The sequence below is a fragment of the Dromiciops gliroides genome, chromosome 4 (genome assembly GCF_019393635.1).
Source record: "Dromiciops gliroides isolate mDroGli1 chromosome 4, mDroGli1.pri, whole genome shotgun sequence".
In the NCBI taxonomy this organism is placed as follows: domain Eukaryota; kingdom Metazoa; phylum Chordata; class Mammalia; order Microbiotheria; family Microbiotheriidae; genus Dromiciops; species Dromiciops gliroides.
In genome coordinates this window covers 254714976-254787064 of record NC_057864.1, presented here as the reverse complement: position 1 = coordinate 254787064, position 72089 = coordinate 254714976, and the positions used below count along the sequence as shown (strand labels likewise).

General features: G+C 42.1%; 1 protein-coding gene and 1 non-coding gene across 2 annotated transcripts; one reads left to right on the top strand and one right to left on the bottom strand.

Annotated features, from left to right (window-relative positions):
- Positions 1-14065: 14065 nt before the first annotated feature.
- On the bottom strand, positions 14066-14187 carry LOC122727165. The gene has a single exon (XR_006353112.1). It is a non-coding gene; the product is annotated as a U6atac minor spliceosomal RNA (small nuclear RNA).
- Positions 14188-26216: 12029 nt separating this feature from the next.
- Positions 26217-45198, top strand: LOC122754988. The gene is made up of 4 exons (XM_044003403.1): positions 26217-26340; positions 40927-41011; positions 41217-41650; positions 45011-45198. Exons 1-4 carry the CDS (start codon positions 26274-26276, stop codon positions 45196-45198), a joined length of 774 nt encoding a protein of 257 aa, XP_043859338.1. The 5' UTR covers positions 26217-26273.
- Positions 45199-72089: the final 26891 nt, after the last annotated feature.

Below are 72089 nucleotides of genomic sequence, written 5' to 3'. Positions count from 1 at the left end.
CTCGCTCTCTCTCTCTCTCTCTCTCTTTCTTTCTTTCTTTCTTTCATGGCAATGAGGGTCAAGTGACTTGCCCAAGGTCACACAGCTAGTAAGTGTCAAGTGTCTGAGGTCAGATTTGAACTCAGGTCCTCCTGAATCCAGGGCCCGTGCTTTATCCACTGTACCATTTAGCTGCCCCCTAGTTTAGCATTTCTAAAATGCATACTCATATATTTATGGTGCATCCTGGTGATAGAAGACCCCAGTTAGACTGTAAGCTCCTTGGAGGTATGGACACTGTGTTAAATTTTAACACCCTCTCACTCACACCCACAACCCTTCATATAGTAGACAATACATGTTAATTGAATTTAATTGTAGGCTCCATGCTGGGCCCTGTGGAAGAATATATCAAAATAGAAAATAAAGTTTCCCAAAGCATTGGTTTTTCTTAATAAGGAAAACCCAGCTCACCTCTTTACCATCCCTTTCCATCTCCTCCCCCTACTCCACCCCCAACAGTTCTGGTTGGAATCTCTGGGTCTGCTGGGGTCAAGACTGAGTTCAGAAGGCCATCAATGGGTCAAGAAGGATCTGTGTGGGCCAGCCCTGGGCCCAGCTGCCACCAGCTCTGGGCCAGATCCTGAGGGGCCTGGATGTGGCTTCCCCAGACAGTAGCAATTATCGTAATCAAAGGCTTGACACCAATTACACTGTAGGGACTGTCGGGGAAGACTGCAGCGCCTAGAGCTTTGGATTTTGCATATCTTAATGTGGACTGACAGGCAGTGACCTCAGGGGCCACTGACCCTGCCAGTCTTCAGATGTTTTTGTGGCACCAATTTCCAGAGCCAGTCCAGGCCTGATCTCAGGGAGGCTGGAGACTGAGCCAGTGGGGAGCCCCTGGGGTTATAGCTCTCCAAGATCACTCGCTATTCTCAGTCCCACTAACACTCACCCCTTGATTGTGAAGCAGCCAGATGCTACAGTGGATAGAACGCTGGGCCTGAGGTTGGGAAAACATGTTCAAATAAGCCTCAGATGCTCATGTGTGACCTTAGTAAGTCACTTAAAAACCTCTTTCAGCCTCAGTTTCCTCAATTGTAAAATGGGGTGGGGGTGAGATAATAATAGCACCTACCTCTCAAGGATGCTGTGATGATAAAATTGAGCTATTATAATAAGTGTAGCCCAGTGCCTGCTACATAGTAAGCTTTAAGAATTCCTTTTTTCCCCTTCCTTCAGATGCTGGGGAGAGACTTGAGTTTGTGTGGGAATCTTCTCAGTTTGGCATAGAGAATGGGCAGGGAGTCAGGCACCACCTAAATTCTGAGTCTGCCCTGCCACTAAATTGCTGTTCGACCATAGGGAAGTTGCTTCACTACCATCTGCATCAGTTTCCTCATTTGTAAAATAAGGATAATAATAGCCATTAATAATACTTGCTTACCCATAAGGATTGTTGTGAGGATCAAATGAGATATTTGTAAAGTGCTTTACAAACCTTAAATCAAACTAAACTATATAAATTAAATAACTATATAAATGCTAGCTATCATTATTGTTCTTACTGGGGAAACAAGGCAAAGTGAAACAGTTTTTGCCCTCAATGAGGCAAGTTTTCTCTATGGATGATACTTTGGGTGTAAACCTGATGGCAAGCATTCAAATCCTGGCTCTCTACCTTTGAGTATCTTGGACAGGTGAAGTGATCTTGGATAAGTCACTTAACTTCCCTGGGCCTCAGTTTTCTCATATGGACTAGCTAATAATAATAATAATAGCATTTATATAGCACATTAAAGTTTGCAAAGCACTTTAAGTATGTTATCTCAGTTGGTCTCCATCACAGCCCTGTAAGGCAGGTGTTATTATCCCCATTTTCCAGGTGAGGGAACTAAAGTAGAGAGATTGTGATCAGTCAAAAATCACAGAGCTGGTGTCTGAGGCCATATTCAAATTGTGGTCTTCCTGATTCCAAGCTCAGCTTTATATACACTACATGGCCTAACTGTCACTAATAACATTGATTCTAGTTCTGAATCCATGACCCTACACCCATCCTCCCACCAGTCCATCCCATGCTGGGTCCACAGGGCTACAGAGCCCTCCCACCCCTCTCCTCATCAAAGAACTGATCTGGGAAGAGAACTAGTGGGTCCATTCATCAGGCCTAACTTCCAGCATGGCCCTAAATGTTAAGAAGATTTATGACTCAGGGCAAAGCACTCAACGTCTCCGAGGATGTTCTCTCATTTGTAAGATGGAGGTGGCAATACATGCTCTATCCACCTCACAGGGCTGTTAATGAGGAGAACCCTTTTAAGGTTCCTTAAAAGTCCATATAAAAACGAGTCATTATTAGTATTGGCTGAAGTGGAAGGGAATCCCATATGATGTGCACAGAGGGCATGGGTGGGCAATTCTTTTAATTATCGATAACCTTTACAAGACAGAGTAAGAGCTATAACAAGCCTTTATAGTGCTTTTCATCCGTGAATTCATTTTTGCCTCACAAGTGTGCATGCAATACAAAGTATTCTACCAATTCTAAAGGGTAGGAGACCAAGGTTCAGAGAACTCCTAAGGTCATAGAATTCAGAGCTGGAAGTGACCTTAGAGATCATCTTTTGACTCCAGCCCCTTAATTTTATACATGAGAATGCTGAAGCCTAGCAAAGGAAAGTGATTTGCTTGATTTCATACAGGGAGTAAGTAGCAAAGTAAGTAGGGTTTAAATCAAGGGCCTCTGAATCAAAATTCTTTATTTTGCCCATTATAAAGGGCAGCGGCTGTCTTTCCTTTTCTTTGTTTCCCCAGAGCTTTGCACAGTGATAGGCATAAAGTAAACACTTAATAAATTCTTGTGGACTTACTGACACCAGGTAAAGTTATATGGGGCAGCTAGGTGGTGCAGTAGATTGAGTGCTAGGTCTGAAGTCAGGAAGACTCATCTTCCTGAGTTCAAATATGACCTCAGACACTCACTAACTTTGTGACCCTGGACAAAGTCACTTAACCTAATCCTGTTTACCTCAGTTCTTCATTTGTAAAATGAGCTGGAGAAAGAAATGCCAAACTACTCCAGTATCTTTGCCAAGAAAACCCCAAATGGAGTCAAAAAAAGCCGGACGTGACTGAAATGACTAAACAAAAAGTGATTTGTCCAAGGTCATTTAGCTGATGAGAAAATCTTCCCTTTGGTCAAGGAGTCATTGGTTCAGAAATGGATGGAGTCTTAAGGCCCATCTAGTGTAACTCATTCATTTTCAGATAATGAAGACCCAGAAAAATTAAAGTCACCCAGGTGGTGACATTTGAACAGACTCCAACTTGAGCTCTTTACCCTGTAGGTTCTATGTTGGTATGAAGCCAGAACCTGGATCACCATCTCCTGATTCAGATTCCTGACTTGTGTAGTGTTTGGGGCAGTCCTGGGTACCCGGAAGGCATGCAGGGTTGCCAAAGGCAGGGTCCCTTAGAGCTATTCCTCACACCTTTCTTTTTTTTTTTTTTTCTTATTTATTTATTTTTTTGCAGGGCAATGGGGGTTAAGTGACTTGCCCAGGGTCACACAGCTAGTAAGTGTCAAGTGTCTGAGGCCGGATTTGAACTCAGTTACTCCTGAATTCAGGGCTGGTGCTTTATCCACTGCGCCACCTAGCTGCCCTCCTGACACCTTTCTGACCTTTGGCTCTTGACTTTTGATTTAGCATCAGAACAACCAGGATAAAAAGAAATCTCCCACAACCGGTTACAAGTTTTAATGTTGTCTGAGCACATCAGGAGGCCTCATATACTGGAAAGCCATGGTACTGACATCATTCTTCTAGGGATGTGGATTGGAGCTGTGGATCTTTTCAGTGAGTAGTGACCTGTTAGCACCAGATAATCACATCTTTATGGGTAGACTCTCTGTGTGTTATCACCTCCTCCCAGGACATCTCTCCATGAGTGTACACATGGAAAAGGGAAGAGAACACTTGTTCTGAAGAGCTGCTATATTATACTAGGTGGATCCCACAAGTGGTCCAGTGGATTTGTAGATGTGGCATGTGACAATGTGAGCATGGTGGCTGTGGAGTCCAGAAAACTTGGCCACAGCATTTTAAGGGCATATATTCCTTCAATCTATAACATAGTGAAGCTAATAGTGGTTATAAATAATTTTGCCTCTCCATTCTGCCTTAGTCAAAGAACATTAAAAATTATAAAATGTTTGATTAAAAAAAAGGTCCTATGGCTGAGCCAACTCTTTGTAGTTCTCCACTCTTACCCCAAATCCTCGCCCCCTCCAACATGCTTCCTCCAGGAAGCTCTAGCACCTGCCCAGGCACACACTCAGACCAGCAGACACACATGTTGTTGGCCCTCCCACAGGCACATAGAGAACATCCATATTGCCCTCATTCCCCTTCCCCCACTCCAAAGTGGCTCGCCAGCACTCCTCAAAGTTAGTGCATGGGGGTATCCACTCAGGGCTGAGGCCAGTGAAACACAGGGGTACATACATACATGCATGCATGCATGTAGTCTGAGCCATCCCTCAAGGCCTCTCCTTAGCTCCCCCCTCCCTCCCAGGCAATGGGAGGAATGTGGTGGGGAGGGGGGAGCCCTAGAGAGCAGGTAGACTGGCCATCTGTGCCCAGCTTGGTTCACTCCCCCCAATCCTTCCCCCTACTGGGGGAGGAGGTGGGGATCGCCTTACATGAGTACTTTACCAGATGAAGAGGTTCAAATTTCCCCAGCCTGGCCCCTCTCTCCCTCACACACACACATACACAAACATAGCCCTCCACACACCCGCTGAGCTTCCAGTGACCCCCCACCCCCCACTCCAACCCCAGCCTTCCTTCCACCTACTGTGTTTTCATCTTTTAGATGCAGGCCTCCTTCTCCAGCCCACCTCCTGATTTTATAAAAAAAGGCAACGTGTTCCACGTGTTCTGGGAACACATATCACCTCCCCACTTCTACCATGAGGAGGCCTGTATAAACTCTTTGTGCGAGGGGTTGAGGACAAAGTGTAAACAGAGTGAGATTGTTTGACTCTCCCCATTCCTCTGATGGAAAAGTTAAGGTCCTGTCCAGGGGAAACGGTCCTGGAAAAAACCTTGGGGTAGCTGTGGTACCGGGGGTAGGGGGGAGGCCAAAAGAGCTGGATATCTACAGATGAGAGAAATCCTAAGGCTCGTTTCAGATTCTTGATCTCTGATCTGCCAGGGGCTGCCAACCTGGTAGAAGTACAGTCAAAGAACTTTAGAACTGCAAGGGACTTCAGATATCACCTAGCCAGAAGCATGGGGTAGGGGAAATAACTTGACCAGTGTCACACAGATGCTGAGTCCAATTTCCAATTGAGTCCTGGCTCTGGCTCTCCACCAGAAAGAGTAAGCCAGGCCAGCTCCATGCTCTGGACCAAAGGGGTGTCCACAGTACTCCATCACAATACTGGGTTTCTTCTTCATTCACTCTCCCATTCCTAGATCCAAATCCACAGATTCTGTTGAAGGGGAAGGCTTCCCAAGATCATCTTTTTTGCCAGTATCCAAGTAATTCAGACCATAGTGGATAGAGTGCTGGACCTGGAGTCAGAAAGACGCATCCTCATTGGTTCAATTCCAGACTCAGATACTTAGCTGTGTGACCCTGGGCAAGTAACTTCTGTTTGCCTCAATTTCCTCATCTGTAAAATGATCTGGAAAAGAAAATGGCAATCCCCTACAGTATCTTTGCCAAGAAAACAGCAAATGGGAGTCACAGAATCAGACATGACTGAAATGACTCAACAACTAACCAATAAAAATTCAGAGCTCAGTTTTACTGGGGGTCTGGGTCTCAGTCATATGCCAGAGTTCTAGATTTTGAGAATTCTGGACGTTGCTCTCCTCCCTCACCCTTCCAGGGAGCCATTAATCAGACCCAGAGGGATCAGAGACCACAAGCATGATTGAAGTGGGCACCATTCACTCAGTATGTCCCCTCGTTCCTTCCCTACTCAGCTCTTGTCATGGAAAGATCTTCCACTTTCCTGAGTCAGTAGGAGGGAAGCATAGCCCTCACCTGCATCCACTGAGGGTCTGTCTGCTCTCTGGGCCAGGAGAGCTTGGTGTGTGCTTGGGGCGCAGAGTTGGCAGGCTGACCTCCTGCCTCTTAGCCCTGGCTTTCTCTCATTCCCACATTGTGCTCCCATCCCCAGCCTCCAGCTCAGGTCAGCCTTCTCTGCAGTGCCTTGAACCTCATCTCTGCCCCTCCTCCCTTCCTTTCCAGCTCTCCAGCCAGCAAGGGTGGTGGGTGTGATTTTAAACCAGGCATGTAACAATTCCCTGGAGCTTGATGCTCAGGCGATGCCTCAGATAACATACGAAGAATGTAAATCGTGTCAACAAGTGCCCAGCCCATAAAAGGCCTAGCGGGATTCCTGCGGATTAAGGATCAGACACTGGGAGCCCTGTTCTCTCTCTCCTTCTCCGCCCCTCTCCCCACCCCAGAAACAAGAAAAAGAAAAATCTGTTGGAAGTGCTGTCTGTCTTCCTCTTCCCTCTTCCCCCTCTTCCCTCTATCCCTCCCTTTATCGCTCCCTTCTCTATTTCTCCCACTCAGTCTCCCTCTTTCTGACCCCCCCCCCCTCACCAATTTAAAAGAAAAATAAAATCCAGTTCTGTAACTAGGCTGTCTGCAGAGCAAACTGAAACCAGAAAACGCTTAAACATGTTTTAATGACTTAAACACAGGGGCCGGATTGTGTCTAAAAGTTTCCACATTTAAAAAAAGCAAATTCAATATTAAATGTCCACCTCCACCCTTCCCTTCCCTTCCCTTCCCCTCCCCTCCCTGTTTCTTCTCTTTCTTCCTTATCCACCCCTCCCCCTTCTCCTCCCAACTCCCTTTCTCTCCACCTCTGATTTCAGCTGCGGGTTATTAGCACCCGGTGTGAACAGAGACCAGGCCCCTTTCATAAAGTTTATATTCACATTCCAAAAAAAAAGAAGGGGGGGGAAGACCCCCCCCCAGGTACATACTCAACTGTTCCTGAAAACAGAGGTCTAACCAGCACCTCCCCCCCCACCCCATTTCAGGGTCAGAGGAGCTGTTAACTAGCAGCTGACAGGTTTTTACAAGGAGAATTAGCCCCTCATTTAGTTCAGGATTAGCCCAAATCTTCCAACTCATTATTGCTCTGCCATTTTGGAGTCCCTACTATGGAGCTATGAACTTATAAGAAAGCTTTGGTGGGGGTGTGGTGGTGGTGAGGAATTGGGGACGAAGAGGCCAGATAATTGGGAACACTTGGTTGGGCTGGGCCTTGAACAATTTCAGAATCCAAATGAAGGTTTGTTTGCTTCTCTGGACAATATGTATCTCTGTCCTGGGAGATTTGATCAACCTTGCTTCCACCAAGGAAGAGGGGTCAGGATTGTCAAGGACAGGAACTTAGCCCATTGTTGCTGGTTGAAATCTTTCATTCTCAATTCAGATGTCACCTCCTCCCCAAAGCCCTCTCAGACAGTGCCCCACTCCTCTCCTCCAAGAGTTCTTTTTCATAGATAATTTTGTCTAAATCTCTCCTTTGTCTCTATAGGTCTCTACCATGTGTTACACTTTTTTGGTGTGCACTGTATATACCCCCTTAGTATGGTAAACTCCTTCAGGGCAGGAGAGACAATGTTTTTCATTTTTTTATACCCAGTGCCTTGCTTGGCACATAGTAGGCACTTAAATGTTTGCTGAACTAAAATGAATTTCATGACATCTATATTAAATTCCCTGCCCTTTTCTGCCCAGTAACCTTGACTTCTTGAAGGTTCTCCAGAACCATAGTGCTAAAGTTTAAGCCCATTTCTTCTTATCTTCCATGGAGATGGGCAACTCTCCTTTAGCCTCCAAATAATGTTCAAGCAGAGGTTGGATGATTTATTGTCAAGCAATGTAAAATGATTCCATACTTTGAGTAACAGTTGGACTGGATGTCCTCACACAGTTCCCTTCCAAATCTTAACATCCTGCGACCCAAGTCCCTAATTTTGTGTATTAATTTTTAAAAAAACATATATTTTGTTGAAAACTCTTTTTATATGTAATTGAGAAAGAATAAAATATTAAGAAAAAAACAAAAAAAATTTGTTTTGCTTTTGCTAAAACACATACTTCCCAACAATCTCCACCTCCCACATATATATATATATATATATATATATATATATATATATATACACACACACACACACATATATATATTTATATTTTTTTTTTCTGAAAAGTTTACCAGTTATCAACAGAAATAGGGATGGGTCTTTTAATTTTGATGACATGGCAACAATGTTTATTGTTATACTTAGCCAGAGTTTTGTTGTTTCTTTGGTTGTTGACTCATTTCAGTTGTGTTTGATTCTCCATGACTCCATTTGGGTTTTTCTTGGCAAAGAGACTAGAGTGGTTTTCCATTTTCTTCTCAGTTAATTTTTACAGATGAGGAAGTGAGGCAAACAAAGTTAAGTGACTTGCCCAGGTTCATACAGGTATTAAGTGCTGAATTTGAACTCAGATTCTCTTGACTCCAGGCTAGGCACTCTATCCACTATGCAACTTACTTGCCCTTTTGTTGCCTCTAAATGTTGACTTTATTTCCATTTTTAAAATTTTAATATTTTATTTTTCAAATTACATGTAAAACAATTTTTAACATTGATTTTTAAACATTGATTTTTTTTTAACATTGAATTTTTGAATTCCAAATTCTCTCCTTCCTTCCCCTTCCCCTCCTTGAGACAAATATACATGTTCAGTCAGGCAAAACATTTCCATATTAGTCATGTTGTGAAAGAAAACAGACAAAAATAAATATAAAAAATAAAGTAAAAAATAGTATGCCTTGATCTGCATTCAGACTCCATCAGTTCTTTCTCTGGAGGTGGAGAGCATTTTCCATCATAAGTTTGTCAGAATTGTCTTGGATCTTTGTATTGCTGAGAATAGCTAAGTTATTCACATTTAATTATGTTACTGTCTACCATATTCTCCTGGTTCTGCTCATTTCATTTTGCATCAGTTCATGAAAGTCTTTCCAGATTTTTCTGAGAGCATACTGCTCATAATTTCTTATATTTACTTATGTATTTTGTTTTCAATAGTATTCCATTACATTCATATACCACAACTTGTTCAACCATTTCTCAATTAATGGTCATCCCCTCAATTTTCAATTCTTTGCCACCACAAAAAGAATTGCTATCAATGGTTTTGTACATATCGGTCCTTTTCCTTTTTGTTTGATCTCTTTGGGATGCAGATCTATAATGGTATTGCTGGATGAAAAGGAATGAACAGTTTTATAGCCCTTTGGGCATAGTTCCAAATTGTTCTCCAGAATGGTTCCATCAATTCACAACTCCATCAATAATGCATCAGTTTCTCAATTTTCCACATCCCCTCACACATTGGCCATTTTCCTTTTCTGTCATATTAGCCAATCTGATAGATACCTCAGAGGTGGTACATCAGAGTTGTTTTAATTTGCATTTCTCTAATCAATAGTGATTTAGAGAATTTTTTCATATTACTATAGATAGCTTTGATTTCTTCATCTGAAAACTGCCTGTTCAGATCCTTTGACCATGTATCAATTGGAGAATAACTTGTATTCTTATAATTTCAGCTCAGTTCTCTATACATTTGAAAAATGAGGTCTGTATCAGAAAAATTGATTTTATGAAACCCTTTATGTTTAAATTATATACCCATTTTAACCTTATCTTGGTAAATGGTGTGAAATGTTGGTTTATATCTAGTTTTCCAGCAGTTTTTGTCAGATATTAAGTTTTTGTCCCCAACGTTTGGATCTTTGAATTTATCAAACACTACATTACTATGGTCATTTACTATTATGTATTGTGTACCCAATCTATTCCATAGATCAACCACTCCATCTCTCAGTCAGTACCAGGTTGTTTTGATAATTACCACATTGTTTCCAGTTTCCCCAGAAGTTTTTGTTAAGTAGTGAGTTCTTGTTCCACTGTGGTCTTGGGGTTTATGAAACATTAAATTATTATGGTCATTTACTACTGAGTCTTGTGTACCTAATCCATTCCACTGATCTACCACTCTATTTCTTAGCCAGTACTGGATAGTTTTGATGATTACCACTTTATAGTACAATTTGAGATCTGGTACTGTTAAGCTACCTTCAGATTTTTTTTCCATTAATTCCCTTGATATCCTTGACCTTTCTTTTTTCTTCAGATGCATTTTATTATTTTTTTCTAGCTCTATAAAATAATTTTTGGTTGTTTGATTAGTATAACACCGAATAAGTAAATTAATTTAGGTAGAATTATTATTTTATTATATTGGCTTGGTCTACCATGAGTAATTGTTCAGATCTGACTTTATTAGTGTGAAAAGTGTTTTGTAATTGAGTATATATATAGTTCTTGGATTTGTCTTGGCAAGTAGACTTCCAAGTATTTTTTATTGTCTACAGTTTTTTAAAATGAAATTTCCCTTTCTATCTCTTGCTATTGGACTTTATTGGTAATATATATGTATATATATATGTATGTATATATATACATACATACACGCACACACACACACATATATATATATATATAAAGGCTGATAATTTGTGTGGGTTTATTATATTCTGCAACTTTGCTGAAGTTGTTATTTCAACTAGTTTTTTAGTTGATTCTGTAGGATTCTACAAGTATACCATCATATCATCTGCAAAGTGATACTTTCCTTATTGCCTATTCTAATTCCTTCAATTTCTTTTTCTTCTCTTATTGCTATAGCTAGCATTTCTAGTACAATATTGAATAATAGTGGTAATAATGGACATCCTTGCTTCACCTCTGATCTTACTGGAAAGGCTTCTAGCTTATCTTCATTACAAATAATGCTTGCTGATGGTTTTAGATAAATTCTATTTATCATTTTAAGGAAAGCTCCATTGATTCCTTTGATTTCTAATGTTTTTAATAGGAATTACTGTGGTATTTTGTCAAAAGCTTTTTCTAGATCTATTGAGATAATCATATGGTTTTCATTGGTTTTGTTATTGATGTGGTCAATTATGCTGATAGTTTTCCTAATATTGAACCAGCCCTGCATTCCTGGTATAAATCCCACCTGGGCATTGTATCTGATCTTTATGATTTATTTCTGTAAACTCATTGCTAGTATTTTATTTTAAAAATTTGCATCAAGGTTCACTTGGGGCCAAGATGGCAGAGGAAAGACATTAAGGTTCACTAGGGAAATTAGTCTGTTGTTTTCTTTAACTGTTTTAAATTTTTTTCTCGTTTAGGTGTCAGCACCATATTTGTATCATAAAAGGAATCTTGATAGGACTCCTCCTTTGCCTATTTTCCCCAAATAGTTTATATAGTATTAGAATTAATTGTTCTTTAACTGGTGGAATTCACTTGTGAATCCATCTGGTCCTGGGGATTTTTTCTTAGGGAGTTTATTGATGGCTTGTTCAATTTCTTTTTCTAAAATGGGGTTAAGTTTTCTATTTCCTCTTCTGTTAATTTGAGCCTTAATTTCCATTGTTACAGTCACCGCTTACATTATTCTTTTGGCTCTGCTTTCTTCATTCAGTAACTCTTTCCATGTTCCTTGAGACCAGGATTTTGCTGTTTTTGTTGTTTGTTTTGTTTTGTTTTTCCAGCACCTAGCACTTTGCTTGGCACATAGAAGAAAATTAATAAATACTCGTTGGTTGATTGGTTGATTCTTTATAGTCATAATTCCATGTGGCACTGTAATATTTGACTGTATTCATATACCATAATTTGTTCAGCTCTTCCACAATCATTGGACATATATTTTGTTTCTAACTTGTTATCACCAGTAGTATTGTCATGAGCATTTATGCCAATATAGGTTTTTTCTTGCTGTCAATAACCTCCTTGGGATGTAGTGCTAGTAGTAGAATCTCTGCATCAAAAGGCAGAAACTATTTAGTAAATATTCTGGTGTAATTCCATCCATCCACCGAAAGATGGAACAAACTAATAGCTCCAATTGTAGTAAATTAATATGTCTCTCTTCCCCCAACCCCTCTCATAGTGTTTTCCCATCTTTCCTCGTGTTTGCTAGTTGGACAAAAACAGGGTGATACTTCTGCATATCATTTTTTTTGCCTTTCTATAATTACTACTAATTTTCTGTTTTGTAAAATTTTTATAATCTCCTCCCTTGATTCCCCTTCCCTGCCCCCCAAGTAATTGAACAAGGAAAATAAAAAAGAAACCCTTATGATAAACATGCATAGTCCAGCAAAAACAAATTCCCATATTAGCCATGCCAGAAAATGTATGATTCTCTCTGCCTTTCAAGGGTTATCACTTCTTTGGAAGAAGGTGAATGGCATCTTTCAGTCTTCAGTCTTCTGGACTGGTGGTTTATCATTGCATTGACCAGAGTTCTAAGCTCTTGCAAAGTTGTCTTTCTCTACAATGTTGGGTTATTAGTGATTTTCTTTCTTTTTTAAAAAAATTATTTATTTTATTTAAAGTTTTTGGTTCCCATCTCTATCCCTCCTTCCTTCCCTCTCCTCCCCCCTCCCTGAGGTGGCAAACAATCTGATATGGGTTATACATGTGTGATAATGAAAAACATCACCATATTTGTCACTTTGTATAAGCAAATGAAATCATAAAAAATGTAAGAATGTGAAAAATAGCATGCTTCAGTCTATTCCATCAATATCAGTTCTTTCTTTGGAGATTGATAGTATGTTTCATCAATAGTCCTTTAGGATTGTCTTGGATTATTGTATTGTTGAGAATAGTTAAGTTATTCACAGTTCTTCATCAAGCAATATTGCTGTCTCTGTGTACGGTGTTCTTTTAGTTCTGCTCACTTCCTAATACATCATTTCATACATAACTTTCCAAGCTTTTCTAAAGTCATCCTGCTTGTCATTTCTTTTTCTTTCTTTCTTTCTTGGTTTTTTTTTTTTTTTTTTTTTTGGTGAGGCAGTTGGGGTTAAGTGACTTGCCCAGGGTCACACAGTTAGTAAGTGTCAAGCGTCTGAGTCCGGATTTGAACTCAGGTCCTCCTGACTCCAGGGCCAGTGCTCTATCCACTGTGCCACCTATCTGCCCCCTGCTTGTCATTTCTTACTGCACAATAATATTCCATCCCCATCATATACCATACCTTGTATAGACGTTCCTCAATTGATTCCCCAATTGATAAATGGTCAAAGGATATGAACAGGCAGTTTTCAGCAAAGAAATCAAAGCTATCAATAATCATGTTAAAAAATGCTCTAGATCATCATTGATCAGAGAATTGCAAATTAAAATAACTCTGAGGAATCACCTTACACCTATCAGAGTGGCAAATATAACAAAAATGGAAAATATTGGTTGTTGGAGGGGATGTGGGAAAGCTGGGACGCTAATCCACTGTTGGTGAAGTTGTGAAAAGATCCAACCATTCTGGAGAGCAATTTGGAATTATGCCCAAAGGGCTATAGAGCTGAGCATACCCTTTGATCCGGCAATGCCACTACTAGATTTATATCCCATAGACATCCCAATAAAAAGAAAAAGACTTATTTGGTATTAGTGATTTTTAAAAGTGTTTCAGGAGGTTATTGACTGTATTCCTTCTTTTAAAAACTATCGGGGCAGCTAGATAGCACAGTGGATAAAGCAACGGCCCTGGATTCAGGAGGACCTGAGTTCAAATCCGGCCTCAGACACTTGACACTTACTAGCTGTGTGACCCTGGGCAAGTCACTTAACCCCCATTGCCCCGCAAAAAAAACCAAAAAACAAAAAACTATCATTTGACTGTATTTGTTGGGGAATGGATCATGATTCCATATTATTGTATCAATTCTCCATAGAATTTAGATGTCTAATTTTTATCAGAGATATTTGATACAATAATTCTTTCCCTTATTCTCTAGCTTTTCTCCTGATTTTAAGTGCATTAAATTTATTTATGCAAAAGCTTTTAAATTTTATTTAATTGAGATTGTCCATTTTGTCTTTTATGACATCAATTTTTCCTCTATCTAAAATTGTGAAAGCTATAACCTTTCATTATCCTCTAATTTTTTTTAACATGGTTAGATGCCACAGAGTAGGTGGCAATGCCTTAACTATATATGTGTTGTAAAGGCTACGAGGACCTCTTCCATCCTTATCAAGGGGAGTGCTAACCTCTCCTTTCATACAACACTCCTCTAATGTTTTTATGGTATGACTTTTATTTTTGATCACTTATACTTTTGAGGTTTATTGGGGATATATATGTTATTAAATGCTGATCTACACCTATTTTTTTTTTACCAGACTGCTCCCCCCACCCCAGTTTTTCTAGCTGTTATTATCTAATAAAAGAATCCTTTCCCCTAGTATTTTGTATTCTTGAATTTGTCAAACACTATATTGCTGTTTCTGGGTCTTACTTATCTTGTCTGTTCAACTCATCTACTTTTCTGTATTTTTAATACACTATCCATTAGTTTTAATAATTAATGCTTTAAAGTACATTTTGCTATCTGATAGCACCAAGCACCCCTTCCCCCTTTGATTATATCCTTTCATATTCTCAATCTTTTATTCCTCAAAATGAGTTTTGTTGTTATTTTGTCTAATTCATAAAGTATTCCTTTAGTAATTGGATTGGTATGACATTAAACTTGTAGAATAATTTAGGTAGTATCCACCATTTTTACCATGTTGCTTAGGTCTAACAATGAACACAGAATATTTCTCTAATTATTTAGATCTCTTATTTCTGTAAAAATTGTTTTGTAGTTACATCCTATAAGACTTGCATTTGCCCAGCTTCCCAACGTTACAGATAAGTAAACCCAAGAGAGGAAATGACTTAACCAAAGGCATGTAGAGAGTAGACTAGGCTTCTTTCTGCCTCATTCTCTTCCCAAACTATTATTATCCCAGACTTTTCCCAGGGAGCAATTTTGGCCAGGTAAACTTTCATAAAAGACTATTAGCTATTTTCTCTATGACTTTTGGGGGAAACCAGACATTTTGCTATTTTTATAGCTGACAGCCTCCCAGATGTTTAGCATCATAGTGGGGGCAGAGTTGACAAGATCATCCCAATCTATCTCTCGGCTATTTCATTTCTATCCTTTCTAAAGGAGGGGGGTAAAAAGAGTATTGAGAAATAGAGATCTATGTGGAGTGCCTGAATATTAAAATATATAAAATATATATTGTGTTTGGGTGCAGGAGGTGACCATAATTCCTGTAACTCTACATACAGTGTACATTTTATGGGGCAGACTGTTCCTTGGTCTTACCTATACCCAGGGTTAGCTTAGAGATGGGATATTTCCAGAAACTGTGAAGTGATGCCCAAAACAAAACAAAGCAAAAACATCATAAAACTTTGGAATATGTGTATATATGTGTATTTGTACATGTATATATGCATGTGTATAGACATGAGCACTAATATATGTTTTTTGTGTGTATGCACACATATATACATGTGTATATGCATACACACATCTATATGCATACACACATGTGTGTATGTGTGTACAGAGGACTCATCTTCATGAGTTCAAATCTGGCCTCAGACACTTACTAGCTGTGTGATTCTGGGCAAATCACGTAACCCTGTTTGCCTCAGTTCCTTATGTGTAAAATGGGCTGGAGAAAGAAATGGCAAACCTTTTCAATATCTTTTCCAAGAAAACCCCAAATAGGGTCACAAAGAGTCCAACATGACTGAAATTACTGAACAACAAGATGTGTGTATACATATACATGTGTGTATAAATATCCTAAAGTTTGTGTGTATATGTATGTGTTTGGCATGGCTCACAATTTCTGAAAATATGCCATTTCTAAGCTAATACTAGGAACTGTGAAACCATTGGGACAACTTGCTCCATAAAAGGCTCATTGTATGTAGAATTACAGGGTTTGAGGACACCTCCTGTCCCCAAATGCATCCACGAAAGCATATACATATACATTAGAGTGTATTGCAGAAAGAGTACTGGACTGGGAATCAGACAAGCTATATTTGAATACTGGCTTTTCTTCCTGCCTGGATGACCTTGGGCAAGTCTCCTCACTCCACTTCTGTTTCTTCATCTGTCTAATGAAGTTCTGGAGTCTAAGATGATATGAGATTATCTCAAAGATCCCTTTCAGGTCTAAAGTCCATGATCAAAATAATTTTATCAGTCGAAAAAATTTGAATAGACTGCTCAAAAGAGTGACATAAATCATGGACTGTGAGAGAGAAGATCTGTGTTCAAGTCCTAGTTCCTCTGCTCTATGGGCAAATCAGTTTCCTACTCTGAACCTCAATATCCTTCTACAAAAAATGGGGACAATAATATTTGTGATACTGACTTCACAGGACAAAGCATTGTGGGGAAAGCAAAGCATTATATATTTGTGAGCTTCTAAAAATTGCTATTTTTGACACATGTAGAGCTGAAACCTTCAAAAAGGGAAAAATTGGGAGAATATTTTTCTTCCTTATTTCCTTCTTTCCACAGTTTGTACTTCTATTATACCTAACACATTCTATTTTGCACTATGGTTTTTGTGTAGGTGTCTCTTATGAGCTCCTTGAGATGAAGGACCTTGTCTCCTATTATCTTCGAATCTCGTGCACTGCATAGAATAATTGCTTAATGTTGCTGTCAGTCAGGTCTGACTCTTGGTGATCCCATTTGGGGTTTTCTTGGCAATGATACTGGAGTTGTTTGCCATTTCCTTTTCTAGTTCCAGATAAGGAAACTGAGGCAAACAGGGTTAATTGACTTGCCCAGGGTCACACAGCTAGTAAGTGTCTAAGACCAGAGTTTGAACTCATGAAGATGAGTCTTCCTGACTCCAGGCCTGGTACTCTACTGCATCACCTATCTGTCATAGTTGCTTAATAGACTTATTGAATGTCATATTTGGAAAAGACGTTTGAGGTCCTCTAGTTATAGGATCACAGATTCAAAGACCATTTAGTCTAACCCCCTCATTCTATAGATGAGGAAACTGAGATACTGAAGGTTAAGTAACTTGCCTAGAATAATACCACTAGTAAGATTTGGACACCCAGTTCTTCCTGACTCCACAGCTAGTAGTTTTCTACTCTACTATGATACCTTCAGGTTTACAAATGAGGAAACTGAGATCTGAGGGAATTAAATGACAATGATAGCAAAAGAGTTAGTGACAGAATTGAGAAATGAACTCAGGTCTCTGAATTCTTCCTGGCCTGACACTTTTCCCCTAACATACCATAGGTGCTTGCTGAATTGAATGAAAAAATAAAATAAAATTATTGGGTGGAGGGAGGAAGGGGATTCTTTTTAAAAAAAAATATTTAGGGCGGCTAGGTGGCACAGTGGCTAAAGCACCGGCTCTGAATTCAGGAGTACCTGAGTTCAAATCTGGCCTCAGACACTTGACACTTACTAGCTGTGTGACCGTGGGCAAGTCACTTAACCCCCATGGCCCCACAAATATATATATATATATATGTGTGTGTGTGTGTGTGTGTGTGTGTGTGTGTGTGTATGTATATATATAATTTTCAATTTACAGAACAAAACAAACATTTCCATAATGGTACAATTAGAAAAGGTTGCGTATGAAACCACAAATCTACAGTGTACAACTTGCTATTCCCTCCAAATATACAACAAAGTTATCCTTTAAAAAAAAAGATCTCAATGTTTTTATTTTTCTCATATTACTAGCTAAGCTTGGGATAGGGAATTGAGAAGACCACTTCCATAAAGACAGGACATACTTGGAGAACAAAACACAATAGTTAGACCTGTCTGTAGATATTCTGAGAGGATAAAAGGCCAAGTTGTGATCAGTCTCCTAGCAGTGGGTTTTTAAAGCAGAATTTGGAAGGAGGGAGAGACATGATTTGTTAGAAGGATTGGGTTTGATATAGGACTCAGGAGGAAGTTGGTTCTCATTATGATCTCTGCCCCTCCCCCCCATATTATTTTCCATCCATGTGCTGCCCAGGAGAAACTCCCCTACTAGGTAAGGTGTCCCTCTTCCCCCATGCCTTTATTCTTTTCCTATTTCCTCTAAAGCTGAAGTTCTGGCTCTTCTGTCCCCAGGCCACTGGAGGTCTCTCTAAGAGTCTCTTGTAGGTGTTCTAGGGGCTAGTCTTGTGTAGTGTGGCTGTGTATAATAGGACTGCATCTGTACTTTCGTTTCTAACATGAATTCATAATTTGCCTTATGATATCACCCCCTGGGCCAGCCCTAGGCAAAACTGTGAAGTAAGCATAGTTTGCCCTTAGCCTACCCCTCTGGCCCTTTCTCAGCTTTTGAGAACCTATGGCCCCCTTTTTCTCCTCCCTCCAGAGACCTCTCCCAAGGGTCTTAGCATTTTAAGCCTTATATCTAGCTGTGGGATGAAAGACTTTGTCCCTTGGCAGAGGAGTTTCAGGCTTCAGAGAACTGGTATAAGAGGAATTGGGGAGGTGGGGGGAGAGGAGAGGAGGCAGGATCCTTCAAAGTCTGCTGAAATCATACCAAAGAGACAGCTTGGCCTAGTTATAAGTTGGGCCCTGGTCCCTCAGAACCCTAGAATGCTGGAATATTAGGACAGGAAAGGACACGAAGGACAGCTTTGTCCAAGATGATGTGATGAAAAGAACAAAGGGTTTGGAATCAGAGAAACTAAGTTCTAGTTGTGACAAATCATTATGTCTCTCTAAGTCTCAGTTTCCTCATCTATATGAGATGGATGAGGGCCCAGTCCTTAGAACCTGTGCAATATGCCCACCTTGATTTAATCTAATTCGTAATAGACCTGGTGAGCCTGAGTTCAGGCATGAATAACAAAGGGGTCTTACCCTCACTTCAAAGTATGCACAAGTGTCCCCAGATGGTTTCCTGTTGGCAAAATGTGGGGTGACAAGGTTCTTTAGTTGACTACTTAGGATATGTGAGCAGACAATCTCTAAGTCTCTTTCCTGGCCATTTTTGAGAGTAAGGAGGATTGCCGTGAGCCATTGAGTGATCCAGAACAGAGCAAGCTTTGACCTTGTGAGTGCTATGAAAGGTTGCAAGAGCCATCAGAGATACCTTCAGCAACTGAACTCGGTAATAGAGACCACTAGACTGGATAATAGCAGTCGTTGAGTCTGATCAGGAGCTAGCTCAGAAGAGTGGCGTGAGTGAATTGGCTTATCAGCTGAGACACGTAGTCCTAGAAGGAGCCAGCCCAAACGGGCATGGGAGCAACTTGTCCATAATGATGGATACCTTGCCCCCGAAGTGAACTTGAAGAAGACTTCTAGAAGGGAGAAAAGGAATCCCATACCTAAGAGTCATGTGGCACCCCTTTGGACCCATGTTCTCTACACATCAAGTCCAACAAGTCTTTATTTAATTTTTTTGTGAGGCAATTTGGGTTAAGTGACTTGCCCACGGTCACACAGCTAGTAAGTATCAAGTGTCTGAGGCTGGATTTGAACTCAGCTACTCCTGACTCCAGGTCTGGTGCTCTATCCACTGCGCCACCTAGCTGCCCCCCAACAAGTCTTTATTAACCACTTAATTTGTGAGAGGCCAATGAGCAAGGTGCTGGGGATACAAATATAGGCAGAAACACAGCCCCTTCCCTCAAGGAGCTTACATTCTATGGACAAAGAAAACACATAAAACACCTGAAAAAGTAGGAGGAAGGGGAGAAAGTAGGGCAACTAGGTGGCACAGTGGATTGAGTACTGGGCCTGAAGTCAGGAAGACTCATCTTTCTGAGTTCAAATCTGACCTCAGACACTTACTAGCTGGGTGACCCTGGGCAAGTCACTTTACCCAGTTTGCCTGTTTCCTTATCTAGAAAATGAGCTGGAGAAGGAAATGACAAACCACACCAGTATCTTTGCCAAGAAAACCCCAAATGGGGTCATGAAGAGTAGGGCACAAATCAAAGGACTGTACCAACTAATGGAAGCAGGGTCAATGCTGGGGGAAGGTGAGCGGTGGAAAGTTTGGATGGTAGCATAAAAGATATAGAGCTGGAAATGACCTTAGAGGCCATCAAGTCCAATTTCCTAGTTTTACAGATAAGGAAACTGAGGCACAAAGACATTAAGTGACTTGCTTAGGTTCATGCAGCTAGGAAGAGAGTCAAGATTTGAACTCTAATCTTGCTGGCTCCCAGCCTAGTGTGCTATGCACACTGCCTCTACATTATATGTATTTATGGCATCCCCAAAGTACTTGATTTGTAGCCAGAGAACCTAGATTCACATGCTAGCTCAGCTACTTGCTAACCATGTTGTCTTGGGCAAGTCATTGAAAACATTTCTAGTCCAGAGTTTATTTGTGTAATGGGGGGACTAGCTAATGAGGCCAGACTTTATGAGTACGCACAGCTGGCTCTGTCTAATGCAATTCCCAATGTGGACATTGGAACATGCCCAGGCATTCTGTAACTATTTCTGGTATGCTAACCACATGGGGATGAGATAGAGTTTTGATTGGCTGATAAACCAGAACTGGGTGTGCATTCAAAAAACCTAAATCCGGGCCCCCCCCTCCCCCCCGGCTTCTCTTCTTCTTTCTTGCTTTCCTTCTGTCTCTGTTTCTCTCTTTCCCCTCTCCTCACTGCCTTGGAGGTCCTTTTTCTATGTGTTCCTTTGAAGAAACTAAATTAAGTCCCATACAGCAGGTATTGCAGCATTTCATGCATCATTCCCTCAGACAATCAAGAATCATGTCTCTCTCATCAATAGGAACAGCAGTTAGCAGATTGCCCCCTCAATAATCCCTCAGTTGACATTCCTCCCTTGGTCCAAAACTTTTTGCAGTCCTTTGCAAAACTTCAACGGGCATAGTTTTGAAACGTGTAATTATGTACCATAAGCACAAACATCAGCTCTTTAAAAACAAACAAAAAAGGGTAGTTTTCCTGGCCTCCCAGGTAACTAACCTATGGTATTGCTGAAAACAAAAAAATGGGCATTAACAGTATATATGCAATAGATATGACACCGTATAGTGCCTCACTGTCAGGTGACTACATGTAGTATATTGTACAGGCACTGCTCAAGAATGTATGCATATCCACAAAACAAGGCAATTAATCATAAGTAACAAAGTAAAGCATGACTAATTTAAAAAGCAAAGCCATATTGCTGCAACAATAACACTAGAAAAAATACAACTTAATTGTAAGTATTAGCACATATGCAAATAAACAACGAGCAAAGCAATTAACAGACATTACTATAACATAAACACAACCCAAAGCATAGCCAAATGAACTTAACAGCTAAATAACAAATGGTCATACTCAAACATGTAGTAATTAACTTATGCAACAATAAACACACAGTAACACACAAGGTATACTTCACATTGTCAATCCCTAGCATCATAGCACTCTCTAGCATTGCTTTCTTGCTACTTGTGTAACCATTTCTTTACAGTTAATTGTAATGTCATGTTAAGTCTGGTGATTGTTCTGATGGATCTAGTTCCCTTGTCACTAACTGATGTTTCTGCTCCTATACCTGAGCTAGTATGCATGGCCTGACCATTAGGATCATTATAGATAGGTTTGTCTTCACCTAGGTTGATAGCAAGGACAGGTTGAATAGCAGTATGGTTTTTTGTTTTTTGTTTTTTGTTTTTTGTTTTTGGCAGGGCAATGAGGGTTAAGTGACTTGCCTAGGGTCATACAGCTAGTGTGTCAAGTGTCTGAGGCCGGACTTGAACTCAAGTACTCCTGAATCCAGGGCCAGTGCTAATAGCAGTATGTTTTGCTCTGAGGGTGGGGGTCCCTACACTCCAGTCTCTGTAGCTGCTTCTGGCTTTTAGTCATAGTATACACTAGAAACATCCTTTTCAGCATCCATATTTAGTCCAGTCTTTGTACAGCTCATGTATAGCCTCTTTTGCTCAGAACTCTCCAAGGTGAGTATCTATCATTTCTCTTCACCTGCCCATTATATATTCTAACTAACTCTTCTATGGGTAATAATAGGTGGTTGTGGTAAATAATTCCTTTAGGGTTCTTCATTATCTGGGGCTATTTTATAAATAAGCAACATGTACAGTCTCTCAGTAACTTTTAACTGGATTAGTTTTCCATTGGTCAGCTACCTTAAGAGTCCCTTAAGAGTTCTCAAAAGAACTCTTGTCTCCTTGTTGAAGGTTCTAGAACCATGATGTTTTTGGTCACAGCTTTTCTGAGCTGAAACTTTAGCTTGTTGGTAGCCTTCTCTTATTTACTCTCTCAGCTCTGTGAATAGTTGCATTTCTTCCTTCATCTAGAGATGCCAAAATAGAAGTCAGGTGTGGATCTCACCTAAAACATAAGCAAGTATGGTGTAAAGCCCATAGCATCCATTCAAATTCCTGGTGGAATTGTATGGATTAGAAATCACAATACGTCGACTCTTCCATTGAGCTTTAGTCAGAGTTGAGTTCTAGTTGGAGTTCTCAACACATTCAACAGTGTGTGGTTAGAATATTTAGGCCGTTGGTACCCTAAATGGTAAGGAGTACAGACTTTCTGATACTTGCCAAGGCCAACATTTTCTTGAGTAGTTGGTTCTCAGTGTCTCTACTTTGGTCATGATGGAGTCCAGCAAGGAATCCATACACTGAAACTACATTTCCCACAAGACTTTGGCAACAATATATGCTTTTCTGGTTTCTGGTTAGGAATGCTTGTGCATACCTGGTGAAATGATCAGTCGATGTTATGCTATGACTTATATTTTTGCTATCACCTTCCAGAGATAGAAAGACAAGTTCCTACATTCTTCAAATGTGCAGCACGAGTTGGTAATGCTTTTCTTTGTGCACATCTGGCACAAGTTTCACACTTCATGGTGGCATCTGGGTCCATCTTGGACTCATAAAATTTGTTTATTACCAGCTTGAGTTGTTTTTGAATCCATATGTCCAAAGTCATCCTAGAAGATATTGATGGCCATTGGGTTGTATGCTCTAGGTAGTACCAGCTGCTTCTTGGTTCCACCTTTGTGACCTGTCACAGTCAGCTACAACATGATTGCAAGGCTCCAACTTCTACCATTGTCTCAGCAATTCCTTCTGTTGCTTGGAACTTAAGAATTAGAATCACTAAATTAAATTTAGAATCACTACCTTGAATTTTGACCTGTATCATATCTCTTAGTCCTTCATCAACCATCTGTTCTGACTCCCAGTCACCTGCACACAGTTGTGACAAGGAAGATTGGTTCAAGAAAACAAGGTTCGGGGGCAGCTAGGTGGCACAGTGGATAAAGCACCAGCCCTGGATTCAGGAGGACCTGAGTTCAACTCCATCTCAGACACTTGACACTTACTAGCTGTTTGACCCTGGGCAAGCCACTTAACCCTCATTGCCCTGCCAAAAAACCCCCCAAACCCCCTAAAAAAACCCAAGGTTCATATATTCATTTGGCACCTATGGAGGAAGGGTTGGACTTCATGGCCAATATGGCCTCTGTTTTCTTCTAGTTCTAAATTTATGAACTTAGTAGAGGGTAAACTCCTTGAGTGCTAAAACAATGTTTTCTCTAAACTTTCTATCTCTCCCAGTGCCTGTCTAGTACAGTAATCTGCATAGAGTGGGTGCATAATACATGTTTGTTTTACTCAGGAGCCCATGGGCTCATAGCATTTAGAGCTGGGGGTAGTGGTGGTAGTGTTAAAGGTTATGTAGTCTAGGGGCAGCTAGGTGGCACACCGGCACTGGAGTCAGGAGGACCTGAGTTCAAATTTGACCTCAGACACTTAACAATTACTAGCTGTGTGACCCTGGGCAAGTCACTTAACCCTCATTGCCCAACAACAACAACAACAACAATAAAAAGGTTATATAGTCTAACATTTTTATTTTTATAGCTGGAGAAACTGACCCAAAGGAATGACTTGCCCAAATCTGAGGAAAAAAAATAGTTTGAAGAGCCAGCTAGGTGACACAGTGGATAGAACACCGGCCCTGGATTCAGGAGGACCTGAGTTCAAATCAGACCTCAGACACTTAACAATTACTAGCTGTGTGACCCCAGGCAAGTCACTTAACCCCAATTGCCTCACCAAAAAAAAAAATAGTTTGAGAGCCCTAGCCTGAGAGAGAGAGAGAGAGAGAGAGAGAGAGAGAGAGAGAGAGAGAGAGAGAGAGAGAGAGAGAGAGAGAGAAATTGAGACAAGGGGAAGGATGGAAGGAAGGCGGCTGGCTCTGGAGAATTTTTTGGGTGGTTAATAAACTCAAAGGCTGCCAAGTTTAAAATAGAAAGAAGTGGGTTGTGTATTCAGTGTGAGGAGGGGGAAGGTGGTCTCCAGGCCACTTTTTTGATAAATGCTTGACATTCTAGTCATAATAAGAGGGGTGGCAGCAGCAGGAGGGGGATGTTGGAATTGGGGGTAGGATGGTAGGGGCTTTAGCCCAGCAGGGTGGGCTTCAGAGCCCAAACAGAGAGAGGTGAAGCAATAGTAACAGAGAGGCATTGGTGAATTGACAATGAAATCCGCAGTTACTTCACTGGCTTTTTTTATTAAATAAACACAGCCTGAAATGGACCCGGCGGCCCTGAGGTGGTTGTCTCAGCTTGGATTACTAACTCAACACCCAGATCTCTCGGCCTGACTCCCACCTCCCTGTTCTCCCCACTGACATCACCCCCAGCCCCGCTTCCCCTACACTCCTCCTTTTACCCCCAACCTTAGCACTCTCCAGGTCCAAGTCACCATTTCTGTTTCTCTTTGTCAATTTTTCCCTTTTGCTCTGACCTTGCTTTTATAGCCTTTGGCTGCCAACACTTCTCCTGGTTTCCCAGTCCTTCCCTTACATGAGGCTTTTCTGGCAGAACCAGTTCCCTAGCCCCCTCTACTCCCTGTTTCCTGTTCCTGCTGGGTCTCCCTAACTACCACCTGCTCCAGACTTTCTCCTCCAACACAACACTGTCAGGAAATCCCTCTCCCTACCCATTCCCCTGCCCCAGGCCCTTCATGTGCCCCAAGCCTCCCAGATTGAATGCCTAGAGCTTCCTTCTTCCCTGAGACTGGCCAGATGTTGGTACCTAGTGGACTTTGGGGGGAAACCAAAGTGTGTGTGTGTATGTGTGTGTGTGAGTAGGTGGGGGAAGGTAGCCCTGGAAACTCAACTGAGTAGCCTGGCCTCATGGAAACTTGCCATGGGAACTGGCCTGTCCTGTTCTATGAACATTCTCCATAAACTGCCTTCCATATGTCTATTCAATTCCCCTCAACCCTGAGAACATGCAGGAAATATAGTTCTCTTATCTTGAACCCCAACCCATCTCACTAGTGTCACAGAATGATAGATAGGATTGAGATCTGGAAAAAAACTTAGAGATGTTTCTAGTCCAAACCTCTCATTTCTCAGAGAGAAAATTGAGTCCCAGAAAGTTTCAATGACTTGCCCAAAGTCATACAGGTAGTAGACTTAATTAACCAACCAAGTAAATGACTAAGTACAATAATTAGTTAATATTGAGAGACAATATAACATAGAAGATGGAGGACTGGACTTGGAACCAGGAAGGTCTTTCAAGTCCTGCCTGTGACATGCATAAGCTGTGTGACCTTGGCTAAGTCAGTTAACCTCTTAGTATTCTAGACTGAACGTGTTAAACATGTGGCAAACTGGATACATGGAGCCCATGGAACCCTCTTGAATGGGACCAAACCAGATTAAAATGTAATTGGAGGGGGGCAGCTAGGTGGTGCAGTGGATAGAGCACCGGCCCTGGAGTCAGGAGTACCTGAATTCAAATCCGGCCTCAGACACTTAACACTAGTTGTGTGACCCTGGGCAAGTCACTTAACCCCAATTGCCTCACTTAAAAAATGTAATTGGGAAATATTTAACAAAATAAAATAAAAATACAAAAAACCCCAAAGATAATAATAAAATGTGGTTTTCTATATGAATATAAGGCCTGTAGAATCCTCATGTATGGTTTAATGGCTCCATTTCTATTTTCAGTTGACACTACTGCTCTGGGCAACTTTCTAAGACTATAAATTGAAGAGTGGGGAGGCTTTGGTAGAGGGATTTTGCTCACCCAGGAGTTCTCTATATCAGTGTAATCACAGGCCCAGGCACTAGCTGTATTTATTAATTATATAAATATTTGATCACCTGTCATTCTACTTTGAGTTTGGTTTCTGTTTTTCTCTTATTCAAAATCCATCCCAGGTCCTGCCTCTTCTAGGAATGAGAGCTCATCTCCCCTATCCTCTCTCTGTATTGGAAAATAGGAAGGAAGGAATCAAGCCAAGCTGTGTCGGACACAGTCCAATGTTGCCATGGAAGTTCCAAGTGATCTCTCTATCATGGGAAGTCACAGCTATCCTCCCAGACATCAACTTAAAGGTTAGGTATATTTTATATCATACTCTCCTCATACCCTTTTTGAGGTTAATTCCCCATTGAGGTTAAAAATATGTTTCTTTTTTTTTTCTACTGTTTATATATGGTAGAACTGACAGAAGCCTTAGTCATCTAACTCAAACCCCTCAATTCTACTCTATTCAAAAAGCATTAATTAAACTAAGGTCAACAGAAGTGACTTATTCAAGGTCATATTGCTAGTTAAATGTTAGAGGCTGAATTAGAACCTGAATTGGTCTACTATCAACCAATCAACACGTTTTTAATAAGCTTTAATAGAGGGCAATTAGGTGGTGCAGTGGATAGAGTGAACAGCCTGGAGTCAGGAAGAGTCATCTTGAATTCAAATCTGACTTCAGATATATACTAGCTGTGTGCCCCTGGGCAAGTCACTTCAACCTGTTTGCCTCAGTTTCCTTGTATGTAAAGTGAGCTGGAGAAGAAAAATGACAAACTACTCCAGTATCTTTGCCAAGAAAACCCCAATTAGAGACATGAAGAGTTAGACGACTGAAACAACTGAAAAACAACCAAAAGCTTTAATAGACACCTGAGTTTGCCTCTTTTACCACTGCTCAGAACCTCAGTTTCTTCATCTATAAAGTAGGGATACTGCTATTTAGAGTTTTGATCTCAGAGGATTATCATAAGAATGAAAATAAATAATTGATATGACAGTGTCTAGCAAATTCAGACCTAAAAAAGTGAGTTTTTGTTGTTGAAAGGAGTTTATGGAACTAAAATCATTGGGGACTTCTGCCCTACTCCTTTTGATTAAAGAGCCCCATCTCTGGAGGTATTGTTACCCTTTGACCTCGAGCCACACTCATGCTTACTTTTATCTATTCCCTAAAACCCTCTGCTTTCTCTTTCCATCCTGTCCTTTGGAACATCCCCTCTCCAACATTAACAAGTTTGCTTTTCTACTAGATTTCTTCCTCATGTATTTTGCCTCTTCTTGTTTCATAAAAACCTGCCTTTCGGGGCAGCTAGGTGGCGCGGTGGATAGAGCACCAGCCTTGGATTCAGGAGGACCTGAGTTCAAATCTGGCCTGAGACACTTAACACTTACTAGCTGTGTGACCCTAGACAAGTCACTTAACCCCACTTGCCTCATGCCAAAAAAAACAAAAACAAAAACAAAAACAAAAAACAAACAAAACCTGCCTTTCTCCAGAAGATTTCCCATGCCTGGTCACCCTCTTCACTGTTAGTTGCTCCTTTTCTTATGCCCTGGAATCCTTCAAGGCTCAGCTCAAGTGCCACCCCTTTTTATAGGAGGGAACTTTTCTTATTCTCTCAGATACTAGGGCTCCTCCATACCCCAAAATACTTTGTATATATTTATCTGGGTATATGTTGTTTCCTTCCTGCATTGTCTGGCAGGTCTCCTCCCCTCCTTCTATTTGAGATAGTTGGAAAATTTATGCCTCAATGCTTTCAAAATGGTACTATAAACAGCATTGATTTCTTCTGGGTGTGATTGATTTGGCTACAGCCCCCTTCCCTGTCTTCATCTTTAGTGGCATTTCTACTTCCTCATACAATGTATTTTAGGGACTATGGTGTTGGTATCAATGTGGTTGTTTATTGTCATTGATTATCAAAATAGAATGTTATAGAAATACTGAGAGATCTGTTCCATTTTTGATCTATTTGTTGTCTTCTTTCCAATTTCACCTATACATTCTTGGGATGATATGGCTTCTTTGGGACTCATGCTAAGTTTTCTGGAGACTTGTACTTCCCTCTACTTCTCACTAACGTGTTGTGAGGTGATGCTGCTTATTATCATCTTCCATCCTCTATATAACAAAGAAACAAACAATTATCAAAATAATCTCCCTAAGGTCTGACCATGTAATTCCTGTTCTTCAAAAACTTTCAATAATTTCCTTTTCCATAGCTCTCTTTCAATAGAAAACTTTGAATTACTGCCTTTAGGGAGGGTAGTAACTCTTTAGCCTGATTTCTAAACACTCCACAATCTAGCTTTATCCCTCTTTGGTCTAATTTTGCACTACCTCTTTTCAATAGAATAGATAATGAGTCAACCTGCAGGAAGATGTTCTACCTCTGACACAAACTAGATGTGTGACTCAGGGCAAGTCACCAAACCTTTCAGTGCCCACTACGCAACCCTCAAATGTTGCAGAGGAGGTATTTACTAAGTTCCCCTACCTGATACCAATGAAATAATAAGAATAATAACTGACATTTACTATGTATCAGGCACTTTATTATCTCATCTGATCCTCACAACAACCCCAGAAAATTAATGTTATTATTATCCTCATTTTACAGATGAAGAAACTGAGGCAAACAGAAGTTAAGTGACTTGCTCAGAGACACACAACTAAGAAATGTCTGAGACTAGATTTTAACTAAAATCTTCCTAACTCTAGGCCCCAGCACTCTGTTCATTGCACCACCTAGCTGCCCATGAAATCACAGTTCTGGTCACCCTCCCATATGCTCTGTACTGTATGATCCCTCCTACCCCAAGATGCTAGTGTTGTTTTTATCTTTAAATCAATTAGTATTACATTTATTCAGGTCTATTCTACATTTCTCTCTTCTGTTCAGTTTTATGTCCCCAGCCCCTAATGCCATGTGTTCAAAAGAGCAGGTGCTTAATAAATGTTGCTGGAATTAAATTTTTTGAATTTCATCAATATCCTAAGATTCTAAGGTTTGGTCAGCATTTTGGCTTTATGCTCCTTTAGAAGCATCAGAAACATTTTCCCCTTTTTTTTATCCTCAGAACCTAGCTCAGTGACTTGACATTTAAAAAATTTACTATATAAGGTAAGAAGAATCCCAAGGGGCTTTTGTTTCCAATACCAAGCCTTGGTCCTACGGAGTCATCTAAATTTTTTATCTCCCTTGGTTCCTAGCACAGTGCTCTGAAGACACTCTACAATAAATATTTGCTTTGTTGCAGGTAGCAGATGATTACTATTTTTTTTTACTAGTCCCATGATTTCATTGGTTTGGGGAATTCTCAATTAGAAAAATTCCTTTACCAATGCAGGTTGGCATCTCCTCGGCAAATTATAGTCTAACAGAGTTGCCTAGGGCACTGATGGGTCGTGACTTGCCTAGGGTCATAAAGTCTGTGTTTGTCCTAGGCCTGACTCGAACTGGGGTCCTTCTGATTCCAAGACTGACTTCCTATGTACTATGTCAAATTGCTGCTCAATAAATATTTGTTCAATTAAATTACCTGGGTTCAAGGGTCAGATATCATGGTCTCCTTTTTTGGAGATGGTGAATTCCAAGTAAGATAGCCCAAGAGTAGTAATATGAAGTCCTAAGCATCCCAGTGGACACAAAGGAAGAAACCCTGCCTTGATATTTAATTATCTCATGAGCCTAAGGATGTTTCATCAGAAGTATTTGTTTTACTTCAGAGAGTATAAATCCCAGGGGTAGAGACAAGATCTATATGGGAGAAGGAAAACCACTTAACATAAGAGTGAGGAGGTTCCATTGAAATCTCTGGTGACAGGCTATGTCTGCATGGGACCACTTCCAGGAGGTACATAGCCTAGCCTTGGGTGGAATTGGGATATGAACCTCCTATGGCTACTGTTCTACCTGAATAATTCTGATTGCAAGAAAAGAAAGTAAACTTGCAACAAGACTAAGCAAAAGGTTTTGTTCGTCAATGCACCAATTAACCAATCAATAAGCATTTATTAAGGGTCTATTATGTGCCAAGAACTGACTTTCATTTGGAAAAATATGTTAATTTTAGCCCTCTGTACCCATCTTGGTGGCTAGGGTTAACCCAAATTAAAAACAAGTAAAGGATCCACAAAAGGCAACATCCATGAGAAACAAGCAGATTCTATGATAGAATATTAGTCAGATTGGTCGGATATCAGCTGGTGGGCAATCCAGTGACTCACTGTCCAATACTTTCATTGCTTACATTCACAAAGCTCTTTTCAGTTTACAAAACTCCAGAGATAGACTATCCAATAGGTACATAAAGGAAGGGTATTTAATGATGGAGAGGAAATGAGTCTTAGACTATAGACTCCTCACCTACAAAATTAGAGCCTCAGACACCAGGCCTCTCACTTCCAGGACCAAAGTCCAGGACACTAGACCTTTCACACCCAGAACCAGAGAGAATCCTAGACACTGGGCCCCTCTTTTCCAGGACTAAGTCCAGGACTTAACAGACTTTTTGCCATTAGTATCCTATCTAGCAGCCCAGGACCAGAGACCGTGTCTAGGACCAGAGCTTCAGACATCATACCCCTTATCCTCAGCACCTGATTTATGAGCACGGCTTCTGACATCATGAACTGTCTCCCTTCTTCCTTAGTATTTGAAATAGATGATATATCCTGCTACCACAGAACCCTTGAGAGTGGGAACTCCACTCAGGTCATATTCCATCCCCATCATATATCAAGTAAACTCCCATAGCTTCCTCACTAAGGTGATAAAGAACCGCTAGATATTGAGGCAAAAATTCCCTTTCCTTGTTTTTATTTTTATTTAATTTTTTTTGTGTGTGAGGCAATTGGGGTTAAGTGACTTGCCCAGGGTCACACAGCTAGTAAGTGTCAAGTGTCTGAGGCCAGATTTGAACTCAGGTATTCCTGACTCCAGGGCAGGTGCTCTACCCACTGCACCATCTAGCTGCCCCACCTTTCCTTGTTACACTCTCTACTCTGCCATCCTCATCTACCTTACCCCTATCTCTACCAAGACCCTGGCTGGCTCTGTCCTTCCTTCCACTGTGGAAGCCCTATTAGAGAATTAACACATTTCCTTTAGTCTCTGACCTTTTGCTTTTGCAGTCCTTTCATCTCCTTGTACTAAGGGAAATCTGATTCATTGCAGAAGACACCTCATGCTTGGTGATCCTCTCTGCTACTGGATGTGCTTTTACTTGTGGTCCCCTATGCACTGGGCCAGAAGGATGATTAGGTATATTCTTTGCACCGCTAGGCCTTCTACTTCCATCATTCAGCACCCTCTCCTCTTTGAGTTTCACATCAACCTGACATGTAATCCTATCTTAATCTTGGAGGCAGTTACCTTTGGGGCCCCAGGCCAATCAATCAACTAACAGGCATATTTTATAGTAGGCCTACTATGCGCTGGGGGCCGGGCATTTCTCTAGCTGCTGGGGATAGAAAGATCCTGAATAAAACAATACCTGCTTTCAAGGAGCTTATATTTTAGTGAAAAGGAAAATATATATCATCTTTGTTTTTGTTATTTCTATCTCTGATGCACGTAGTTAATTAAGTGTTTAATAATTTCTTTTATTCATTCATTCACTTTTTTTTAAAAAAAGAAAAGAATTTAAAAGTTTTTTACCTATTTAGAATTTAAACATCGAAAACGAGCATTTCCATATACCTAGAAGAACACAAAAAGAAGACTGTATATGAAACTACCTCAGTTTCTTCATCTATAAAATGATTTGGAGAAGGAAATGGCAAACCACTCCAGTACCTGTGTCAAGAAAACCCCAAATAGGGTCATAAAGAATTGGACATGACTGAAAAAATTTAACAACAAAAATATGAAACTAAGAATCTCTATTTCATACCATCTGCTCTTAAAAATAATTCTACATGCTATTTTCAAAATTGTTCTGCTTGTCTACACTTTTTTCTAATCTTCCCTCTGTCCATTAAAAAAATTAATGACCCTCCTATTTTTTCATCACAATTGCTACCTGCTATTCTTTCTGGCTACAGTTAGAAAACCTCATTTAACTCCAATAAATTCCTGTTTGTAAGAGCTGAGTTTCTTCTCAAACCATTTTAGGGGACTTGTTTCCAACAAAACAAAAAGGAGTGTGTGGGTCTGAGGTGTCATACTTTCCTTCAGCCTCCTGAGATCATCTAAGTGTCCCATGCAAATGAATAGATGAGAGAAAAAGAGCAAAGAGACTAACTGGAACCATTGCATTATGAAGCCAAGTGAGCTCCTCACAAAGGGGGAATGCATCTGGTGGGTGCTCAAACTGACTGATGACAGTAGAGAAGAGACCCATAAACCCCTCAGAGTTACCCTCCTTGAACACTGAGGGGCAAATGTAGCCAGCCTGGGAGAGAGCCAGCATCCTATACTGATCACACACACACACACACACACGTATATATACATGCACACACATGTACATATATACATATATGTACACATGTATACACACATGTATATGCCTGCATACCTGTATGCAGACATATACCCATGTATATACATAATACACACACATACATACATGTAGTAGAACTATGCTAGCAAGAGAAAGTAAGTTCAAGACACGGACTTTGTTCAGTTGTGTTTGACTTTTTTTTTTTTGGCGGGGCAATGGGGGTTAAGTGACTTGCCAGGGTCACTTACACAGCTAGTAAGTGTCAAGCATCCAAGGTCGGATTTGAACTCAGGTCCTCCTGAATCCAGGACTGATGCTTTTTCTACTGCGCCACCTAGCTGCCCCCTGTGTTTGGCTCTTTGTGACCCCATTTGGGATTTTCTTGGCAAAGATGCTGAAATGGTTTGGCATTTCCTTCTCCAGTTCATTTTACAGAAGAGAAAACTAAGGCAATCAGGGTTAAGTGACTTGACCAGGGTCACACAGCTAGGAAGTGGCTGAGGCTGGTTTTGAACTCAGGAAGGTGAGTCTCCCTGACTTCAGGTCCACTGCTCTATTCACTGAACCACCTAGCTGCCTATCAAGAGACAGATCAGCTCTAGACTTCCAGCTCTAATCAACTGATTGGCTGGTCTATGTTCCAAAAGAAGCTTTTCTTCCTTGGTGTAAGACTATGGGAGCTGAGAGACCTCTCTTATGAGTAAACAGACATTAATTAAGTGCTTACTGTGAGCCAGGCACTAATGCTAAGTGTTAAGTATAGAAAGAAAAAATAGTTTTTAGCCCTCAATAAACTTAAATTTTACTGGTAGGAAAAGAAATACATACATACATACATACATATATATATATATACACATACATACATACATACATACATACATACATACATGCACACACTCTCTTTCTCCTTGTACACAAACACACATATATACATAATGCACACAGGTATGTGTATGTATATATATATATGTGTATACACACACACAAATTTATGTTTCAAAATAAATACAATATACATTTTTAAGTATAGGGAAGCACTTTGGGGGTCAGGAAGTGGCACTTCAAGATGAGCTTTACAGGAAAGTAGGGGTTCTAATAGGTATAACTGAGTCAGAAGAGCATTCTAGACACTGGGACAGTCTGTATCTTGGACCAAAACAAGAAATAGGAGATGGAATTCTGTATTTGAGGGGCAACAAGGAGACTATCAGAGAAAGCATCTTTTTTTTTTTCCAGCCAGAAAATCCTTTTTAGGAGGACATGCCCTTTTAAAAAGAACTGCAGCTTTGCTTCTGTACTATCTACTAAAAAGGAGGTGTGGGGTTGGCCTAACTTTTTTTTTTATTCTATTGAAGTAGCACCTCTAATGAAAACTCCAGAAAGCTGAGGAGTAGCAGGTGGCAGCAGTGAGAACAGCCCAGGAGGGAGGAGCAACCAAGATATAATGCCTAGTCTGGGGCAGCCCAGCAGAGAGGAGGGCAATAAGATTGCACCACAAGCAGACAGCAATGGCCCTGCATCCTTGGAGGTTTAAGAGTTGTTCTTCCACACATGGTCCCTATGCTTGTGTTTTCAGATAAGATTCCCATACCTGTCCTCTCTTCCAAATGATAATATGTGTATTTATGGGACAGTAAGCCCCAAGTTTATGGGTAGTGGTTGTTCTATTGCTAATTTTAAACTATGCTATTGCATTAAATGCCTTTTCTTTGATGTCAGAATGCTCTCTTGCAAATATGGAAACAGCTGTTAGGGTTCATGAAGTATGGTGTTAAATGGATATAAATCCACTGAGTACCTTGAATCTAAGATAGCTTTTTTCCAGGGGTCCCATGAATTTGAGAGGGTATATAATAGGTGCAGTATCTTTGTAGCCACAGTGATTGAAACACTCCCTTGCACATATTAGGTGCTTAATAAATGTTTGTCAGACTGAATTGGGGAGAAGCAGTGAAGGGGAAGAGAATTTTAATTTTCACATTTCTGGTCTGGGTCCACAGAACTCCTTGAAGCCAGAAATTGGGAAGGAGAACTATATTTCCTTCCTCCAATACAGCCCTGGAGGCCAGATCTACTCACAATGAGCAGGGAAGTTTGTGTGGGTGGGATGGTGGGAAGGAGATATCTGATTACTGGAGGTTCATCAGGTAGTATGAGGATGGGAACATGGACATGTTATAGCATTCACCCAAGGCTTCTTAAGAGAAAAATGGCAGATAATCTCATTTTCTTGTTCCTCACAAAATGCTTTTGGTGAATTTTAGGAACCAGGGAGAACTCTTACTCATCTCTCTGGTTATGGCTAGTGCAATAAAATCATTTGAAAGTGTGTTGAGCATATTATTGTTATGTTTATTACAAATGAAAGATGATATAGAAATCCTTGGAAGAAAAATGTTTTACTTTTTCAAGGTTTTAAGGGTAAGAGAAGAGGAAAGGGATAGGGGAGGACTTTATTCTAACACACCAATGACCCTATAAGAATAGTCCTCCAAGTCCCCTTTATAGATGAGGAAACTGAGGTTCAAGGAAATGATTTGTTTGCTTATGGTCACTAAAGTATTGGAATGTCTTCTAACTCCAAGCCTCCTGTTTTCTGCCCTTCATCCTGCTGCTCCTTAAGGCTTGGGGCCCTTGTCTGCTAAATACCTTACCTTTAAGATACCTAGAGTCCAGGCTCATGATACCATAGAATTTGAAGGATTATCTAGTTCAGTGTCCCTACCTTAGGGCAGAACTTAATTTCATAATGTCCTTTGGGTATCTGGATAATCCAGTGCTTGATCTTTTTGATGCTTCTTGCATCCTTTAGATGGACCAAAATAAATAAGCCAGCCAGTGAGGCCTCTCTCCTAAATACTTCCTTTATCAGCTTACCATAATATGATAATGCTCTGGTGTATCTTCTCCATTTTTCTGGTCCAAACAAACTGGTCATTAGTTGTTCTTCAGAAATTTCATGTTTTTTCTAACCTCCATGCTTTTGCTTACTGTTTTCTCTTCATCTAGACTGGCCTTCCTTCTCTTTGCTAAAGAAGCAGTATTGGTAGGGCAGAGCCAAGATGGTAAAGGCAGGGACTCCTCCTGAATTTTCCCTAATTCCCCTCCAAACAACTTTAAAGTAATGCCTCAAAATAAATTCTGGAGCAGCAGAGCCAAGGAAAGGACAGGGTGAAACAATTTTCCAGCCCAAGACAACTCCGAAGGTCAGCAGCAAAGGTATGTCTCACTGGAGGGAGAGTGGATTGCAGATCATTGCCGGCCACTTTTCAGCAAGCCAGCAACAGGCCTTAGGAGTGATTGAATCAGCAGAAGTGACTGAATTATCAGTTGTGCCTTCCAGAGCTCTCAGCCCACAGATAGAAATGGAGTCAGAGAACTGGTCAGAAGGAGATTACAGGGATCCCTTTGCTGGCACTGGGTGCAGGACTCTTTTGCATTGGCCATACTCAGTTTCTAGTGGCAATCCTAGGGCAAGGGAAGAGGAGGAGTTCTAGCAGACTAAAGTATGTGGCTTCAGGGGTAAAGAAACCACTGTCATAGTTCTAGAGTGCAGAAGAGTGATTGTGGTTGCTCATAGAACAGAGCATAGGCCAGTAGAACAATGACCACAGCTCTCCTTAGATCATACCATGTTAGAAGAAATGAAAACTTATAGATCCCTCCCCCTCTCCCAAACTAGCTCTGAAAAAATCAGCATGAAAACCCTGAATCTTGGGAGAGTTCCCCCTCCACCCTAGGAGCTGAGCTGTGCTTTGATATAAAATTAAAAGTCAAGAAATAGGCTGGGAAAATGAACAAACAACAACAAAAACGATCCTGATCATAGAAAGTTACTATGGTGACAGGGAAGATTAAAAACACACTCAGAAGAAGACAATAAAGTCAAAACAGGTACAACCAAAGCCTCAAAGAAAAACTTGAATTGGTTTCAGTCCCAAAAAGAATTTTTGGAAGCGATCAAAAGGGATTTTAAAAACCAAATAAGAAATGTAGAGGAAAAATGGGAAAGCAAATAAGAGTGATGCAAGAAAATCATGAAAAAGGAGTCAGCAGCTTGGTAAAGGAGAAACAAAAAAAATCTGAAGAAAATAACACCTTAAAAACAGAATAGGCCAAATAGTAAAAGAGACACAAAAATCAACTGAAGAAAAGAATGTCTTAAAAAATAGAATTGGTCAAATGGAAAAAGGTATAAAAAATTCACTGAAGAACTCCTTAAAAAGTCAAATTGGCCACATGGAAAAGGAGGTACAAAAGCTCAAAAAAAATCTCTTAAAAGTTAGAATTGGGCAAGTGTAAGCTATTGACTCCATGAACCATCAAGAAACAATAAAACAAAAGTGTGAAATAGATTATTGGAAAAACAACTGACTTGGAAAAAAATCAAGGAGATACAATTTAAGAATTATTGGACTAAATGAAAGCCATAATCAAAAAAAGAGCCTAGACATCATCTTTCAAGAAGTTATTAGGGAAAACTGCCCTGATATCTTAGAACCAGAAGATAAAATAGAAATGGAAAGAATCCACCTATCACTTCCTGAAACAGATCTCAAAATGAAAACTCCCAGAAATATTATAGCCAAATTATAGCACTCCTAGGTGAAGGAGAAAATATTTCAAGCATCCAGAAAGAAAGAATTCAAATATCTTGGACCAGCAGTCAGGATAACATAAGAATAGCAGCTTCTATATTAAAGGAACAGAGACCTTAGAATATGATATTTTAGAGGGCAAAGGAACTAGGAGTCCAACCAAGAATCACCTAAGCAAAACTAAGCATATTCCTTCCAGGGAAAATGGATATTTAATGAAATAGAGGACTTTCAAGCATTCCTGATGATAAGACCAGAACTGAATAGAAAGTTTGACTTTCAAATACAAGACTCAAGAGAAGCATAACAAGGTAAACAGGAAAGAGAAATCATAAGGGATTTAATAAACTGTTTACTTTCCTACATTGGAAGATAATATTTGTAACTTTTTTTTTTTTAGTGAGGCAATTGCGGTTATGTGACTTGCCCAGGGTCACACAGATATTTGTAACTTTTAAGAACTTTATCATTATTAGGGCAGTTAGAAGGAATATACATATTCAGAGTGTATGTGTGCAAGTTGACTATGATGAGATAATATCTAAAAAATAAAATTAAGGGGTGAAAAAGAGGGATGGATTAGGAGAAGGGGGAGGGGAGATATAGAATGAGGTAAATTATCTCACATAAAAGAAGCATGAGGAGCAGCTAGCTAGGTGGCACAGTAGATGAAGCACCTGCCCTGGATTCAGGAGGACCTGAGTTCAAATCCAGCCTCAGATACTTGATACTTACTAGGTGTGTGACCCTGGGCAAGTCACTTAACCCTCATTGCCCCCCCCCCAAGAAAAAACAGCATGAAAGAGCTTTTACAGTGAAAGGGAAGATGGGGAGTGGCAGACTTTGAACCTTACTCTCATTGGAATTGGTTCAAAGAGGAAATAATATACATATTCAGTGGGGTATAAAAATCTATCTTACCCTACAGGGAAGTAAGAGGGGAAGGGAATAAGAGAAGGGCGGGTGGTGATGGAAGGAAGGGAAGATTGGGAAAGGTGGTCATCAGAAGCTAAATATTTTTGAGGAGGGTTAAAGGGGGAAAAAAGAAGAGAAGAGAGAGAGAGAGAGAGAGAGAGAGAGAGAGAGAGAGAGAGAGAGAGAGAGAGAAGGAAAAAAGGATAAACAGGAAAAATAGGATGGAGGGAAATACACAGTAATCATAACTATGGAAAATTTTTTACAAATTTCACTGATAAAGGCCTCATTTCTCAAATATATAGAGAACAAAGTCAAATCTAAAAGAATACAAGTCATTTCTCAATTGATAAATGGTCAAAATATATGAACAGCCAATTTTCAGATGAAGAAATCAAAGCTATCTACAGTTATATGAAAAAATGCTCTAAATCATTGTTGATTAGAGAAATACAAATTAAAACAACTCAGAAGTACTACCTTATACCTATCAGATTGACTAATAAGGCAGAAAAGGAAAAAAGACAAATGTGGGAGGGGATGTGGGAAAATTGGAACGCTAATGCATTATTGATGGAGTTGCAAACTGATCCATTCTTTCTGGAGAGCAATTTGTAACTATGCCCAAAGGTCTATATAAAACAACGAGTCAGCAATATCACTACTAAGTTTGTATCCCAAAAAGATAAAAGAGACAGAAATGAAGGAAGGAAGGAAGGAAGAAAGGAAGGAAGGAAGGAAGGAAGGAAGGAAGGAAGGAAGGAAGGAAGGAAGGAAGGAAGGAAGGAAGGAAAGAAAGAAAGAGAAAAAGGAAAAGGACCTATATGTACAAAACCATTGTTATCATCTCTTTTCTGGTGGCAAAGAATTGGAAATCAAGGGGGTGCCCATCAATTTGGGAGTGGCTGAATAAGTTGTGGTGTATGAATGTAATGGAATACTATTGTGCTATAAGAGAGGATGAGCAGGATGCTCTCAGAAAAACCTGGAAAGACTTACATAAAGTGATGAAAAGTGAAATGAGCAGAACCCGGAGAAGAATGTACACAGTAATATCCTTTATTGATTAGCTGTGAATGATTTAGCTATTTTGATCAATGCAATTATCCAAGAAAACTTTGAAGGACTTATGATGAGAGATGCTATCCACTTCCAGAGAAATTACTAATGGAGTCTGAATGCAAATGGAAGCAAACCTTTTTAAAGTTTATTTTTTTTGGGGGGGGTGTTTCTTTTTTTGTGTGTATGTGTTTTATTTTACAACATAACTAATATGGAAACATGTTTTGCCTGACTTCACAGGTATAACCTATATCAAATTGCTTGCCTTCTCAATAAAAGGGGAGAAGACAGAGAGAGGGGGAAAATTTGGAACTCAAAATAAAAAAAATGTTAAAATTGTTTTTATGTGCAATTGGACAAAAATGTTTTGTTTTGTTTTTTTATAAAAGAGGTAGTATTGTCCTTTTGTATTATGCATTTAAAAAAAAAAGCAGTGTTGGTCTTCATGGCAGATAACCTAGATTCAATTTCCAGTTCTGTTTGTATTACATTGTACAGTGCATTTTACCTTCTGAACTTCAGGTTTTTCCTCATCTGTAAAACTTCTTGTTGTTTCTGTTATTCAGGCATGTTTGATTCTTCGTGACCAAATTTGGGTTTTCTTGGCAAAGTTACTGAAGTTGTTTACCATTTCCTTTTCTAGCTCATTTTTACAGGTGAAGATACTAAGTCCAACAAGGTGAAGTGACTTACTCAGGGGTCACACAGCTTGTAAGTGTCTGGGGTCTGATTTGAACTCAGGAAGATGAGTACTCTATCCACTATGCCACCTAGTTTCCCCAGTAAAATGGGAGCCAATAAATAGTAAACATACCACCTGCCTCACTGGGTTGTGAGGAAAGAAAGCACTTTATAAACCTGTATATAAAGCAAAAGAAGAAAGAAAGAAAGAAAGAAAGAAAGAAAGAAAGAAAGAAAGAAAGAAAGAAAGAAAGAAAGAAAGAAAGAAAGAAAGAAAGAAAGAAAGAAAGAAAGAAAGAAAGAAGGAAAGAAAAAAGAAAGAAAAAAGAAAGGAGAGAGGGAAGGAGGAAAGAAAGGAAGAAGGAAAGAAAGAAGGAAGGAAGAGAAAGAAAGAGAAAGAAAGAAGGAAGGAAGTTAAGAAGGAAGGAAGGAAGTTACGGAAGGGAGAAAGAAAGAAAAAAGGAAGAAAGAAAGAAAACCATTATTATTTCTGCTAGAAGGAAGAGCCCAGACTCCTAGGTCCTGTCTCTACCTTCCCCATTCCCCCTTTAGGAGTAGCATCATTTGAGATGGGAAAATCTAAGGGTATTCCCTTGAGGGGTGGGGCTTAAGAATGAAAACCTCCCCCAAACAGGCAGGAAAGTACCTGTAAAGCCAGGCTTTGGGGCAGAGGATCCACAAAAATGTATGACTGTTGTGGCAAGTGTAGATCTCCCTAAACTTGCAGGCACCTTCGAACTGCCTCGGAGCTGTCTTCCTCCCCACCTCCATTCTCCGCCTAGTGGCTGGGCTGACCCGACACAGTGACATCACAATGGTTGCTGGGGATGGGGTGGACTGTGATGGTTCTCTTGGTCTTATTTCTTCCTTAGACCCTGGTGGACTAAGGATGTGAGGAGGGGGAAGAAGATCTCTCCCTCCTAACTCCCCTTCCCATGATCTCTCTCCCCTCCTCCCTCCTTTCATCACCTATCCCTTTTATGCTTCCCACTATCCCAGCTATGTAGGAGTTGTCTGGATTCACATTCGAGGTTTGTGTGAATTTCTAACACGAATTTCCTTCCCTCCTTCCTCTTCTAGGTCTTCTTTCTTTTGTCTCTCTGTTACCCCCTTCATTCCCTAATTCCAGCCCCTCTACCTATTGTTTTTTCTTTCTCTTTCTCTCCTCTTTCTTAGAGAAAATGAATGAAGATTCTACTGAGGGCCCTGACCCCAGCTCCAGTCCTACTGAGGAAGCCCCCCAGAGCCAGAAAAATCCAGGGTATGTATGGCCACTGAATTCTTTAACTAAAGTCCCAAAGCACCAATTCCCTCTCTTTCTGCTTGAATTCTTTATCCATAAGAATATCTTATAGTCTTGCGGTCTTTGTGTCTATCTTGAGCTGTCTTTTTTTTTTTTAAACTACATCTTTCTCCATTTGTCTCTCTTCTCCTTATCTAATTTCCTTTCCTCCCTCCATTCCCAGAAAGGAGCAAACCTTCAGGGGCCGGAGGCAGAAGGCAATATTGGGGCATAACTTCCTGGGGCAGAGCCAATGGTGGGGGGAAAACAAGATCTGCACACTCCTCCCCCCTGTGCTTGGGCCCTGTCTCTGTGGATGCAGCTTAAGAACAAAGGTAGTGCTTCGTCCTCGGCCCCCACCTCTCCCCCGGCAGGCCACCCAAAGGTTTCCGTACTTACTATCCAAGGGAGAGTCAACAGGATCAGGGGCGTGGCCCCGAACACAACTGGCTTCTCGCTCATCTTTCCAGCTAACCTCCCAGTCCGGACTTCAACCCACCAGTCACCCTCTGCATCCCCGGCAGCTGGTCCCACTAGGTATTTGGCCCCAAGGTTTTATCATGGCCCCTTCCAAGAATGGGCCCCCCAGAAGCCATCAATCCCACCTTCCTCAGGGAAGTACCCCATTCCCCCAGGGAGAGTGACAACCCCCTAACCTACTATTTATTCTAAGAATAAAAAATATATTTGATTTAAGAATGTCTTGTGTCTGTCTTGTGCCTTGAAATTTATCCCTCATGGAAAGGAGTCCAAAGAACCTATGAGGGAGGAGGCAATGCAGAGGTAAATTTAGATTCTTGGTAAATGGAAAAGAGTAATGGATTTCTAATCAGAGCACTTGGCTTTTGTTTGTTTGTTTGTGGAGCTAAGTGACTTGCCCAGCGTCACACAGCTAGTAAGTGTCAAGTGTCTGAGGCTGGATTTAAACTCAGGTCCTCCTGAATCCAAAGCCCATGCTTCATCCACTGTGCCACCTAGCTGCTCCCAAGGACTTGGCTTTTAATCCCAGCCCTGATATTTTCTAGATGGCTAACATTGGGCAAGTCATTGACCACTTCTGAGTCTCAGGTTTTATTTAAAAAATGAACGTCTTGGACCAGGTCAGGGGTTCTTAATCTGAGGATTATGTATTCCTGAGGGATTAGTAGATAGATTCAAGGGGAGGTCTGTGAATTTAGATGAGAAAAAAAATCACATCTTTATTTTCACACACTTCTGAAATTTAGTGTTCTCTTCATCATGATTTAAAAGAAAATATTCTGTGAAGGGGGTCCATGGGTTTTTTTTTTTGTTTTGTTTTGTTTTTAGCCAGACTGCCCAAGGGAGTCACAATACAGAAAGGTTAAGACTAGATGATCCAAGCCCAGCTCTAAATCTACCTTCTTTCACTTCTCTTACTGAATTCCTATTCCTACCACTCCAGGTCTTGCTATATATTTGAAATTTATGAAAATTGGCAATGCATTAGTGCCCATTTTAACCATCAGATCATTTTCTGTTACCCTCAGACCCAATTGTTCTGGATCCTCTGTCTGGGGAGCTGTGTATTTATTGTTCACTTGTGTCCTATTCTTCACGACCCCATTTGGGGTTTTCTTGATACTGGAGTGGTTTGCCATTTCCTTCTTCAGGTCATTTGAGAAATGAGGAAACTGAGGTAAACAGGGTTAAGACACTTGCCCAGGGTCACACAGCTAGTAACTGTCTCAGGTCACATTTGAACTGATCCTATCTCTAGGTCTGACACTCTATCTACTTAGTCATCTACCTACATTCAGTTTTGTATCAGACTATTTTATATTGCACATTTTGGGGTCCTACTCTCTATACAGGAGCTCCTAATTGAAAGAAGACCTTCCACCAGTTAAGATGGACAGCACAGTCATTGAGAGTTGCTTGGGGGTACTGAGAAGTTAAATGACTTTTCTAGGGTCACAGTGAGGATTGCTACAGAAGCACTACTTGAATATAGCTCCTCTCTGATTGTGAGGCCAACTTACTGGACTTCTGCCTCTCATATTGAAATTGCTTCCTAATAAATCGCCCTAATTGTGATGGACTCATTCTAAATTTAGTAACTTCTCTCTACTGCCTTGGAAGAAAATGATTCTCATTTGAATGATTTAGGACCAAAGAAAACCCCAACCCCAACTGTTTTCCCCTCAACTGGGGGGGGGGGAGGAACCCAGATCATTGTCACAAAAATGTCTTTTTGGCCCCAGGGTAATTACTGAGACATATTGCCCATAAAAAGAGCATAGAACTGGGGAAATACATGGATGGATACTATTCCAGGCTCTACCATAACTCAAAATGTGACCTTAGAAAAGTCACTTTCCCTGGGTCTCAGTTTCCCCTTCTGTAAAAGGAGGGAGTTGGTCCAGATGATGTCTAAGGTTTGAACTCTAAACTTCTCTAGTTTTAAATCTTAAGCTAGACCTTATTTTTTACCAAATTCCCTTTAGTCCTTTAGGAGTGAAAACATAGGAACAGACCTTCTGGAAGATGGCTGGAGAACTGCGAAGCCCAAATTATTTTTCTCCTTGAAGAGTTGGAAGTGGGCGGGAAGGAGTGTGGGGGGAGGGGAGAAAAGTGGAGAATGAGAGTGGGAGTGGGGGTGGGGCAGAACCTGGAAGAGCCCCGCACCTTGCCCTCGAGGGGCTCACAATCCAGAGTCTAAACCAGACAGACCTTGAACTTGGAGAACCCTCCCCCCCCATTTATTGCAAACTGAAATTCCATCCGCCAGAGAACTTGGATTAGATGAGCAGCCAACCTCTGGCGTAGTGAGCCAACCTCGGTTCCACAGCTCCACCCGCAGTGTCCACATCCTAACGCCCAGTCCCAGTCCTTACTCTTGGTCCCCAAGATGGCCTCTTCTGGAGTTTTATCCCCACTTCCTCTTTCCCCATTTCACATCTTTCGCTTCCCAACCGTGCAGAAATTACCATTTAAATTCTGGAGATGCAGTCTTCTTGGGTCATGGAGGAGGCTGGGGGTGTGGGGGGTGTCACCACCACCTCCTCTTAGAAAGTTCTCGGGTGTCACTCCCCATTTCCTTTTGATTCTCTTCCCCTCCTGCTCCCTCACCTTCCTAGGCCTAGGAATCTCGGGCCTAGGGGCCCGAGAAAGGGAAGTTGATCTGTTCCATCTTCTTTGACACCCCGCCCCCCCAAACCTACCCTGCTTTGGACCTGGGGCGCTGAAGGAAAGGATGTAAACGCAAGTGCTAGGTCGTTAAGGTATTTGAAATTTTTTTTTAAGGGGGAAAAAAACTCCGGAGAAAGAAAGTATTTGATGGCTAATAATCTCATTTCAATATAATGGGACCTTCTTCTGCAGAGAGCAAGACAGGTTAAGAGATATAATTATGACTTTGCAAACTCTCTCCCAAGTGCTGGAAACGCGCTGACAGGTCTGCGCCGGGCTGCGCTCGGCTCCGCTCGGCTCCGAGGGGAGACGGCTTTGTCTGGAGCGCCAGTTAAAGAGACAGGATCCCTTTCCCCCCTCCCCCCCCCCCCCACCTCCATCCTTTGCCTGCTTTGCAATTTAACTTGTCAGAATCATCCCCGCTCCCGGATCCGTGTTTGATTCCTTCACGGAGCGGGGCGGGGGGGGGGGGGGGGGGAGGGAGAAATGAGTGTGTGTGTGTGTGTGTGTGTGTGTGTGTGTGTGTGGTGGGGGAGCAAGAGCAGAGTGCAGTGGGCTGATGTCTTCGAGGTTCCCCCAGGAACAAAAAAGAAACGCGAGCTCAAGATTTGTCTAAGCCTGAAAGGGGGAAGGGGCAAGCCTATTTAGCTAAAGTGGGTGGAGGGTGGGACAATTATAGAACTCAAGCCGTGTAAACATGACTCTCATCCCCATCAGCCAAAAATGAAACTTTTAAAAAACCCCATACAATGCGGATGGTATGACTGTTTGCTTGGTCCAATCTGGTCCAAATTCTCCGGATAATTGTCCATTTTTCTTTTCCTGTAGACCCAGTAGGTAGAAGTGGAGCTAAGAAGGCTGCATATTTTTCTTTTCTTTTGAAGCCAAACTTTAAAACACCAGCAACAAAACTACAGTGGAAAAAAAAAATCCACTTAAAACTGGATCCCTATGGAGGATTTCGCCAGCATCCTAGTGGCTCAGACCGGGAAGAATCCCCTACGGGATTAGTTTAAATAGGGCAGAGGATTGGTGGAGTCAGAGATTAGGTGCAGGTCGAGCTGAGCCATGAGTTCAAATTTGGGATCTCTCGGAAGGGAAGAGATTCCCTTTCAGGTCGAGAGGCTGCTGGGGAAAGTCAAAGGCCTTGAGTGTGGGTGAGTGCGCATTAGTGCTTGAGCAGGTGGATGCACTCTCAGAGCCAAGGTGTTTATGGAAATGTGTAGGTGTTTTGAATATGTGGCCTCACAGTCCTCCCCCACTCCCACTCTACATCCCTTTCCCCCACCAATTAAATCCCCGAAATGTAAACGAAGATACACTAGGAGATAGACATGAAAGTAAAGACCTGGAGGAAAAGAGATGGAGATGAGAGAGGGAGGGAGAAGAAATGAGAGGAGGAAGAGAAGGGAAAGGAAAGAAAAACAGCAAAAACAGACGAGGAGAGGATAGAGGACGGGGAAGGGGAAGGAAAGAACCATGCAGAGCCGGAGAAAAATGAAATGGAGGAAGAGAAATAAATGACTGGAGACCGGTTTCAGAAGATCGTCCTGGAGACCGGTTTCAGAAGATCGTCCCAGGGCCTTGAGTATACGTCGTTGCTGTTGCCCACAATCTCTCTCTCTCTCTCTCTCTCTCTCTCTCTCTCTCTCTCTCTCTCTCTCTCTCTCTCTCTCTCTCTCTCTCTCTCTCTCTCTCTCCCAGTTTATTTATGGAATAGGCTACCTGCCTCACGATGACTTTCCCCACTTCGCATTATATGGAATTAGTAAGGAATTCTGGAAAAAAAACAACAACCCCAAAACAAAAAACCCAACAACAACCCAGAGCAAGTCTCTACTAATTTCCCAGTCGCACCTCAGCGCCCTCCAGACCCGCACTGAAAATCCGGAAAGATCGAAGGATGCGGGCTGATGACTGGCCGTCTGATTCGCCCTGGGGAGGAGAGGAAGGGGTTAGGAGACCAAGGGACCTTTCCTAGGACAAAAGAAGGATGCACTGACCCGGAATCCCAGGGACAGATTAGGCCAAATAGCCTGGGTCTGGCGCAAACGCGATTAGCAAACGACTCTAGGCTAAATGTAAAAGGTTTTATTGGGTTCATTCAATCACAAACCCAGTCTAGTCTGATTTACTCCCTCCCAGTTCTATTATCCCCACCTCTCTTGTCTGCATATAAATCACACCTAGGTGTGCGTGGCACTTTCGCCGGTCTTTCTTGTGCAATACTACAAACTAGTCAAACAAGACTATAATAACTTGGAGGTAATGCTGCTGCTCCGTTGTAGAGAAGGGAAGACACTGCCAGGAATTTTCTTTGGGAGTGAGAATTTAGATCAGCACAGATTCACTCAAATTCTCCTATGGTGGGAGTGGTGGGGCTCCCCCAGCCTTCGTCTAGAGATCTCCCTACTAGGCTGGTGGGGGAGGGGGACAGCGAGCGGGGGCTACAGGTGCACTTTCCGGTTTCAGGACTAGGGGGAAATGAATGGACCGTTGGCGGCTTGGAGGCTTAGAACCTTTTGATGTGTCTCGGGTGACTGGACGAACCGTCCACAGACAACACGAAGTTTTACATACGTCTACGTCCCTATTCTGATGCATATGCTGTATCCACTTCCCTACCCATCCTTGAGGAATACAGCTCAGGCGGCACTTAGGGGTCCCCAGCACCCTTCTACCCCTCTACTGTATAGTTGCGGGGAGGAGGGTGGGGCTTGAGGGGCGGTGTTCGGAAGGTATCTCTGAACTACTAGGAGCAAGATTCCACATCTTCCACCGCATCCTTCCCGCCCCCGCCCCCCACCTCCGTCCCATTTGGGAATATGTATTTTCCCGGGTGAAATCCTAATTACTCTTGAAGGTGAGAGCCTACTTCTAGCTTCAGTCTTGGTCCAGGGATAGCTCGGTAAACAAAGACTAGAACTCGAAGAGGGAGGTGAGGTGGGAATAAGAAGGGTAGGGATGATGAAGGGGGGGGGGAGAGAGAGAGAGAGAGAGAGAGAGAGAGAGAGAGAGAGAGAGAGAGAGAGAGAGAGAGAGAGAGAGAGAGAGAGTGGTTCGAGGAAAATGCTTAGCATGGCCTCGGCCACTTGTCCAGGGGAGGTACGTATGATTTTAAGTCAAGCGCGTGCTCACACTTGTGTATATGTTTGCCTGTTGGTGTGTGTAATTCTAAGCTCCTGCCTTGGTGTGTATGTACGTGTGTTCGCACAACTGTGAAATATACAGGGTTGTAAGGGAGGATTTAAGTTTTTTTTTTTTTAAAGGCCGGAGAGAAAAGGAAAACAAGAGAGACAAATTGGCAAACATTTCCGAAGAGTGAGACAGGGATTTGGGGGGAGAAAGAGGGAGAAGAAGAGGGAGGGAGGGAGAGAGAGACAGACAGACAGAGACACAGAGAGACACAGAGAAAGACACACACACACACACACACACACACACACACACACACACACAGAGTCACAGAGACAAGACAGGAGACATAAAGACAGAATGAGAGTGAAGCCACCAAGGTCAGGTTTTAGACTTTGTACGCGCGGTCTTTCGGCGTGGCCCGGGTGGGGGCCTCGTGGGTCCGGGTCCCTATGGGGAAGCGGGGGTCGCTGGGTGGAGTCAGGGAGGAGCCACAGGGCGCAGCCGGCGAGGTCAAGGGGGAAGGGGCACATGGAGGGCAGCGGCTCGGAAAGCCAGCTCGGCCGGCTCAGGTTACTGTGAGCCTTCCCGGGGAGCCGAAGCCTACCCCCCCCTTCCCACCCCTAGCCCCAGGGAGAGGGGCCGGGGATGGGCTACGGGCTCGTCCCCACTCCCCACCCTCACCCCCAGCCCCCACTGTTTGCATTTCTCTGGCAGGCTGCGGGGCTCAGGTTGAAAGGAATCGCCTTCATTTGGAACTCTGTTTATTTTTCTTAACTAACCGGCGCAGACAGACGACCCTGTAGAGCACCGGCGGCCGGCAGGGGCCGAGCCCGGGCCAGGGGAAAGGGGTGAGGGGAGAGGGAAGCCAGGCGGGAGTGGGTGGGGAGGGGAGGACATCTCCTCCCCTCCCCCCAACCACTGAAGCGGAGGGGGAAGTGACAAGACAGTTGGGAGTTTCTCCCACTTTCTCAAACAGATTCTTAGTCCCCTAATCCCATTACTTCATCTGTGGCCTGTTTGCGCCTGGCAAATGCACTGGGTTCAGAGTTTCTGGACTTCTGGGCTCCGGGTCCTATCTGCCCAGCCTCTGGGACCTTGGCTTCCGCCTGCTCTGCTCCGGTGTCGGCAGCTGGACACACGTAAAAGTGGGCTGCGATGAAAAGGCTTTTCCCGGCTTTTACCCGGCTGGGGTGGATAAAACTGATGAAACCCAGAGGTGCCTGGGCTCTTAGAAGCCAGCCAAGTGCCCTAGAGAATGGAGGTGGGGGTGGGAGGTTCCTGGCATAGTCAACTCAACCCGACACAGGCAAGGACCCCAGAGACACTTGGATGTAAGGATAGGAAGGAGGAGGGGGTATTTCTTGCGTGTTTTGACATGAAATGAATAAAATTCAAATGATATTCAAAAAAATACGCAAATTATCAGCTATTCTTAGGGAGTCAAGAGCTCAGCATTATTTGCAATGGAGTGGCAAAGCCAATGAGAATTCAGACGTACAGTCCTCACCAGTGCATAGGCCTCGTGTGTGTGTGTGTGTGTGTGTGTGTGTGTGTGTGTGTGTATTCCAGTGAGGTTTGGTCTCTTCTGAAATGCACGGCTCTGTGTGAATGTGTGTAGGAGAGTTTGTGTGTTTTTCAGAGATTGTTTGTCTAGGGTTGTCTACCATATTTATGTCCTTGTGAGTTTGTGTGTGAGAAATGTGCTTGTCTGAGTTTATCTTCCTGTATTTGTGTGGGAACGTGTGTGTGAGAATGTGTGACTGTGTGAGTGAGAAAGTGTGTGTGTATGTGTGTGTCAGCGTGTGTGTCTCTGCTGGAATGTATGTACCCGGGCGGGTGTGCTCGCCTGTCATGAAAATGAGGTCAGGGAAGGTCGTTCCGCTCTACAGTATAAATCAAGGAGGAAAGGAGAATGGAAGTGAGAGACATTCCCAGGAGACCCAAGGGAGAGAGACTGAACAGGAGACACAGAGGAGAGAGGGAGGGGGAAGAGAAAGACAAAAAGAGAGGAAGGAAGGGAGAGAACGAGGGAGAAAGAGAGGAACGGAGAGGAGGGGGAGGGAGGGGGGGAGGGAGGGAGAGAGAGAGAGAGAGAAAGAGAGAGAGAGAGAGAGAGAGAGAGAGAGAGAGAGAGTTTTTTGCCTACCAAGTTCCATATCCCAGTTCCTTGGGGCCACTGAATATTTATTCACCCTGTTACCCTGACTTCCTCCTTGCCCCTTTAGGAAAAAAGTAGGGAAAATAGAAGCCCTCAAACTGAAACATATTAACCTGCCCACTGCCCCCCCAACAAAACAACACAACACCAACACCTTCCAAAACACTACTCCATTTAAACAATGTTTTCTTTCTTTAGTTAATATTTCCTCATCACATCCACCGTCTAAGGAGAATTTGTAATAGTTACCCCCCTTGACACATCTATCCCTGCCTCCCTTCCCACCCTAGTTACAAACACATTCACAATCATACTTACACACTCACCCACCTCTCTCTCTCTCTCTCACTGTGTGAGCCAGGAGCTCCCCACTGGTGACCTGGATTATAACACCCCAGAGTCTTCTTCGCATCTCCCTTCTTCTTTTCCCCCTTTATTGCCTCCCTCTCATTCCAGAGCCCTCCTCCACCATTCTTCTTTCTACCTACTATATTTCCCCCCTCCCCAACTTGGCCTCCTCCTTTTCTCCCTCTTGCCTGCTGTCCTCATCCATATCACATCCATCTCCCCATCAGGGAGCCCAGACTTCTCTTTTAACCCTCCATGCTCTGGCATTCTCCCTTCCCCTCTCCTCCTAGCTCCTCTCTTCTCCCCTTCTCTCCTCTTTCTTACCCTTCCCTCCACCCCATCATTGTGGAATTGGGCTCTTCAGTCTCAACATCAGGGGGCCCACAGTTTGAATCATGCTCTTCCTCCTAGTATAACTGCCAAATCTTAGCAAGAGCAAACTGAGCTCCTGGTCCCAATCCCACCCCACAATGCATAGTCAGGCAGGGATTGAAACTTCTCATTGTGTGGGCTGGTCTCAAAGACCTTGGGATGGAAGGATGGGGAGGGGGAGTGAAGAGGAACCTCTCCAGGAGATCAATTCTTCTGCCCCTTCCAAATGTTCTCCTTCAGCCCCTCCCATGAAGATGAGGCAGGAGACCAGGGAAGGCCTTTGGTAGATGGAGATTCTCACTTCTCTGTGGCATGGCCTCTACCATCACGTAGTCTCTCTGAGTGTCAGTTTCCCCATTTGTAAAATGAAATCTCGTTCATCTAAGGTGATCTAAGATGATTCCCATCTTTGTATTTTGAGTGTCCCAGGGTCAGTGGGAGGTGAGTAGGAGTTTGGGGTTAACTCTCAGAGATTCAGAGAAGCCCTTTCTGCCTACACTTGAACTGGGTACAGGTCAGGCTCTGTCATGTCACTGCTCTGGAAACCCTGAGTACATAGATAACAAATGGGTGGGGAAGGGGTTAGCATTTTCTTGAGGCCCCAGTGCCTAAGACTATCAAGAAAAAAAAAAGACTTTCTTGACTCAGCCCTTGCCCCAGGACTCAGGATTTGTTTTTAAACCTTTTGTTGTTTCATAGACCCCTTTGGTATTTTGGTGAAGCCTGTGAATGCCTTCTCAGAATATATTTTTTCAACCACATAAAATAAAATACATGAATTTATAAAAGCAACGGATTATATTGAAGTTCAGTTAATCCCAAACTCCAGGTTAAGAACCATGACTCTGGGTCTTGTTGGCTCAGTTCCCTACAGACTTTAGGAATCTCTGGCCCCAGCAACCTTCATTCAGGACGGTTCCTTTCCAGGCTCCTGGGTCTGGGACTGTTTGCCACTAAGCCTTCTACGGAGGGCCAATTTACATAGATTTCTTCCTTCTCCCCCTACCTCCCATTCAGTAAATTTGAAACACAAGTCGAGGGTCCAGGCAAAGTTAACGGGAGTATCCCTCTGGGCTGATCCCAATTTGGTCTTTCTGGGGTAGAGAGAATGAGGTGATTCAAGACTGTGCATTGGAGAGCACTAAGTAGAGCCCCTGCCCTGCCCACCTCCCCACCTGGCCTAGGGAGAAGAGAGGCTGGAAAGGTTTGAGGTTGGGGGACAGGCTCATGACTTCCTCTTTCTTCCTGTATATGTACCTGTTGCTATAATTGTATGTCCTCCCTCTGTTGTTTCTGAGTGTGTGTGTGTGTGTGTGTGTGTGTGTGTGTGCACGCACACACACACTTGTGCTAGAAGTCCAGAGCCAAAGCTCTGGTCATATTCCCATAACGCCCACAATACATGAGTCTCTGACAGGTCACTGTGGTCCCATACCACCCCTATGTGGCCTGGGAAGACACTACAGGTGCTGGGATTGAGACAACTAGCTTTGAATGTTAACTAAACCAGAGGCTTTCTGTAACCTCTTACTCCAACCAATAGACAGCTAAATTTGTTCTCCAACCCCTTCTAGCTGTGACATAGAGTTTAAGAATCTGTTGCAGGGTAGATACAAAACAAAACAAAACTTCTTTTCTCACACTCTTTTTCTCAAGCCAATTCAATGCAACAAGCCATGAGTGCAGAGACAGGAATTTTGGATCCCTAATTTGTCCAGCACATCACATGACCCCAAATGAATAGTTTCTTTACCCTCTTGGAGTTTCAGTTCACATCCCCACCCCCTAATAATGACAACTTACATTTATGTGGTTTATTAATGTGATTTTCTTTTATTGGCTTTGGAGTCAGAGCTCTTGGGTTCAAAAACTAGTGCTGCCGATGACTACCTGTGTGATCTTGGATGAGTCAGACACCATCTATGAGCTTCAGTTCTCTCTCTGTACATTGAGAGGGATGACTTTTTGGGTCCTTTCCAATCTAAATTTATGACCATGTCACTAGCAAAAGGCAAGGTTTCATATCCATTCTCTTATTTGAGAGGGTCAGCATTTTATAGAGGATCAAGGTTAGGTTTAGAGTCAGGAAGACAAGTCTCCCATAGCAGAGAGAGGGCTAGCCTTAGAGTTAGGAAGATTAGTGTTTCATAGAAGAGAGAGGGCTAGCCTTAGAGTCAGGAAGACCAGCCTCCCTTAGCAGATAAAGGGCTAGCCTTAGAGTCAAGAAGAGCATTCCATAGAGGACCAGCCTCCTATAGAGAATAGAGGGTTGACCTTAGGGTTCAGGTCTTGCCTCTGACACAAATACTTGATGTGTGACCACAGTCATATCACTCAACCTTTCTGTGCTATGCTCTGCGTTGGTGAGAATTCTCAGGTGAAATTTTCTTTCTGAATGGACGAAATCATAGGTTTGGACAAAAAGTCCAGCCTGATCTCATTTGATCCTTACGGTAACTGGATAAGGCAGACAGGAAAGAGATTATTACTCCCATTATACAAATGAGGAAACCAAGGCCAAGAAAGGTTAAGAGATTTGTCCAAGTTAGGAAACAGCTGAGGTAGGTTTGAGTCTAGGAGGCAGAGGTGGCATTAGCACTCTGTACCTGAGTTGGCCTTCCCCTATTAGCATTGCTCGCCACCCCAACTGAGGAATATCAGAAGAAGTATCTTGGAAAGTTTTTCCAGGTTCCAAATGATGCCTATCAGAAAAGGCTTGCGGGATGACCCAAATAACCTTGTACTTGCAGCAACTGTGACTAGGGGTGGTGGTGTTGAGGGGTTGGGGGCTGGACTCTTCCAGACAGAGCTGGAATCTGCCACAGACTGCCCTTCATGGAAGGCAGAGGGTCAAAGGCAGCAGCAATTCCTGATGCTCTGCTGCCTTCTAGTGGTGATCACAGCCCCTGCATGGGAGTCAGACAAAGTCCAGTTTAGGATGGTGTAGTAACTCCTTCCCCATTCCAAACTCTCATTCTCTCCCAGAAATAGAATATTTCTCTTGAATTGCTACTCTCACAACTCCTATTCCTAAACCTAGAGGAGATCCTGGGAAGCTGGATGTGGATTTTATGGGGCTTTCAGAACATCCAATCCAATTCAATTTAAATCAATAAACGTTTAAGTGCCTACTATGTGCCCGGCACTGTGTCAAGCCCTGGGGATTATTAATAAAATTAAAATAAAAAGAGAGACAGTCCCTGCCCACAAGGAGCTTGGTTGGTTGGTTGTTGTCCTTTGTACTCAAAGAGAACCAAAATGACATTACTTTGTCCGGGTCAATGTACAGTGTACCAGACTGTGTCTTATCAGACCAATATGAGCTCAGAAGGCTCTACTATGGGTCAGGCCAGGAACTTAAAACTAATAGAAGAAATAAAATCACACATATATGAAAAAAGTCAAAACATTTAATTTATTGTTTTTGTTTTTGCAGGGCAATGAGGGTTAAGTGACTTGCCCGGGATCATACAGCTAGTAAGTGTCAAGTGTCTGAGGCCAGATTTGAACTCAGGTACTCCTGAATCCAGGGCTGGTGCTTTATCCACTGCACCACCTAGCTGCCCCCCAAAACATTTAATTTAAAAACTAAGTGGTATAGATAGTCCATGCCAAGGGAACTTAAAGGAGGGAGAGAGAACTGTGGGTTAGAAGTCATCAGGGGAAGCTTCCTGGAGAAGGTGAGGCAATGTGGGCCTTCTCTGAAATCTTCCTAGTTTACCAATATCCTTCCTAAAATGTGCCCCCCCCCAAAATTAAACACTGCATTACAGATGTGGTCTCACCAGGGGAGAGTATAGTGGGACTATCTTCTGTTTAATCCCCAGCACTATACTTTTGTTTTTTAAAAAATGAATTGACAGCTTTTATTTTCTTCCCTACATTTCCTATCATATTTCTACCTTCACTCCCCCTTCCCAGAGAACCATCTTTTATAATAAAGAATTTCAGAGGGTAAAAAAAGGCTTAGCAAAAGTAACCAACATATTGAAGCTTACATTTCTATAGTGCTTTAAAGCTTACAAAGTGCCTTTCATATATTATTTCAAATGACCCCCATAAAATAACCCGGTGGGGCGGCTAGGTGGCACAGTGGATAGATCACTGGCCCTGGTTTCAGGAGGACCTGAGTTCAAATCCAGCCTCAGGCACTTAACACTTACTAGCTGTGTGACCCTGGGCAAGTCACTTAACCCTCATTGCCCTGCAAAAAAACCCCAAAACCCAAAAACAAAATAACCCTGTGACCAGACTCAAACATAGCTCTTCTGATCTTAAGTCCAGTGCTTCTTCCTGTATACAAGCAGAGAGGTGACCAAGAGGAGATGGGATTTGCAAAAGTCACACAATATGTCACTTCATTCATTCATTCATTCATTCATTCATTCATTCATTCATTCATTCATTCATTCATTCACTAATGCATTCATCCATTCATTTATTCAATCACAGAACATCAGAGCAAGAAACTGCTCTATATGGAGATTACCTAGTACTTCAGGGCAAGGGGTAAGAGGAATGTTGCAGGGAAGCTACCACTGCTTACAGCTGTCTTGAGACCATTACCTTCTCTCCATGTATCCTTAAATAAAGCTTATGTAAACAAACCTAGCAGTGAGTGTTCTACTTTTGTCAGACTGTGGGAATCCTTTGGTACTGTCTGTAATTGTTTGTAAGAGATGCTCCTTATCTCCTTCTTATACCTTCTTGGCAGTATAACAGAAAGAGCATGGGGTTTGGGGGTTGCATGCCTTTGGGCAGTTGAGTGATGTGGTGGATAGAATGCTAGACCTGGAGATAGGATCACCTGAGTTCAAATCTGACCTGAGACACTTCCTAGATGTGTGACCCCGGGGCAAGTCACTTCACCCTGGTTGCCTCAGTTTCCCCATTTGTAAAATGAGCTGGAGAAGGAAATGGCCAACCACTTTAGTATCTTTGCCAAGAAAACTGCCCAACGGGTCACAGAAAATCAGATATGACTGAAATGACTCAACAACCACAACAATGCCTTAGTTTTAAGCCCCATCTCCAACATTCATGAGCAGGTGGTCTTGAGCAGGTCATTTTATTTCTCCAAGCCTCAGTTTCCTTTAGCCTTTCTTCATCTCCAGAGCAGAAATACTACTATTTATACTATCCCCCTTACAGCCCCCATATAAGCATGAAAGCACTGAAAAGCGACATGATCTATGGGGAAAGAAGTCTGGATTTAGGATCAGGCGACTTGGGTATACTATGTAGCTCTATCACCCATATGACTTTGGACAAATAATTTAATGTCCCTGGGCAGTTTCCCCACCTGTAAAATGAAGGGATTGGACTAGATGGCATCTGAAGTCCCTCCTACTTCTTCATCTCTGACTCCATGATGTAAATGTGAGAAGTTAGAGAAAATATCAGCCATGTGCCTTAACATGAGGGATATAAGACTTTTTTTTTTTAGTGAGGCAATTAGGGTTAAATGACTTGCCCAGGGTCACACAGCTAGTAAGTGTTAAGTGTCTGAGGCTGGATTTGAACTCAGGTACTCCTGACTCCAGGGCTGGTGCTCTATCCACTGCACCACCTAGCTGCCCCGGGATATAAGACTTTTTAACCATGTGAATGTTCATGTTGTTAAGTGCTTTCTTCACAACAGCCCCTGTATGCTACACAGCACAGAGTGCTATTATCACCACCAAAACTCTTAGAGACCTTTTGACCTTGGGAAGGCTGTGCTGTGTTTCTCTTCTATGGCATCTCATCCTGGAGTCCTTAGCGGTCAGTAGCAGGTCAGTTCCTGGGAGTCTGAAGAGGGTAGTGGGAGGCTGGGAGAATCTTAGGGATTGGTTTCAGGGCAGATGGCAAGGCCTGGTGGTTCTCTCTCTGCCTGGAAGGATTATAGTTGGTGATTCTCAGCTAATGCAGGTGGTATGAGCAGCTATATGGCTCTTCTTGGCCTGCTGTCCCAACTGGGATCTGGGGTGGGGAGAGGGGCAAGGAAAGGCAAGGGGATAGGAAACCTCCTACTGCCATCCCTTGGCATTTCTTCCTAGCAGGCTGCTTCATGGGGTCTGGATAGGCTAGAGGTTAGGGGAGGGGGAAGGGGAAGATCATAGATTTAGAGATAGAAAGGGCATTAGATTCCATTTTGTTCAACCCCTTTATTTTACAGTTAAGGAACCAAAGCCCAGAGAGGTTTAGTGTTTAGTCCCTGGTCACAGAGGTAGTATATAGTAACAAATAGCAGGGCAGACTTGGAACCATGGTCCTCTAACTCCAAATCTAGCATGAGAAACAGGACAAAACAGCATCATGGAAGTCAAAGGAAGGTGGTCAATGGTGGCCGAAGCTGTAGAGATGCCACTGACAAAGACAGAGAAAAAGGCTTCAGATGAATCAATTAAGGCTGTTGATAGGACCCCATTTGGGGTTCTCTTGGCAAAGATACTGGAGTGGTTTGCCATTTCCTTCTCTAGCTCATTTTACAGATGACGAAACTGAGGCAAAAAGGGTAAAGTGACTTGCTCAGGGTCACACAACAGAGTAGTTTCAGTAGAATGATGGGACCATTGGGGGTGGCTAGGTGGTGCAGTGGATAAAGCACTGGCCCTGGATTCAGGAGTACCTGAGTTCAAATCCAGCCTCAGACACTTAACACTTACTAGCTGTGTGACCCTGGGCAAGTCACTTAACCCCCATTGCCCCACAAAAACAAACAAACAAAAACAAACAAACAAACAAAAAGAATGATGGGACCAGAAGAGAGATTACAAGCTGTTGAGATTCGAGCTGGAAGAGGCAATGGATACAAACAACTTTTTCTAGGGATTTGCTTTGAAAAAGGACCAGGGTATGGGATCATATACTGAAAGGATGCCAGGTACAAATGAAGGTTAAAAAAATTTTTTTTATGGATAGGGGAATATCTGTGCGTATTTTTAGAAAACAAAGAGCCAATAAATCAATTAATTAATTAGTGAGTGTTCATTAAATACCAATTACACGCCAGACACTGCTGTGCATTAGGTTTACATGTGCAAAAATGAGATAGCCCTTGGGGGAGGGGAGATGCAACAATACTTAGAGATAATTAAATATAGGAGAAAGAGTCAGACACATAGATCTATTCATATGCATAGGTATATACATAGACACATAGGCATATACATACATGCATATATAATATATGTGATATATCATGCATATATGTATACAATACACACTATACACCATACACACATGCATATAAGTTATACAATATGATATCTAGGCAACACACAATTTATGCAAATATGTAGAATATTTGTACAATACAGGTATTTTTGTACATTATATATGTATAATGTATATATACATATATATGTATAATGGGCATGATATGCATATGTAATATAGCATATGTCACAACATATCACATATATATATATGTATATATCTTTATATCTGTATATCTATTTATCTATATCCATATACACACATATGTGTATATGTGGACAGGTAGGTGGCACAGTGGATAGAGAGCTGGGCCTGGAGTCAGGAAGTCTCCCCTTACTGAATTCAAATCCATCATCAGATACTTACTAGCTGTGTGACACTGAGCAAGTCACTTAACCCTGTTTTCTTTAGTTTCCTCATCTGTAAAATGAGCTGGAAAAGGAAATGGCAAACCACTCCAGTATCTCTGCCAAGAAAATCCCAAATAGGGTTATAAAGAGTCAGCCAAGACTGAAAAACAATGTATATATGTGCATGATATATTATTTAAAAAGACATTTATATTATAAAAAGACCAAGTCATTGTGGCGATAGACAGGCTAAATGAAAGGATCATTTAGAGTTGGAAGATACCTTAGAGACTGCCTAGTCCAACAACTAAATTTTACAGTTAGGTGACTTGTCCAAGATCACACAAATCATAAATGAAAGAGATGGCAATTTAGGTCCTCTGGCTCCCAATCTAAGGCTCTTTCTGGTGCAGTACCATATTAACTTTCAGGTGGGGGATGTTCCACCCCAGCCTAATCCAATACAAGGAGGATTTATTAAGCACCAAGATTATGCGCCAAGAATTGCGCTAAACTCAGGGGTTAAAAAAAAAAAAAGAAAAGAAAAAAGAAAAAAATAGTTCCTGCCAACAAGGAATTTATATTCTGCTAAGGAGGGGGAGGGTTATAATATGTAAACAAATAAATCTATGCTAATGTAAGAGTGCTTTTCTAATGTTTCCTGGGAAAGAAGCAAGGGGTGGGGTGGGGTAGTGAAGCCATAGGGAAAATAGGAAATATGTGTGGGCATACATTTATTTCCCAGAGTCCTTGGGTTTCATTTTTCTTTATTGTTCAAGACATTTCCTATTCTGAGTTTTATAGGTTTGAAGAGTAAAAGAGTTTGTTGTTGTTGAATCATTTTTCAGTTGTGTCTGGCTCTTTGTGACCCTACTTGGGGCTTTCTTGGCAAGGATACTGGAAAGGTTTGCCCTTTCCTTCTCCAGCTCATTTTACAGATAGGGAAACGGAGCCAGACAGGGTGAAGTGACTTGCCCAGGGTTACACAGGTAGTAAGTGTCTGAGACCAGGTTTGAACCTGGGAAGATGTCTTCCTGACTCTAGGTCCAGCACTCTATGCACTGTGGTACCAACTGGATGCCCCAAATGGGATCATACGATCATACATTTAACACTATTTCGGGGCACTGAGGTTACTTAGTTCAGCCCCTTCATTTACAGGTAAGAAAACTGAGGTCCCAAGGTTTAAAAGACTTTCCCAAGGTCACACAAGGTAGCAAAGAGCAGAGCCCAGGTTTGAAGGCATGTTCTCAGACTCTAAATCAGGCACTCAGTGGTATGTCAGGCTACATTGACTCCCACATTCATTTCTTGAGCTGTAGGTGATAATTTGGAGCTCAGCCTCCTGTCTTCCATCAGGCCCCAGGAACCTCTCCATCCTATAAGATCACATCAGCCCTGAAACTCTCACCTCAGGACCCTCTTTACTGGGGGTGCAGACGTCTCCTCTCAGAAGCTCCACTTAAAGAAGGAGCCCAGGTCAGCCATCTCTTCATTTCCCACCAGGCTACACTTCTCTGGACTTTTTCTTTATCTCCCCACACTAGTACCTTCTTCCCTGCTTCCCCACACTTCCCCACACTTCCCTGCTTCCCTTTTCAAGTTGTCTTCTCCCATTAGATTGTAAACTCCTTGAAGGCAGGAACTGTCTTTTTGCCTTCACTTAGCACCTGGCATATAGTAGGTGCTAAATAAATGTTTATTGACTAATTATAATCACAGTCAGGATAATCTTCCCCTATCTGCATGATCTTATGTTAGTTTTTACTGTAGCTTCACTCACTCTTCTTCTGCCAGCTCCCACAGCCCTGAGAGATTTGCATCCAATTTACCTGCATGGCTGGAGACAATCCAAGGATTTTCAAGTGGGAGGGACTTTAGGCATCTTTGAATCCATCCCTTTCATTTTATGGATGAGGAAACAGAAACCCAGAGAGATGAAGTAACTTACCCAAGGTCACATAGGTCATAAATAGCAGGCTTAAAATATGAGCCCAGGATGCTTTTTTTTTAAACTATCAGGAATGCTTAGTCTGTGTATTTCTCCAATTAAGAAGACCACAAAAAAAAAAAAGAAGACCACAATAAGACCCTACTTTTCAGTGCTTTCTAGCTAAAGAACCTGCAACTACGTGGTATGGTGGACGAGTCTAACAAACCTGGATTCAAATCCTACCTTGGACACTTATGAGCTATGTGACCTTGGGCAAGTCCTTTAACCTGTCTCACCCTCAGTTTCCCCATCTATGGAATGGGAATAATAATAGCACCTACCTCCCTGAGTTGTTGTGAAGATCAAATGAAATAACATTATAAAGTAATTTGTAAACCTTAAAGCAGCATATAAATACTAGACACTACCATTAGACAAGTGTCTGTTTATTTCTATCCTCTGTCTCCTTTTCCTAAGCCAGTTCATTGTCTACAGTAAAACAATTCTGTCTCAATCCCACTGTGACTTGGTGTTTTAATGGCCTTTGGTGTGGAAGATTACAAAAGGCTTTTTGGAAATCTAAATGAATTACATTCCAAGGGTTCCCTCTTATCCACATGGCTTGCTGAAAGATTAACCCTTATAAAACTTGCTATCCTCTCATAGAAGACACAGCCAATTCCCCAATAGACTGTTTGCTTAAGTGCTCTGTGATGACTCTTTATTATAGCTTTCATCAGCTAGGAAAGTGAAGCTAGGCATCATGTAGTTTCCAGGTACTCTCTGGAACTTTTCTAATGGATGGGATGCATACCTGCTATTCCACTGGGACCATCATAGCAACAGGCTACACACAAGCTTCACATCTCTGATCAAAAGACTCTTAAATGACTTTTAGGGAGAGGGAGAAAAAAGCCCAGAAAATACCATAAAACTGGCTGATACAAATGGTAATATGTGTCAGAGAGAAACAGTCTAATGTAGTAGATATGAGGAATTCTCCAGTGAAAGTAATGGAATTAGGTTAGGAACAATTCTCATAGCCTAAGATGTCTATACCATAGACTATGTCTATGCTATACTATACTATACAATACTGTATTATGCTATGCTATGTTATACCATGTTATGCCATGCTGTGCTCTGCTGTACTATGTTTATACTATTGTCTATATCCTAGCTTCTTAAATTATGGGTCAAAACCCCACATGAGGCAGTTGATAAAGCACCGGCCCTGGATTCAGGAGGACCTGAGTTCAAATCCAGCTTCAGACACTTGACACTTACTAGCTGTGTGACCCTGGGCAAGTCACTGAACCCTCATTGCCCTGCAACAAAATAAAAAAACCCCATATGGGATTGCAAAATCAAACGTGGGGGTCACAAAATATTTGGCAACAGTAAAAGGTTAGGTATACCTATTGTATATACCTATATACCAGGGGTCAAATAAAAAATTATCTGGTGAAAAGGGGTTGTGAGTGGAAAAAGTTTAAGAAGCCCTGGTTTATACTATCCAGACCATGGAGAAAACAAAGGGAACTCAATTTTAAAAACTGATTTTATTTTTGTTTTTACATCATCTCCTGTTGTGGATCAGGACCTGGGGAGATGTGAGCTAACACACAGACACACTCCACTCTTTTCTTCTCCTTCTCCTCTCCCTCTTCAAAATCCTGACTGGGATGACTGACAGTCAACAAGCATTCATTAAACATCTACTATATGCCCGACTCTGTACTAAGTGCTGAGGACACAAAGAAAGTGGTGGGGAATGGAGGGACAGCCACTCCTTATTCTCGAGAAGCTCACATTCTTTTTTTTTGTGGGGCAATGAGGGTTCAGTGACTTGCCCAGGATCACACTGCTAGTTAAGTGTCAAGTGTCTGAGGCCAGATTTGAACTCAGGTCCTCCTGAATCCAGGGCTGGTGCTTTATCCACTGTGCCACCTAGCTGCTCCCAAGAAGCTCACATTTTAATGGGGGAGACAAGGTAAAAATTATGTATAGGTAATGATACAAGATACAGGATCAATCTGAGATAATCTTAGAGGGGAAGCATCAGCATTAAGGGAGACTAGAAGCAAGCAAGGAAGTTGTGGTGTAGACCTGGAAAAGTTGGGGTTAACATTGCCCCTAGGTGGATTGATCTGGGACCCAGATGTGGACCCTATGGGCAAGAGTAAGACTTTGTGGGGAGGCCCCTAAGGAACCTTTTTGCTGACTGCCTTAAAAAATCCTTTCTACTGTTTTTAAACTGCCTTGACAATTTCTTCTACCTAAGGTTATTGGAGTGATTTTAGTAAAAGGACTGTTTGTTAAACCCTCTAGCTCTCAGTGGTCCTGAGATGTAGAATAGTGATTCCTAAATTTCCATTTCCACATCTCTCTCTTTTTCCTTCCCCGACCTTCCCTAACCCTCTATAATAAAGAATAAAAAAGAAATAGAAAAAGAAAAATCTAACCAACATATCAACTTAACCTGACGATAGAGAGGCGATATTTTTTAGGTATTTGAAATACAATTTTGTTATGATCTAAACAAAAAAGGAATGGGAATCACAAGAAGAAGAATTACCACTGAATACTGTGTAAAATGACCTGGAGAAGGAAAGGGTAAACCACTCAAGTATCTTTGCCAAGAAAACTCCAAATGGGGTCACAAAGAGTCAGACATAATTGAAAAATGACCCCCAAACAACAACTGTGATAAGACCGTGGCAGTCTTAGATTTAAAACCCAAGAGGGACACAGCTGTGGTCCAAATGAGCTAAACACACAGTTCCAAAATATGAGTGATATATATTTTAAATGGCCACATTCACTTTCCACTCCATTCAGCTCCTTCAGCATCCAACAGAGTAAGCAGGTGCTCTACTTGGCTATATAATAAATTGGCAAACATACTGACCTTGTGGGACAGTTGTCTATAAAACTAGACACCAGGCACCGGACTCTAGCTTCATTCTGTTATAGGCCATCCATCGCCCCCGGAGAGCACAGCTGTTTGAGTAAACTGTGGGTTCTCCTCATATGCTGCCAGCGCTGAGTACATGATGATCTTTGGAGGCATCAGAATAGATCTGACAACAAAGTTCAATTAGGTTCCTGGATAAGTTTTCCAGTAGCCAAATGAAGGATTTCTCAAAGGAATTCAGTTTTTGACCAAAATGCTGAAGCACTAGGAGATTCTTCTTTCTATAGAAGACAATGGATTTTGCCTTGACTTTTCTGTCACTTTGGCAGGTGAGTCTGGTGGTGCACACTTACAATAGTTGTTCATCCTTCGTTTTTTTGTTTGTTTGTTTGTTTTTTTGGTGAGGCAATTGGGGTTAAGTGACTTGCCCAGGGTCACACAGTTATTAAGTGTTAAGTGTCTGAGGCCGGATTTGAACTCAAGTCCTCCTGAATCCAGGGCTGGTGCTCCATCCACTGCACCACCTAGCTGCCCCCCATCCTTCGTTCTTGAAGAAGACCAGTGACATCAGGAAGGTGATGTCTTGACTTGCAAGTGAGTTGGATTTTAGTGAGACAGAGCTGTGCAAAGTCATCAGCTTCACTCTCTCCTCCAAGAGTCATTGGGGTCCAGTGGCAACACATAGGTCAATATGACTGGCAATGGCTCTGACATGCAATATTTGCTACTGGGTATACTGAGATTGATGTTCTAGAGTTCTGAGCTGCTGGCTATATGAACTAGGCAAGTCTTGTCTCCTCTGAGTTCTTCTATAAATATGAGAGTACTTATACCTTTATAAACTTGCTCTTAAGAGGAGAAAGGCTTACATTTTTTTAAAAACACTATGTATTTGAAGGATCTGTGAATTCTTTAGCACTGAGGACTCCTGGTATAGGAACTCCCTCCACTGATTCAAATTACAACTAATTTTCCTCACACTCAATCTTTCTCTCATAGTATCCTATTAATATTCCTCACAGATAACATTCAGTTTCCCTTCTCTGTGCCTTTGCACTTGGCTAAACCCTATATATGGAATTCATCCCCTCTTTCCCCCCTTGGAATCCCTGATTTCCTTTAAAATTCAGCTCAAGTAGCAACTTCTCCATGAATACTTTCCTAATCTCGCTCTCTCCCTCCCCTTTCATCTGATGGTGCCCTCCTTCCCAAAACTAACTTGTATTCATTTTGCATATATCCTGAATGTAGGCACATATTTCTCCCCCATTAGAATAGGACCTCTCAAGGCAGTGACTGCTCCACTTGATTTTGTAACCCCAGGGATTACACAGTGCCTTTAGCAGGTACTCCATAGACTTGTTGATCGATTCATCTATGACTTCTGGGGAGTTGTTGGAGGTTTATGATATTTAAGTTACTTTCCTAGGGTCATACAGATTGGAAGTGTCAGAGGCAGTATCTAAAACCAGGTTTCCTGGCTTGAAGCCCAGATTTCTACCCACCATTCCACAGTCTCTCCATAAACATGCTGCACAAATATAAGTTATTAAAAGGTGTCTTCTATGTACAATTCCACATGATCAGTTTTGTGTCAGTTTTGTGTCTACACTGTAAGTGTGTGTGTGTGTATGTGTGTGTGTGTATGTGTAGCATGGGCTGGAAACTTTTTTTTTAATAGAAAAAGAGGGCACCCAGAAGGTCTAGCCCAGGGAATAAGTGAGTTGTGACAATGCTTTCCAAATATAGATCCTAAACCTGGCACCGAGAGAAGAAAGGGTGGTGATGAGTACATTCAGGTAACTTGGCATCCGCTGGAAGTTTAATTCCATTAGAATCTTATTATCTGATTAATTTTTTTTTTTTTTTAGGCAATGGGGGTTAAGTGACTTGCCCAGGGTCACACAGCTAGTAAGTGTCAAATGTTTGAGGCCGAATTTGAACTCAGGTACTCCTGAATCCATGGCTGGTGCTTTAACCACTGCGCCATCTAGCTGCCCCTAGAATCTTATTATCTGATTAATTCTTGATATGTCTGGCTGAGGATTTCATCTTTTAGAAAGCAGAGGCAGCCAGGACAGTCGGTGCTATTCTAGACTAATTCTAGCCAATAAGTAATTGGGTTGATGATCAGGAAGCAGCAGGAACCTTGGGGTGCTTTGGGGAAACAGATAGACCATAGAATGATAGATTAGATCTGGTAAGAAGTATAGAAGTTAATGAATCCATAATTTATAATGGTGGGGTGAAGGGGGATGCTGTAGTTATTTGGCAAGAACCACATGAGTGCAGAGAAATGAGCTGTCAGACAGTGAACTGCAAGAGCGCCTGAAAGCTCGCAGGTGTGCTTAGGGCAGATGGGAAATCGAGCCCCAGAAGAGTGCCCAAGGCCACGCAACTAGTAAATAACTGAGATAGGTACTTTCCCATAAGGCCCTCAAATTTCCTCCCCTTAGGCTTCAGGCCACTCCATAGTCATCTTGTGGTTGCTTCCTTTCCCCATCTCTGTGGTTTCTGGGACTGCTACCAATATCCCTGACCCTCTTCTCTTTTGTTTTGTTTTGTTTGCCTGAGGAAAGTGAGATAATGTAGTTCTTGGCAAACCTTAAAGTGCTAGTTGGTCAATTAGTCAGCCAGTTGTTCACAAATATTTATTAAGCACTTACTGTGTACTGGGCACTATGCTAAGTGATGTCGTTACAAAGAAAGGCTAAACATGCCGTCAAGGAGCTCATATTCTAATGAGGGGGGAAGAAAACATCCAAATAATTATGTACATACAAGACATGCTCTGTGCAAATGGAAAGTAATGTTAGGGCAGTTAGTTGGGGGTATTGGATAGAGAACTAGGCCTGATGTCAGAAAGACCTGAGTTCAGATCTGCTCTCAGCCACTTACTAGGTGGACAAGTCATGTAACCTCTGTCTGTCTCAGTTTCCTTATCTGTAAAATGGGAATTATCATAGCATCTACTTCACAGGGTTGCTGTGAGGATCCAATGAGATCTTAGCACAGTGACACATAGTAGGTACTTAATAAGTCCTTTCCCCCTTCCTTTTCTTCCTCTCAGAGGGAAAGCAAGAAGGGTGGAGGAAGGAGTTCCATGGGAAAGGCCACTTAACGAAGGTAAAATTTGAGCCAAGTCTCCCCCCCGCCACCATCAATATAGTTTATTATTCAGGATAACATTATTTACATAGAACAGAAACTTGTTTTAAGGATTTATTTTCAATCAAACCTAAGTGTACATACTCCTCAAACTAAATCAAAGGTTTGTTTTCCCTCCATCCCCTATAATACTGAATTTCACAGTCCCAAGAGCAATTAGAATTGGCAAATGACAAACTGGCAAGTCTTGAAGAAGGTCAGGAAAGTCAGGTGGCAGAAGTGAGGAGGAAGAGCCAGGGGGACAGGCCAGTCAGGAGATCCAGCTAGTATAGCTGGATCAAAGAGTGAGTGGAGGGGGAAAGTATCTTTCTTTTTTTTTTCTTTCTTTTTTTGCAGGTCAGTGAGGGTTAAGTGACTTGCCCAGGGTTACACAGTTAGTAAGTATCAAGTGTCTGAGACCAGATTTGAACTTGGGTCCTCCTGAATTCAGGGCTGGTGCTTTATCCACTGTGCCACCTAGCTGCCCCCCTGGAGGGGAAATGTATAAGTAGATTGGAAAGTTAAGAAAGGACCAGGTTTTGAGGATCTTTCAGTGTTGAACAGAGGACTTTATATTTGCCTCTGAATGCAATAAGGAGCCACTGGAGTTTATGGAATAGGGGAGTGATATATAGGAGTGGGGAGAGACTTGAGGCAGACAGACCCACCAGCAGGCTGCTGCAATGATCTAGGTATGAGGGGTTGAGGGCCAGCACCAGGGTGGTGGTAGTGTCAAAAAAAGACAAAGAAAGAGATGCTATGAAGGTAAGATCAACAGGCCTTGGCAACAGATTGGATATGAGATTTGAGAGAGAGTGAGGACCCTCGGGATGATATCCTGCTTGCAAACTTAGGGGAATTGATGGACAATGATGCCTTTGATAGTAATAAGGAATTTCAGAAGGGTGGAGTGATTAGGGGGAAATATAATGATCTCTGATTCAGACATGTTGAATTCAAAATGAGTTCAGGACATCTGGTTCAAGATGTCTAATATTCAGTTGGAGATGTGAGTCTGGAATTTAGGAGAAAGGTTAGGACTGGAGAAGAAGATCTGAGAATCATCAGTACAGAGGTCATAATTGAATCCATAAGGGTTAAGATTACCAAATGAAATAGCACAGAGGGAAAAGAGAAGAGACCTCAGAACAGAGCCCCGGGGACATCCAGTATTAGTGAACATGAAAATCCAGCAAAGAAGACCAGAAAGAAGTGGTCAGAAATGTACGTAGGAGAGCAGCTAGGTGGTGCAGTGGATAGAGCAGCGGCCTTGGAGTCAGGAGGACCTGAATTCAAGTCGGGCCTCGGACACTTGCCAACTTACTAGCTGTGTGACCCTGGGCAAGTCACTTAACCCCAATTGCCTCACCAAAAAAAAAAAAAGAAAAGAAAAAGAAAAATGTCCTAAAGTTAAAAAAAAATGTACATAGGAGAACCTGTGGAGAATGTTTTCCTGAAAACCTAGGGAGAAGGGAATATGAAGGAGAAGACAGGTCATCAGCAGTATCTAAGATTGCAGAGAAGTCAAGAAGAATGAGGATTGAGGAAAGACCATTAGATTTGGCAATGAAGAGATTGTTAGTAACTCTGGAGAGAGCAGCGTTGGTTAAATGTTGAGGTGAGAAGCCAGATTGTAGAGAATTAAGGAGAGAGGAAAGGAAGTAGAGGTTTTCTCAAGGACTTTAGCTGAGAAAGGGAAGAGAGATCTAGGGCTATAGGTAGTAGAAATGGTCAGATCAGGTAAGTGTTTTTTAAATGTAGAGAAGACACAGATGCATTTATAGGCATCAGGAAAGGAATCGAGAGAGAGAGAGAGAGAGAGAGAGAGAGAGAGAGAGAGAGAGAGAGAGAGAGAGAGAGAGAGAGATTGAAGTTTATAGAAATAGTGGGGGGCAGCTAGATGGTGCAGTGGATAGAGCACCGGCCCTGGATTCAGGAATACCTGAGTTCGAATCTGGCCTCAGACATTTAACACTAGCTGTGTGTGACCCTGGGCAAGTCACTTAACCCCAATTGCCTCACCAAAAAAAAAAAAAAGAAATAGTGGGATTGATAAAAGGAACTAAGTGCTGAAGAAGATGGAGTAGGATACAATCAAGGGTACATGATAAGGGGTTTGTTTTGGTATGGAGAAAAGTCATGTTTTATTGTGAGATAGGACTGAAGGAGATATTGAGGGAAGATGTCTGAGTGATGTGAGATGAGGAGGAAGGGAGAAGAGGGAAATCTCAGCAAATGGCCTCGGTATTTTGGTAAAGTTTGAGGCAAGGTTCTTAGTGGAGAAGGTGGGAGATGGCAGAGGGGGGTGGGGTGGAGATCTTTAGGGAAGTTTGAAGAGAGAAAAAGAGTTGAAGGTGATCAGTTAGAGAGACAGAAAATGGTAGGTTTAAAGGTTGCCTTGCTGCAGTGAGGGCCCAGCTGAGATGATTTAGCATGTTACACCCATATAAATTTGTATCTGTTCTTCCCCCTACAGACCCTGTGTGCAGCAGTAGAAGAATGTGTCCCAGATTTATAGGTAAAATACTATATCTTGATTATTCTTGCTTTGCTTCTATCTAGTAAATGTTTCTGATGAATAGTTTAAAAGCATTAAAAAAGCAACACCTCACCCAGGTATTGTGCTGTGGGCTTTATATAAATTTATTTTTCTGGGGCAATGAGGGTTAAGTGACTTGCCCAGGGTCACACAGCTAGTAAGTGTCAAGTGTCTGAGGTTGGATTTGAACTCAGGTCCTCCTGAATCCAGGGCCCATGCTCTATCCACTGTGCCACCTAGCTACCCCAGCTTCATATGAATTTAAAGTGGACATCCTAGTTTCCTGCTTTTATCCACCTCCATTCAGCATCATCTGAATAGGTGAAAGAGGCAGATGGTGGGAGTTGCCCAAAGTTGGGATGTGGTAAGGTGTGTTTGGCTTTAGAACAAGTGGGCAAGGGATGTGAGTGTAGAAGTTAGTGTAGAGTTGAACTAATTCACCAAGAGGTTGAGATAGGGAATGGAAGAGAGTACAGGAGTGATGTAGAAAAGTGTAGGAGTGGTGATCTATGAAAGAATTGTAGGATGGAAGGAATGGGGGTCATGGTGGAGGGGAAGAACTGGGTCAGGGGTCATAAGGCAGAGGGAAAGATGAAATGATAAAACATTATGATCAAAATTTAGGAACTCATGAGCATGGAAGTGGAACACTTGTGGATGACAGCAAGATGAAGAATATTGGAGTACAGGGATAGTTGTAGTCATTCAGTCATGTCCAACTCTTTGTGACCCCATTGGGGTTTTTCTTGGCAAGGATACTGGAGCGGTTTGCCATTTCATTCTCCAGCTCATTTTACAGATGAGCAAATAGGGTTAATTGACTTGCCCAGGGTAACCCAGCCAGTAAGTATCTGAGAAGAGATTGGAACTCAGGTATTTCTGACTCCAGGCCCAGCACTCTATCCTCTGTACCACTTAGCTATCCTCACAGATGAGGAAACTGAGGTTGAAAGAGTTTAAGTGACACAGCCAGTAAGTGTCTTGTGGCAGAATTTGAACTCAGGTTTTCCAAATTCTGAGACCAGTACTCTATCTACTGCGCCATCTAGTTAGGAAGGAGCTGGTGTGTGTGTGTGTGTGTGTGTGTGTTATGCTATACTATAAGACTGTAGGTCATAAAATTATTGATTTAGAGCTGGTTAGGACTTTTGAGGCTCTTGGGCCCAATAAGTGGCTCAATCTGACATGATTCCTTTTCCTGTTGTTGAGTAGAAATAGACCCAATAGACTCTTATATAGAAAGGAGGGGAAGGCCTTGTGACTCAAGAATCTGAATGCACAGTTTCGGGAGCCTGATTTCATCAGTGGGTGATTGTTCCTGCAGGATCTCTGGGCTGAATCCCCAGGGCTCATGTTTCCTGGGAGGGCAAAGTTCCTAGGGAACACTGTTCGTTTTTCTGTGGGTCCACAATGGTGGAATGCTCTGGTTCTGACTTCAGTCAGGTCAAGATGGGGTTGCTTTTGATGAGGTTGAATGTAATCTACGACATATTTTTTTGTTTGAGAATGGTTCAGAGGTGCTCACTATACAACATAAGTACTTGATGGCACTAGCAAACAAGGCAAACTGAGCTAGTAATATGTTGGGGCTACTATGAGTAATATGAAGGGAAGAGAAACTAACCCTCTCCTCTGCCTCAGGGGTGTGACTTTCCTTTCAAACCCAGCTTGCCAACATGGTTAATCCCAAGGAGAAAAAAGCCCAAGTTTCACCTCTTTGCATTCTGGGGCTTCTTATTCAGAAATCTGGCCCCTAGTACTTTCCCCTTCTAATTTACTGGACCATCACTTAAATATGAAGCCTGAATCCCCCACCAGTTTGTACTGACAAAATACAAATTGCTATTTTTTGAGGGGGGCAATGAGGGTTAAGTGACTTGCCCAGGGTCACACAGCTAATACATGTCAAGTGTCTGAGGCTGGATTTGAACTCAGGTCCTCCTGAATGCAGGACTGGTGCTTTATCCACTGCGCCACCTAGCTGCCCCGTTCCCCCCCCCCCCACAAATTGCTATTGTTGAAGTAATTTAAATCTGTTTCTCTTGCAGATGTGCTTCTTCTATTCATAATCTTACAACTAGTAGATAGGTAAGTAGAATTGGCTCACATCTGAACATCTACCAGGATGTCAATACGTTATCCTTCATTCCCAAAGAGGATCAAGACATTGGGATGATGTCATGACTTGTAGTGAATGGATTTAAGTGAGGGAGGACTCTGCAAGGTCACCAACCTCACTCTTTCTTCCAGAGCCATCTGGGTCCAGTGGCAAGATATACAGCAGGGCAACTGGAGATGTCCCTGGATGTTTGAGGCAATCGGGGTTAAGTGATTTTCCCAGGTTCACACAGCTAATAAGTGTCTGAGATTTGAACTCAGATCCTCCTGACTCTAGGGCCAGTGCAGTGCTCTATCCACTGCACCATCTAGCTGCCCCTTACATTATCACATGCATATTGAGATACACTTAAAATAATATTTATAAAGATATCAATTTAAAAAGTAGCAGCCTCAGTTTATAGCCACCAGGGCAGGGAGGGGAAGTGGGAACAGCATACCTGGATTCCCCAGAGTTATTGGCTTTCCCCCTCTGCCCAACAATGTTAAGGAAAGAGTAAAACAAGAGAGTAAATGGTATAGATAACTGGAGAGTGGGACTCAGTCCCTCAGGAAAGTGCAGAGGAAACTCTCCAAGGTAGTTTTTTGTTCCTGCTTGTCAGATGGCTGCTGTCCAGCTCTAGAATTCTATCCCTGGCTCCTTGCGGTTTGTTCCTGTCACTGGGAAATAGCAATGACTGACTCTAATCAGCTCAATCCAAGAAGGAGAAGTTCAGCCAGCTATTCTGTCTTTAACCTTTACCATCCTCTACCATTGGTCAAGGTCAAAGTTTCCATATCACCACCTATTGCTTACTTGGCTTGGTTTCTGCCTCTCTTACCACCATGTTCTCTTCAAGATCTGGGTCAAAAAATATTCTGGGTTGTTTACCCCCAGATAAAGTCTGAAATCCCCTTAGAACTTGAAAAATACCAGAAAGGGGTCCACCTTTGTGCATCCCCACAGTCTGTTCCCCTTGTCCTATGTCCATGCCCTTGTGGCAGAGATCCAAAAGGTGGGTGACAAGTACATCCTTGATATGCTTCAGTGCTTCAAGGATCTGTGTGGGGATGCCTTCCATAATGCTGATCATAATCCTTTCATACATGAGGAAATGACTCAATGGATTATGTGGCCAAAATATTTGATCACCTGTTGGCCAGCTCTTGGATGATGTGTATTTTGGTACTTAGCTGGACTGATTCTCAGGTGACAGACACTCCATTGCCAAGCTCACATAGAAAGTCTTAGTAGCTTAATAGGACCTGAGAGATGAGCTCTGTCAGCACAACTTTTCTGGCAGAGCCACTGGGAACCCGGGGTCACTTTCATGCCAAAGTGAAATCCTGGATCAGGTCTTTGGAAGAGGCCCTACCAGATGAACCTTTCCAAAACAATTGTGTATACAATGGAAGGAATTCTTGTCTGAGTCTGGATTAGACCAGAAGGCCTCTGAAGTGCCTTCCAAATCTGAAATTATGGGATGCTCCTCATTTGAGAATATGGTTTTCTGAGGGAGAGAGAGAAAGAAAGAGAGAGAGAGAGAGAGAGAGGTACATGATCAAACCCCAATAATTTACTTGCCTAATGAAATCCTTCTATTTAGAAAATGCCAGAGAGCTCACTGCTGGGAGAAAAGAAAACATAAAAGGGAGGTGCCTTGGAGAAATTGTAGAATATGTAAAGGCATTCTGTAGCTAGTTCTGA

Coding starts and splice junctions, on each gene's coding strand:
- LOC122754988 (XM_044003403.1), top strand. CDS start 26,274: ATGGAAGTTCCAAGTGATCTCTCTATCATGGGAAGTCACAGCTATCCT. Junction 26,341..40,926: donor TCCCAGACATCAACTTAAAG/GTTAGGTATATT, acceptor CCTCTTTCTTAG/AGAAAATGAATGAAGATTCT. Junction 41,651..45,010: donor ATCCCACCTTCCTCAGGGAA/GTACCCCATTCC, acceptor CTTTTCCTGTAG/ACCCAGTAGGTAGAAGTGGA.